Source organism: Muntiacus reevesi, chromosome 1 (genome assembly GCF_963930625.1).
Source record: "Muntiacus reevesi chromosome 1, mMunRee1.1, whole genome shotgun sequence".
Lineage (NCBI taxonomy): Eukaryota > Metazoa > Chordata > Mammalia > Artiodactyla > Cervidae > Muntiacus > Muntiacus reevesi.
Genome location: NC_089249.1, coordinates 69,913,223 through 69,979,000, shown reverse-complemented (window position 1 = coordinate 69,979,000; position 65,778 = coordinate 69,913,223). Strand labels below are relative to the sequence as shown.

The window sequence follows — 65,778 nt, the reverse complement described above, 5'->3', positions numbered from 1 at the left end:
CTCTGTCTATCAGATCTAGTCCCTTAAATCTATTTCTCACTTTCACTGTATAGTCATAAGGGATTTGATTTAGGTCATACCTGAATGGTCTAGTGGTTTTCCCTACTTTCTTCAATTTAAGTCTGAATTTAGCAATAAGGAGTTCATGATCTGAGCCACAGTCAGCTCCCAGTCTTGTTTTTGCTGACTGTATAGAGCTTCTCCATCTTTGGCTGCAAAGAATATTATCAGTCTGATTTCAGTGTTGACCATGTGTAGAGTCTTCTCTTGTGTTGTTGGAAGAGGGTGTTTGCTATGACACCATAATTTACTGTACTAGTGGTTTTTTTTTTTTTTTTTTTTTTTTTCTGAATTACTTCACTCTGGATAATAGACTCCAGTTTCATCCACCTTATTAGAACTGATTCAGATGTGTTCTTTTAAATAGCTGAGTAATATTCCACTGTGTATATGTACCACAGCTTTCTTATCCATTCATCTGCTGATGGACATCTAGGTTGTTTCCATGTCCTAGCTTTTGTAAACAGTGCTGTGATAAACATTGGGGTAAACATGTCTCTTTCAATTCTGGCTTCCTCGGTGTATATGCCCAGCAGTTGGATTGCTGTGTTGTATGGCAGTTCTATTTCCAGTTTTTTAAGGAATCTCCACACTGTTCTCCATAGCGGCTGTACAAGTTTGCATTCCTACCAACAGTGTAATAGGGTTCTCTTTTCTCCACACCCTCTCCAGCATTTATTGTTTGTAGACTTTTTGATAGCAGCCATTCTGACTGGCGTGAGATGTACCTCATTGTGGTTTTGATTTGGATTTCTCTAATAATAAGTGATGTTGAACATCTTTTCATGTGTTTGTTAGCCATCTGTATATCTTCTTTGGAAAGATGTCTGTTTAGTTCTTTAGCCCATTTTTCAATTGGGTTGTTTATTTTTCTGATATTGAGCTGCAGGAACTGCTTTTATATTTTTGAGATTCTTTGTCAGTTGCTTCATTTGCTGTTATTTTCTCCCATTCTGAAGGCTGTCTTTTCACCCTGCTTATAGTTTCCTTCATTATGCGATTGCTTTTAAGTTTAATTAGGTCTCAGTTGTTTATTTTTGCTTTTATTTCCATTACTCTGGGAGGTGGGTCATAGAGGATCTTGCTGATATTTATGTCAGAGAGTGTTCTGCCTGATTTCCTCTAGGAGTTTTATAGTTTCTGGACTTACATTTAGACCTTTAATCCATTTTGAGTTTATTTTTGTGTATGGTGTTATAAAGTGTTCTAGTTTCATTCTTTTACAGGTGGTTGACCAGTTTTCCCAGCACCACTTTTTAAAGAGATTGTCTTTTCTCCATTATATATTCTTGCCTCCTTTGTCAAAGATAAGGTGTCCATAGGTGCATAGATTTATCTCTGGGCTTTCTGTTTTGTTCCCTTGATCTATAATTCTGTCTTTGTGCTAGTGCCATACTGTCTTGATGACTGTAGCTTTGTAGTATAGTCTGAAGTCAGGCAGGTTGATTCCTCCAGTTCCATTCTTCTTTCTCAAGATTACTATGGCTATTTGCTTTGATTATTTGAGTCTTTTTGTATTTCCATACAAACTGTGAAATTATTTGTTCTAGTTCTCTGAAAAATACCGTTGGTAGATTGATAGGGATTGCATAGAATCTATAGATGGCTTTGGGTAGTATACTCATTTTCACTATAATGATTCTTCCAATCCATGAACACAGTATGTTTCTCCATCTGTTGTGTCTTCTTTGATTTCTTTCATCAGTGTTTTGTAGTTTTCTATATATAGGTCTTTTGTTTCTTTAGGTAAATTTACTCTTAAGTATTTTATTGTTTTTGTCACAATGGTGAATGGGATTGTTTCTTTAATTTCTCTGTTTTATCATTGTTAGTGTATAGGAATGCAAGGGATTTCTCTGTGTTAATTTTATATCCTGAAGCTTTACCTTTTGATTAGCTCTAGTAATTTTCTGGTGGTGTCTTTAAGGTTTTTTATGTAGAGGATCATATCATCTGCAAATAGTGAGAGTTTTACTTCTTTTCCAATCTGGGTTCCTTTTATTTCTTTTTCTTCTCTGATCGCTATGGCTAAAACTTCCAAAACTATGTTGAATAGTAGTGGTGAGAGTGGGCACCCTTGTCTTGTTCCTGACTTTAGAGGAAATGCTTTCAATTTTTCACCTTTGAGAATAATGCTTGATATGGGTTTATCATATATGGCTATTATTATGTTGAGGTATGTTCCTTCTATGCCTGCTTTCTAGACAGTTTTTATCATAAATGGGTATTGAATTTTGTCAAAAGCTCTCTCTGCATCTATTGAGATAATCATCAGATAAAATAGACTTTGAAATAAAGACTGTGAAAAGAGACAAAGAAGGACACTGCATAATAATGAAAGGATCAATCCAAGAAGAAGATATAGCAATTATAGATATATATGCACCCAACATAGGAGCACCTCAATACATGCAGTAAATGCTAACAAGTATGAAAGGGGAAATTAACAGTAACACAGTAATAGTGGGAGACTTTAATACCCCCACTCATACCTATGGATAGATCAACCAAATAGAAAATTAGCAAGGAAGCACAAGCTTTAAATGATACAATGGACCAGTTAGACCTAACTGATGTCTACATCTTTACTGATCACAATGCAGTAAGATTAGATATCAACTACAGGAAAAAAAACCTATTAAAAATACAAACATATAGAGGCTAAACACGTTTCTGAATAACCAACAAATCACAGAAGAAATAAAAAAGGAAATCACAATATGCAGAGAAACAAATGAAAATGAAAACACAACAACACAAAACCTATGGGATTCAGTAAAAGCAGTGCTAAGGAGAAAGTTCATAGCAATACAAACTTACCTCAAGAAACAAGAGAAAAATCAAATAAATAACCTAACTTTACACCTAAATCAACTAGAAAAAGAATAAATGAAGAACCCCTGGGTTAGTAGAAGGAAAGAAATCATAAAAATTAGAGCAGAAATAAATGAAAAAGAAAAAAAGGAGACTCCAGGAAAAATCAAAACTAAAAGCTGGTTCTTTGAGAAGATAAATAAAATAGACAATTAGCCAGACTCATCAAGAAAAAAAGGGAGAAGAAGCTAATCAACAAAATTAAAAATGAAAATGGAGAAATCACAACAGACAACACAGAAATACAAAGGATCATAAGAGACTACAATCAGCAAATATATGCCAAAAAAATGGACAACTTGGAAGAAATGGACGAATTCTTAGAAAAGTGTAATCTTCAAAAACTGATACAGGAAGAAACAGAAAATCTTAACAGACCCATCATAAGCATGGAAATCGAAAGTGTAATTAAAAAAAAAAAATCTTCAAGCAAACAAAAGCCCAGGACCAGATGGCTTCACAGGTGAATTCTACCAAAAATTTAGAGAAGAACTAACACCTATCCTACTCAAACTCTCCCAGAAAATTGCACAGGAAGGTAAACTCCCAAACTTATTCTATGAGGCCACCATCACCCTAATACCAAAACCAGACAATGATGCCACAAAAAAAGAAAACTACAGGCCAGTATCACTGATGAACATAGATGCAAAAATCCTCAACAAAATTCTAGCAAACAGAATCCAACAACATATGAAAAAGATCATACATCATGACCAAGTGGGCTTTATCCCAGGGATGCAAGGATTCTTCAATATTCACAAATCAATCAGTGTGATACACCACATTAACAAACTGAAAGATTAAAAGGTCATGGACTCTTAAACCCCACGAAGTCTTTTCCAAAACTTGTGCGTGAGAAGTGAGCTCAACTAGGGCAGGGTGTGGCATCCTAAATGAAGTCAGGACTTTAGAGGAGAAGGCACTGTTCCTCTCAGTTCCCTGGGGAGAATAACTGGGGTGGTGGTTTAAAAAATACTTTAACATAATTGCTAATAGGACTTGTTCTGTGTGGCAGGTTCTTGGGATGATTTTCTTTCCCTTTTCTCTTCCTATCTCTGCCTTTTCTTTCCCTTCCTCCCTCCCTCCCTTCCTTGCTTTTCTTCCTTTCTATCACTTTTTCTTTCTCCCCCTTTTCTCCTTCTTCTTCCCTCTCTCCTGCTTCCTTTCTCCCTCCTTCCTTCCGTACCTCTTTTGTACGTTCCAAACTTTAATATTTATGATACTCATACAATACAAAAGAATTAACAAAAAAAAAACTTTTAAAAACACTGAAAGTTTCATTCTTTAAATTTTCTGCTTTTAATCTTTCTTCTGGACAAAAAGGAAAATAAAAAATGAATCTCAAGCCCCACAACAGGATCCTTTATTTCCTTGCTGGGAGCAGTAAGGCCCATTACAACAACTTCATAATAATGCAGCCTGTGATATTAATGTCTATCATTTGCCCTATGTTATAGGAAGAGAAGATAGAAAGATGGCTTATAAAACATGCCAGGGTCTTCCCAATGCCCTCAGGACTCCAGTATTCTTGCCTGGAAAATTCCAGGGACAGAGGAGCCTGGTGGGCTACAATCCATGGTGTTGCAAAGAGTCGGACATGACTGAGTGACTTTCACTCACTTCTTTATTTCAGCTGCTTCTCTTAGGTCCATACCATTTCTGTCCTTTATTGTGCCCATCTTTACATGATATATTCCCTTAGTATCTCTAATTTTCTTGAAGAGATCTCTAGTCTTTCCCATTCTGTTACTTTTCTCTATATCTTTGCATTGATCACTGAGGAAGGCTTTCTTATCTCTCCTTGCTTTTCTATGGAACTCTGCATTCAGATGGGTATATCTTTCCTTTTCTCCTTTGCCTTTAGCTTCTCTTCTTTTCTTAGCTATTTGTAAGGCCTCCTCAGATAACCATTTTGCCTTTTTGCATTTCTTTTTCTTGGCGATGGTCTTGGTTGGTGCCTCCTGCACAATGTCATGAACCTCTGTCCATAGTTGTTCAGGCACTCTGTCTATCAGATCTAATCCCTTGAATCTATTTCTCACTTCCACTGTATAAGGGGTTTGATTTAGATCATACCTGAATGGTCTAGTGATTTTCCCTACATTCTTCAATTTATGTCTGAATTTTGCAACATGATCTGAGCCACAGTCTGCTCCTGGTCTTGTTTTTGATGACTGTAGAGAGCTTCTCCATCTTTGGCTGCAAAGAATGTAATCGATCTGCAAATAAGCAGCAAATCAATGACCATCTGGTGATGTTCGTGTGTAGAGCTGTCTCTTGTGTTGGAAGAGGGTGTTTGCTATGACCAGTGTGTTCTCTTGGCAAAACCCTGTTAGCCTTTATCCTGCTTCATTTTGTACTTCAAGACCAAATTTGCCTGTTACTCCAGGTATCTCTTGACTTTCCACTTTTGCATTCCAGTCCCTATGATGAAAAGGACATTCTTTTTTTGGTGTTAGTTCTAGAAGTTCTTGTAGGTCTTCATAGAACCATTCAACTTCAGCTTCTTTGGAATTAGTGGTTATCAAGAAGAACAGCAAAGTGAAACAGTTTTATCTGGAAGAATTGCAAAGACTAAAGAAGTTTAGTGTATGGTGTTTGCATAATTGGGCTTCCCCGATGGCTTAGCGGTAAAGAATCTGCTGCAGTATAGGACACGTAGACTTGATCCCTGGGTCACAAATATCCCCTGAATTAGTAAATGGCCACCAACTCCAGTATTCTTGCCTGGAGAATTCCATGGACAGAGGAGCCTAGCAATCTATAATCTATGGGGTCTCAGAGAGTCGGACATTACTGAGTGACTTTCACTATGAATTTAAAGTGACTCCAGTCAGAATGGTTGTGTGTTTTTCTCCAACTTGTTCAGCTCCTTGGGGCATCTGGTTCAGGGTCTCAAGAGGCTATGATCAAGATGTTGGCCAAGGGTTATCTTTCTGCTTCAAGGTCTCACTGGACTGCAATCAAGGTGTCAGATGGGCTGCATTCTGGATGCTCAATTGGAGTAGAGTCCACTTCCATGCTGTCAACTTTTAGCAGAATTTATTTCTTTATGGCCATAAGACTGCAAATTTCTGGATTTTTGTTTGTTTGTATCTTTGCTGGCTGGAGGCCGTTCCCAGCTCCAAGAACATGTGTGAAGCTTCCTCCCGTGTGGCTCTCTCTGTAGGCAGCTGTCAACATAGTTTGTTTCTTCAAGGCCAGTAGGAAAGTGGAAGTACGTCGGCTAGCAAAAAACCTTAAATAATACAGCCTAATAATTGGTGTGACATTCCAACACTTTTGTCATATAGCATAGTGTATTCATGGGAATGATTATATCATCACCTTTTCCATATTCTGTTAGAAGTGAGTCACAGGTTCTGCCTACACTGAAGGGGAAGGGATTACACAATCCCAGAGGCAGGGATCACAGAGTCACTTTAGAGTCTGCCTGCTGCAGCATTCTAGTCCCAATACCTGATACGCAGTAAGCCACACTGAGTAAATATTTTTTAAACAAAACTTACCAAGCGCTTATTCTGAGTCAGAAACTTCTGTAAGCACTTTAAAAATATTAATCCCCACAGCAACCCTAGTAGGTAAGTGTTAACATTATCTCCATTTTACAGATTGGGGGGTAAGGGACAGAGACATCAACTAACTCAGTTCAAGGTCATTTAATTAAGTAACTAAATGGGACTCAAACTTATGCTCATTGGCTTCAGAGTCCATATTCTTAACCTATTATGCTAAGTGACAAAAAACAAAGTGAATGAATAAATGAATGCTATTGAGAGATACAAGAAATAGTTACCCAGCAGCTCTGAGAACCAAATAAGTTTTGAAGCTGCATTTTGTAGTTCAATTTTGATGCCTTGCCAGTTGATACTATCAGAGAGTTTTATGATTTTAGGTCTTTTTTTCTATTAATATTAAGTAACACAGGTGGAGATGTGAAGACTGGAACAAAAAAATGTGAGGAACTTCTACTGTGCCTGAGGTTTCCTGGAGGTAACATGCCATTTTTATCTTTTCCTTAAAGATATTACCTGGAAGATACAAAGTAAATTTCAACTATAGTAGGTTCATAAGGAAAGAACAGGTGACTAGGAGATACCTCCAACAAGAATAATACTGTCCCTTGTGTTTGTCATTTACATTGAGTTGAGAGGCATAAGAAGACAATGACCAGATAGGTGGTGAGACAGGTTTAGAACAAAACATGTTACAGTTCTGGTTTTGGTGCTGACCAGATGCCATTCTAGGCTAAGTTTCTGTGGAATTTTCCCTGGGGACAGCCCCACTGTGCATTAGAAATATCAGTCAAGTGGCCTTTCAAGAGTGGGCATTAAATTGACCACTCAGAATGGTAGAGAGCCATTTGGCTTGAAGAGATACTCCAGACATTTATTATGGCGATTGATGTTTTTAGTGACTGGATTATTTTTCCATTCATTAGATCCAGAAAAACCCCGTTATACAGCAATAGGCTTCCAATACTGGTTCCACTTCTTAACTCTAGGGGGGAATTATTTATTTGTTTATTCATTCATTCATTCATTTATTGGCTGTGCTGCACGGCACGCAGGACCTTAGTTCCCTGATCAGGGATCAAACCCATTCCCCTTGTAGTGGAAGCGTGGAGTCTTCCACTGGACTGCCAGGGAGGTCTCATTGTTTCCTTTTCTATGAATTAAGGGAGATGGACCAGACAATCTCTGGCTAACAGCACTGGAAGGGAATTTAAACTCCATTCTCCCACACCATAACAGCCTACTCAATTTGGAGTCCTGAGGCTGTGCACCTCTGTAAGTATCACAAACCAACACTCTCATCTACTCTCTCCAGGTTCATTTCTTTCTGTTATTTATTTACTTCCTAGATTATAGTCAGTTTAGAGGGACTGTACTTTGTGTTAAAAAAACAAAACATTTAGCAGGGTGTATTCGTTATTTCACAATATTTCAAAACACACCCTGAACTACAGAAAATTTAGAGAGTGGGAGGAGTGATGAGCTAAGTCAGGATGATTCCAAGTGAGAATGAAGTGTTCAAGTCCTAGGAAACTGTCAACAGGAAAGTTAGAGCCCTAACTCCTCTACTGCTCATTTGTTTGTCTCTTGGAAACAGTGATCTAATGATATGCTCAGGCTTGGCTTCAAACTGAGCCTTGAGCTAAGCCAGAGGCTCCTAGTGATCTGATAAACTGCTGGGAAATAACCTTGGTCCTTCTAGTTGTTCAATGGCCTTGCTGAGGCCATCATGTTCAGGACAGTGAAGGGAGGACTCTGGTGTATGCTCGCTAATACCAGCCCACTGTCTGAAAAACCTGCGTGGGTCCTCACTCACTGTACAACAATAGGAAGTATGAACAGACTGGCACATATCTGACATGACTGCAGGGAAAAACAAGCAAGCAAATAGCCTCTATAGTTATGAAGTTACACATCTGCTTTTCTAAAATTAAAAATATATATTCTCTTAAAGGTCAAACAATTTTCACTTTAGTAAATTTAGGAAAAATCACCCCATAGTCACCAAAATCCCATTGTCCCTAAAAGACAAAGCATAAGACCTTCTTTTGACTTCTGAATTTTTGAATGTGTGTGATAATAGCCCATTTAAAACACCTCTCTTCTGATTTCACAGTTTATTTAGTACCATCTTCTACGTAGATCTCTTGCCTGCTAAGTTCTCTGAGTACAAATCCCTTGGTTTCTTCTGCTGAGTAGGCATCAAGTGTTGCCAGTATGAACACAAATAACCGTCTCATCTTCAGCCTAGGTTGAAAGCCTAGGGGTAGCCTTTGTAGAGAGTGAGGCTTCTCACCTCCTAGCTCTCTCTAAAACTCTATTGAATGCATATCCTTTTAAGAAATGTCTTCATTTCTTTATTCTGTCTCTCTGAGCTCTGAAATCCTTCATGTGTGCATTCACCATGGCGCTTATGGCCCCCTGGCTTGGGAAAGGAATCTCTCCCCCACGATTACTTTTGCACTATATATCCCCTGGAGACCCAGACACCCTAGCTTTTGATTCCCCATGGTTTCCATCACAAGAACCTGCACAGAACTACCTAATAAACATATTCTCAAGAAGCACCTGTTTGTTCTTGATTGAATGCTGAAAAAAAGTGTCAGTTTGTTCTTAAGAGAATAGTTCAACCCCAGGGACAGGCATATAAATATCCAGGGGTTCCAGGCCATTCCCCACTCTACACATGTTCCCACACCCCTCATCTAAGCCTACTGTTTTCAACTGGAAGGTTGAGAATCAGAGAAAAACACTTTCCTAGCATTATTCCTGTCCCAGGGGAGCACAGCTGCCACCCAGAACAGCACTGTGTGGTATCTACAGCTTCCCAAGTGATATGGTTTTCCAACCTAGTGGAGGAGTTTGTGACAGTCTCTCACCCTTGGTCCTTTCTTCCAGGGTTGAGTGCTCCACGGGATAAAAAATTTTCTTTTGGACTGACAATGACGACCCACCATTAGTTGTATTCTAATTTTCTGAACTTGAAAATTTGTATGTAATTTCAGCCTTATGGAGAAATTGTTGAGCAGTATAAAGTTTCATATACCTGTTACCCAAATTTACTAACTGATCGCTCAGCCCCTGCCCCAAATACACAGTTCTCCCACATATGCACATGCATCTATGCCAATTTCTGTATTGGGATGAATAATCATGAGTTCATGCTAACTTCAGTTCCAGTCTTCACTTAAGAGGTTATTCTAATTTCACTCCCTTTCCGTATTTGTAATTAGCTCACATGAGTGTGGTAAAAATTAAAGACTTTATAGGGCTTCTTTGGTGATCCAGTGGTTAAGGATCCACCTTCCAATGCATGGGATGTGGGTTCGATACCTGGTTGGGGAACTAAGATCCTGCGTGCTGCGGGACAACTAGAGCGAAACCTGTGTGCCTCAAGTAGTGAGCCCTCAAGCTCTGGAGCCTCTGCTCTGCAACAAGAGAAGCCGGCACGAACCAACGAAGAGCCCTCGCACTACAGCGAGACCCAGCAATGCCGAAATTTTTAAAAAAGATGCCGTGTGCTGCAATGAAAGATTCTGCATGCCCAACCAGAACTGAGGGCAGCCAAACAAACAAATAAATAAAAATAAATATTTTTCAAAAGAAAAATATCTTTAAACAAGACTCTATAGTAGTGTCTGGAGTACTATAGGCAGTCTATTAATTTTAGATGACTGAATGAAGAGAAAAATCATTATTAAAGAGTTCATTTCTTTAAAAAAAAGAACTAGTCCCAACACAAGTGTTTCAAATGAACTATTATAAACATTAATGGGAGCAATTTTGTTCTTAGTTATGAAAGGTTTAAGAGAAATGTTCTTTATAGTATCAGGGATCCAAACAATGAAAGGTTTTCCAAATGATGAGAAGTATATCAAGGTTTCCAGAACCTGACAGCATGCGAACTCATATAAAAATTACAATTTATTTAGTATTTACTCTGTTCTACATTGTGTTATTGTATTGACTGATTTAGTTCTCACAACAACCCTAAGGGGCATTTTTATTATTGTCTATATTTTATAGATAAGAAAACTGATGAGTAAGAGTTAATCAACTTGGCGAAGATTCCAAGCAATAAAGAAGTTGGAATTCTGTCTGTAGATGTCATGTTCATAGCCATTTATACTATAAATCAAACAAATGGATGACATTCTGGGATGATGAAAGATAGAATATTCAACCTCCTGAATGTATTACTACCAGCAGTACTTATCTGGTGTAAATTTTTCTGTTACTTAATGCAGTGGAAATGTTGAAATTGATAAAATTGAAAGGCATTTTCACTCAAGGAGGCAGAAGAAAGGCACCTAAGTAGCTGAATTTCTGTCAGGTGTTTTGTTAAATCTAGATGTTTTGGTATTTCAACATATTGGACTTCTTGCAAAGGCTGTGCCGCACGTAAACACAGCTTTTGTATGCCAAGCATGTAATCTGCAGGGCACATCCACACAAAGATATACGGTACACACCCAATTATAAACAGTTGCACTGCCTTGGAGGGCCTTGGAGGTCAGCCAGCCCAAAGACCATTTTCCTGTCATATACGGAGGCCCAGGGAGGTTAAGACCACAGTCACACAAAGCTGATGTGGGGGCTGTCTCAATGGCGCGCTTTCCATTTCCTCGGGCTACCTAATACATTTGCTTGCATTTCCTATTTGTGTGTGCTTATTTATGCAAAAGTAAATGGGCCTGCTTCAGGTGCTTGGGATGTAAACCACGATTAAACAGAAAAGAGGGTCAGGGCCCTGCCTATCTGGCCAGCTCGAGACGAAACAGCAGCCCCAGGTCAGAGGGCCCGCCAGGCCCGCCCCTGGTGTTCCGCGCTGAGACGCTGGCCGACGCGCTTTCGCAATCCTCCGAGTGGGAGGTCGGAAATCCGCCACCCGGTGACACAGCTCCCGGACTAACTCTGCGGTCCATTTCGGGAAAGGGGGGCAACGCCCCGAGCCGCGGGGCCACTGGGCTGACTAGGAGCCACGGGAGGGGCCCTCGAGGGACAACGCGGTGAAGCCAGGGCGCTTAGAACCTGGCCGCTATAGCTTCACGCGCCTCGGTCCTCGGCCCTCAATCCGACGCAAAGGACACCGCTCCCGGCCTGGGCCCTGGGGGGCGGGGCCGCTTGCTGACAGGACCCATCCTCCCATTGGCCCGGAGGATGAGTGACGCGGAGGCCCCGCCCCGCCTCCCCGGCGCTCCTTCCCGCGCCCTCTGTGCCGCCTGCGCTCAGGGAGCTGACGTGTCGGGGTGGGTGGTTGCGGCTCCTCCCCGCGCGGCAGCCACTCGTCGCGAAGACGGAGGGGCGGGGTGGCCGGGGCCGGCGCTCCCCCTGGCCCCAGCTCCCGGCCCGCCCCGCCGCCCCGGCCCCCCGGATGAAGGTATATATTAGGAGCTGGCGCTGGACGCAGATGAGTGGCCGCGCCCAAGGAGCCGGAGCCGGGCGGAGCTGCGGTGGCGGCGAGAGAGGTGAGGGGCGCCCAGCCCAGTCGCTGTCTCCTTCTCCCGCGATCCTGCGGTAGACGGCGGGATTCGGGACCTGGGGCGGTCGGGGGCCTGGTGCCGCCACGCACACGCTTCCGAGGCCTCGGCCGCGACGTGGACACGCGGTGCACGTACGTGCACAGAGCCGGCGTCCGGGCACACGCGGAAGAGCCCGCTCACACCCACACCGCCTCCTGCGCCCCGCGGCGCTTCTCAGCCTCGGCTCCCTGGCCGGGAGCGCTGGCGTGAGGGGCCCCCATGGGCAGGCTCTGGAATCGGGGGCTTGTCGTGCCGTTGGGCGTGGAGCCTCACCTGGACCTGGGACGGGGGCTTTGAGGTTCTCAGCAAGGGACTTAGGCCAAGCTTGGGTGGGATCCTACAGTGGGGAGAAGTCGTTGGAACTGTCCCGTGGGAGCGAGTTGGGGTGTCTTGAATATATGAGGGAAAGATTCTGAAAGCGTTGACAGTACACTAAGGATTCGAGATACCTGTGGAGGACGTCACATGGACAAAACCTACTTGCCACTTTTCTTTTAATACTGGTAATGGGAGAGGGTTGAAATTTCTGGCTTTTCCCTGGCTTGGCCAAGCAGAAAGATGGGATTGGAGGGTTTAGAGCACTCATGTGCTGAACATATGGTTTCCTGAAGATTTTATTAAGTTTGGCCTGACCCTATGCTATATTTATTTGTACGTGACTTATGATATCTGAAACCAGGTAATAGTGATTATGATACTAAGTTTATGTTGTTAACGTAGTGCCTTTAGTTTAAGGTCTTTCTGGTGAAATTAGGAAAATGAAGGCAGTTTCTATTCCTTCACTGTTGCAGAACTGTCTTGCTTAGTTAAGGCTAAAAAAGATTTAATATGCTATGCTCTGAAGTATTTATAGGATTCGATGGTTATGGCCCCTCTTGTTTTTCTAAAGGTTTGAGAGGTTTACTTACCAATTTGGGAGGCAAAATATAGCAGCAGAAATAGGAGTAGAAAGGAAAGCAGAAAAGGAGCATGAAGTACTAGATATCTTTCATTCCTGCCTGCATGTGTTTAGTCGGTCAGACTCTTTGGGACCCCATGGACTGTAGTCCACCAGGCTCCTCTGTCCATGGAATTTTCCAGGCAAGAATACTGGAGTGGGTTGTCATTTCCTACTCCAGGGATTCTTCCCAACCCAGGCATTGAACCTGTGCCTCCTACATTGGCAGGCAGATTTATCACCCCTGAGCCACCTGGGAAGGCCAGGTATCTTTTATGCTAGAGTTTAAATTCCAATAAAGGTATATTTGCTTCCCTCATAGCTCAGTTGGTAAATCATGTGCCTGCCCTGCAGGAGACCCAGGTTCAATTCCTGGGTCGGGAAGATCCCCTGGAGAAGGAAATGGCAACTGACTCCAGTATTCTTGCCTGGAGAATCCCATGGATAGAGGAGCCTGGCGGGCTACAGTCCATGGGGTTGCAAGAGTCAGAAACGACTTGGTGACTAAACCACCACCAAACCACCACCACCAAAGGTATATTTGATAATGGTGGACTACTACAAATATGTCATTGTTACTGATGTATTGGTATGGACATATAGGAGATTTTGTCATAATTTATAGATATTCAACTTTTTCAGATTTGGTTGTTGAAATAAAAATTCCAGTCTAGTCTCTTATTCACTACTGCTTACCATTACACACCGGCACACACCTCTTGTCAGAATTAATGGAGGAAGTGCTGCACTTTTTGTGGCGTGAAGGCGGTTCTATCTGGCCCATCCTGTGAGGCTCCTCTCCTGCTGTCCTGCACGTGTCCTTCCTTTTCCGTGATGGCGTATGAACTCACCTGCACAGTGAGTCAGATATGAGAACATCAGATGTGTCTATTTTTCTGAATGAAGAAAGTCCAGATTACTTCTTTTTCTTGCCATTTCTCTGTTTTACACACACACACATATACACACATAGACATGTACATGAAGATAACAAAGTCTTTTTCTCCTGAGAGGCAGTACAGCACGATGGTTAAGAGCATGCGGTTAGGAGTCAGGCTGTCAGGATCTGAGCCCTAACTCTATCGCTCTCCTGGTTGTGGACTGTCGGCAAGTTATCTCTGTGGCTCAGCTTCTTCCTCTGTAATGTAATCACAATAACAGTACCTAAGGGTTGTTCTGAGGATTAAGTGAACAGCTGTCTATAAAGCAGTTAGAACTGTGTTTCTGTATACCTTAGTGTTTGTTGTTATTGCCCCTTCAGGGGACACCCAGATGTAGGTTTTCTCAACCTGAGTTCATAAATGGTGTTTGATGTTTAATAGTCTTCATCAGGTAGGGAGGATTATTAATCCCACTTTACTGGCAAAAGGGAACAGGGAAAATAAGCAGTTTAACTGAACTGCAGAATTTTGCTCTGAACTACATTTTACTGTTCTTAGAGGAGAAGATAGTTGGCTTTTTCTTTGGTAACTACTTTTCCTCCATCCTTTATATCTAAGTAAAGTAATTATAATGCAATGATGATTCTTTACCGTATGTCTCAAATTATCCTTCTCCCTTTATTTCCTCGGCAACAAATCTGGTTCCTCTGTGGTTTCTCATGCCTGCGGATGACTTTTAACTTGTTTTCCTGCTTCTAGTTGCCTCTCCTGACCGTCTCTTTTGTGCCATGCTCTTTTCTCTCATTTCTCTAAAGCATGGTGGCCCGGCCGTGTTAATAATCTGTGTTGGCTTCTTTTTACTTACTTGGTTAGATCTGAATTCCTTTGCTTAGTTTTCAGGGCTCTTCACACGTTAGCCCTACCTTAAATCATTTCCCATTATTCTACATAAAACTTTAACTTTCTTGCCTCTGTCCTGTTCGTGTTTACTCCTCGTGGACACCAGGCTCTGCTTATTTCCTTGTTGTTGCTGTTTTTAGTCACTAAGTCATGCCCAGCTTTTTTGGACCCTGGGTGCTGTAGCCCGCCAGGCTGCTCTGTCCCTGGGGTTTCCTACGCAGAATACTGCATTGGGTTGCCATTTCCTTCCACGTCTCATGCTTGGCAGATGGATTGTTACCACTGAGCCACTTGGCCCGCTTATTTCCTAATCTTATCTATATAATCTGCTCAACCCTTGAGGCATCCTGCTTCCTTTGTGAACCCTTTCTGAACAATGCCTGTCTTCTCTTGCATTTATCTGTATTAGGTGAGTAGACTAAATATTTCCTCATTCTCTTTTTATTGTATGCAGTTTAACATTTTGCTGGATTATCGTGGAATACTCTTAAAAAACATCGTCTTTTCTCTTTTGATTGTTTTGTGTATATTGCTTGTCCTTTAGGGTTCAATTCTTAGTAAAGATGGTGGACTTATTCCTTCTTTGCAGAAGTTGCTTTGAGATAAAATTGTATTTTTTATGACTGTAAGTGTTTCTGTCTCCTTGATATTGTTGTATTCTGAATTCTCTGTTTCTGTACTTAGAGATAAAAGGAGAAAGGTTGAAAATATTAAACAGTTAGGTATTCTTTCAGTAGTAGTTTAGTGGTCAGAGGAGTGTAAAGAGGCAACTAGAGCCTTAGAATCAGACTGCCTATATTCACACCCCAGCTCCACGAGTCAGCTGGGTTGCTTTGCTTCTCTGTGCCTTGGTCTTCTCACCTGGAAAGTAATGATAATAGTAGTATTTGTGTCATGTGTGTGTGTTCAGTTGCTCAGCCATGTCCGACTCTTTTGCGACCCCATGGACTTTAGCCTGCCAGGCTCCTCTGTCCATGATGTTTCCCAGGCAAGAATACTGGAATGCGTTGACATTTCCTATTCCAGTAAACAGGGTAAAACACTTCATTAGGTTAGCATAAAATTTAAGTTATGTCTTTCTTTGGTTTATTTCTTGTTTTCTACATCAGTAAATATTTATGTTAGGTTTCAAGTTGGCCAGGGCCCCGGGATAGCCAAAAATAAATCACTGTATAACAGGCAAAGATCAAGGGCCATGAGTGCTGTGCTGTGCCTAGTCGCTCAGTCGTGTCTGACTCTTGGCGACCCCCTGGACTGTAGCCCGCCAGGCCCCTTTGTCCATGGGATTTTCCAGGCGAGAATCCTGGAGTGGGTTGCCATTTTCTTCTGCAGGGGATGTTCCTGACACAGGGATTGAACCTGTGTCTCTTGAGTCTCCTGCATCACCAGGTGGATCCTTTACTACTGCAGCACCTAGGAATAGACTTGTTGAAAATAAAATGAGACCACGTAAGCAAAGTACTTGGTGCAGTGCTTGGTATATAAGAATAATTAGCATTGTCTTACAAGGTTGGTCTCTTACGAGTATAATCATGATGGAAAAGCAAAATTTCCTTAACATCAAGTGTTTAATTATTATTATTTTTTATTTTACTAAAAAAATTTTTTTTGGCCTTGTTGTGCTGCTTGTGGGATCTTACTTGCCCTAGCAGTGAAAGCACTGAGTCTTAACCACCAGGGAACTCTGCAGGTTTTTTTAATGTACTTGTTTTTAGCAGGAAGAATGTCTTTGGGTTTCATTGTTGGACTCTGACCTGCTGTTGGCTCCTTTTCTCTTTCAGTTTTACAGGTGCAGAAATTACACCTCCGTTATCACAAAACTTGGCCACTCGAGCAATATGAATGTCAATGACCTCAAACTCAGGTTGTCCAAAGCTGGGCAGGAACACCTGCTGGACTTCTGGGATGAGTTGGAGGAGGCCCAACAGGTAGAACTTTATGCGGAGCTCCAAGCCATGAACTTCCAGGAGCTGAACTTGTTTTTCCAAAAGGCGATTGAAGGATTTAACCATTCCTCCCAGCCAGAGAAAGTAGATGCACGGATGGAACCTGTACCTCGAGAGGTGTTGGGCAGTGCTACCAGGGATCAAGATCAGCTGCAGGCCTGGGAAAGTGAAGGTACTAGCCTAGAAAGATTTGCCATTAAGGTTTTTTATGAGATACACCATTTAATAGATTTAAATCCACTAAAGTAACTTGAGTCGCATCATTAATATTTTGACTTCCTTAAGACCTTAAACCAGGTGACTGATCCGGAAGTGACAGATTGTGTGGCCAGGACACTGTGGTGGCTCCTGTCGCCAGTCCCTCCCTTCTCTTTTCATTTCTGGTGCCTCAGTTCAGCCTCGGTCGTGTCTGACTCTTTGTGACCCCATGAACCGCAGCACGCCAGGCTTCCCTGTCCATCACCAACTCCCGGAGCCCACCCAAACCCATTTGGTTTTTCTCATTCAGGTCCAGAATTAACTCCTGTCTCTTTCCTTTCTCACTATCTGTACTACTATTAGACTTCCCTTCCTGGAGCACAAGCTACATGTTTCAGTTTATGCCGGCTTATTCTGAAAACCTTCCCTCACCCAGCCCTAGCTTGTATATCTAGTCTTGTCTTTTGTGTTTCTCTCTGAGTCTACTGCCCCACACATTTCAGCTGGAACCCATAATTGATCTTTCTCTGAACACTCTGTTAGGCCCTTCCTGCCTTTGCTGGTACTTGTCCTTAGCTGCATCTGGCCTTTGTACCTTCTCTGTGTGACTGGGTCTCCTTGTGAGGCTACCCGTCTCCTGGAGCTGTGTAGTGCGCTGGTTCATTCTCCATGGTTCATCACACGTACCGTTTGGTCCCTCACCCCTTTTTCAGTGTCCCAGGCTGGGGTTATTTGTCCACGCTTTTCTTTCATTCTTTCTTATAATAAGGGTTGTTTATGTCTGTCTTCATTGGCACAACGTAAACTTTTAAAGAGCAGTCCATGTCCTAGTTGTCTGTGTATATCCACAGTATTTAGAACAGCATTTTGCAGTTATAAGTTGGTTGATAAATGTTTCCCGAATTACTCCAGTGCTCAGTGCTTTTTTCCTCTAAAGCATATCATAAAATCTGTCCCCATAACGAGTACTAATGAATGCTTTTGAAAATGGTAAAATAACTAAAATTTAGTTTTTCTTTCGGTGGGGTTAAGAACTGTGGTTTTTATAATCTACTACTCTGTAAGTACAAGTGACTAAATATTGCAGCCCAGGCCCTTGAGTATTTGTCCATGCTTCTTGGCACATCTGGACCTTATTTCCTCAGCTGTAGAAAGAACAGGCTGGACTAATACTTTTCTTTCCTTTTTAAAAAAACATTACTTAATGGCAAAAATATTAATAATATCAAAGTAGCAGCAATAACTGTAGAGAAGTTGCTGATAACCTCATCATATTTATGTTTTTATTTGCCCACATTGCCACCTAGTAGTTGGTGATATACGTATTTACTTTTACAGATATGATTTGTAGCCTGTATTCACACTACAGTGTGGCTATTTTTATTTTGTCTTTTGCTCTTTGGCACTCTCTGCATCTTCCCAGAAAAGAAACATAACTACCATTATCAACCTTCTTCTCTACCATTATCTTCATGTCTTTCTCTGGGCTTACAGATTTACTCTTTTTTCAAACTGTTTTCCAAAGACCTCTAGGGTTTTGACTGCTGGTGAGACTGTTTGATGTGGGAAGGGCAGGAACAGATGCTAAACAGATAGGTCTCCAACCCCTTCATGTCCCCACTCCAAGAGCAGTTCTGCTTTGACTTATTTTGATACATAGATAAAGCTCAACACCTGAGATTTTATTTAAAAGGGCTTGGAAATTTAAAATACTGAAATAATTGGGTGATCTTCAGGGAGGGCCCTTTCAGATTTTAAAATGTTTGTTAGTGTCTAATGTAACTTCTCACTTAGAACAGGCTCGGCCACTAAGATGTGAGAGTGACTCGCAGACGGATCCTTCTGAATGGAGGACTGTGGTGACACTGACCCTCACTGACTTGGGATTCATTAATCCTTCTCTCCCTCCCTGGGTTTCAGAAAGGCTTCTACTTCAGACCAAAAGCCACACAAGGCCTTTTCTTACCCTCTGGTATGCCAGCTGCCTATATTTCTCCTTGTGGTTTTATGAGGGTAAAGTCTTAGAATTAACTCTTCAGAAAGATAAAACTTTGACCTTGTATAATGGGGACTATGAGCAGCAATGAAGACTTCCACTTTGTGTCTTCACTGTGGTCTTTTTGTTGGAATCTATGGAACAAGCCCAGTGACCTTTCATTTAAATTAAAATCCGGAATGGTTACAAACAAGTCTGGTATAAGAAAGTACAAAGCAAACTTCCTTTTGGCTTGCTGTCAAGGGAGCAATAGGTGATTGTGGCTTCAGCAGTAGGGGTGGAGAAGGAGACTTTGGAACAGACGTTACATCCTTTTCCCTTAGAAACTACCATATGTGTGAAAATTCATAACAAAATGAAGTTTCTTCAATAAGTTACCTAAGGAAAGAGAGTTCCATTGCAAAGATTAGGATGCTTTATTTCAGACAGTAGGAGATTACTGATAATTGTATCAAAGACACCCTGACCCCGCATCCTTGCTGCCCCTGCCCCATCCCAGGGCCCCACGACAGGGAAAATAAAAACATTCTACAGTAATTTCTAAGTGTCTGGGGACTACTGACATCAGACCTTTTAACACCTAGGGTGGAAAATTCTTGCTGAAGGATGAATAGTGACCACTGTGGTCCTTGAAGAGAGTTCTTGTTTTAATTTAATCTTGAAGTGCAGAAAATGAAATGTAGAGGAGTCTGGAAAATCTCTATCTTATAAAACTCAGATCTTAAGAGAATTTAGAAGCTTCGATGAGAATGTTATTTTAGAAAGGATACTTACTCTGGAAAAATATATTTGCTTAAAAAATTTCATTCTTTATTAAAAGCAACCCATGCTTAAACTGAACACAAAGCAATCTTCTAATTTTATGTATTAGTAGTCAGTATTAGCCTTTTTTTGCCTATGAGACATTAAAAAATTAATTTATGTAGCATTGTGGTAGAAAAGTAAATGGATTGTTTAGAAAAAAATGTATTAATAGCATTATTTCCTCTATGTTTTCTGAAATCTAGTGCTCTGATATATCTAATAAATTTGTTTTATTTTAAAAGTCACACATATTTTGGAGAGGTTGGAAAATACTAAGAATTACAAGAGAAAAAAGATAAGTCTCTGCTGTCTCACAATCCAGAGATACTCACTAATAATATTTTATAGTATTTTCTTATATACACACACATACATTAGGTTCATAGTTTATGTATAGTCACATAGCCTGCCTAAGAATTTGTTATTATGAAGAAATTTCAAGCATATTTGGAAATAGATATTTGGGGACAAAAAATAGTATAATGAAATTCCACATACATATCACCTTAATTAAATAATTTTCAAAATTTTGCTTCATATATCCCTCTTATTTTTCTCTGCTATAGTATTTTAAGGCAAGTTGCAAACATTATGTTATTTTTATCCTCATAAAGTTTAGTATGCATCTCTTAAGTATAAGGACATTTTCTTCCCCTAATTACAATGCCATCATTATACCTAATGAAATTTATAATCATCCCCCAGTATCTAAAACCAGTTCAAGTAGAGATTTCCCTTATTAGTCTACTTTTTGCTCTTAATATTTTGGGCCAATAGTTAGTCTATAAAATAACTGTTGAACCTGAGAAACGTGATTACAAATTAAACACTTAGAACACCTCCTCTTTCTTGTGCAGCCTCCCTTTGTCCCCGCCGGTTGATTAGCCTGTTTACCCCACCCCTTGTGCAGCAGTGCTGGCAGTTTAGACCGAAAATTCTGACGGTGCTCTCTTTCAGAAGCACCTGCGCTAGCCTCTTTGTTTTAGGCACATGCCCAAATCAAAGAGTACGTTTGAGAGGAACTAGTCCAAGCAGGAAGTTATCCAGGAAGCAGTTGACCTGGAGAGGCTGCTGTAGACTCCTCTCTGTTTGCTCCAAGTGTTACTAGGAAAACAGATTAGACTCTGTTGGGCCCACATGCCTGACTCTCTGAGGAGAGAGCTCTACCCGTGTCCTTGAAATTGCTCTCTCTGGCTTGATTTATTTCCTCTTTTCTTTTTAAACCTGTGATTTGATGTGTGTTAGGTCCTGACCTCTGTGGGAAGGTAATGAACTCTCGTGTCGTATGATGAAAAGATGGGAAGGATGATATAGTAATGCACTTTTCAAGTTTTTTTCCCGTATTTTTGTGGAAGTTTTGAAATAAAAGTTCATAATTTCCTAATTGTCACATGGGTTAAGTACGTTTTAAGACTGTTTATAAAAACAGTCAACATTTTTCAAATAGGTGCAGTGCTGCCTATATAGAATTAATGTGATGACGCATACAGTTTGAAATCATGTATATTGCCACGTAACTACGAGGCTTACAGAATTTTATTGGCCCACTTAATTTCAAGAAGTATTTGGTCTGTCATAAAGCAGATACTAATTTATTATACACTTTTGATAAACAATGCAGTTTTTTTGCAGTAACATGGATCAAGTAGATGAATACTTCAGCTCGGCAGGATTTGATATTGTTAACAACAGCTGTAGCTACATTTAGTTCTTGAATTGCAGCTGGCCTTGATACTCTAGGGACTGCTTTCTTTCCTCTTGTTTTTCTGTCTGCTCATGAGTCAGATGTATAAGCAGGGAAAAGTTAATGGAGACACCTTTTTATCACAAATATTTATGAATGGTGTTATAATTCATTATGATAGTTGTGGCTAGCTGGAGATGAGTTGTAAATGTAGATCTGCCTATAAATGTACACTTGGCAAGCAAGGTCTCAATGCTATTTTTATTATATAGTGATTATATGGGTTATCAGGTCCACAGGGGAAAGAAGAATTGGAGAAAGTATGGGAAAAGAATTGGAGATGTAAAGCAATTATCCTTCAATAAAAAATAAATTAATTAAAAGAAATAAATAGATGAAAAAATTAGAAAAAAAAAGAATTGGAGAAAGTGTGGCATTGGAGGGCTTAGGAAACAAACACATGCCACTTATTTGACTGAAGGAAGAGGCCACTACCAGCTGTTGGTTTGAAAAGCTTTAAAACAGAACCATTTGGAAATCTTGAATGAAGCAGTGGTTTAGGGAACTGATCCAAGGGAGGGAAAAGGTGATACAGTAACAATTTCGATAGCTCGTTAGAACCTGGGGAAAGTGACGATTGATGTTGGGTGGCCATCCGGCGAGCAAGAACCGAGACATGGAAGTGACTCCAGGAGTGTGGCTCTTACCTCTTATAGGCAAGGGGCTGAGAGAAATAATGTGACTTTGGACTGAAGGTGAAAGTGAAAAGTCAGGAAGGATGACTGGAACCACATTAACAGTTTGTTGTTTAGTTGCTAAGTCATGTCCATTTCTTTTGTGACGCCATGGACTGTGGCTCTGCAGGCTCCTCTGTCTATAGGATTCTCCTGGCAAGAATACTGGAGTGGGTTACCATTTCCTTCTCCAGGGGATCTTCCTGACCCAGGGATCAAACCTGTGTCTCCTACATTGGCAGGCAGATTCTTTACCACTGAGCCACCAGGGAAGCCACGTTAATAGTGCAACCAATTAAAACACATGTGCTCTATAAAGAAATAAATAGTACAAAAAGAACAAAGACCTTTGTGTCCAGAATATTTATCTGGGACTTTTGGGGAGCACATGTAGGAATATTTTTAATTCCAACACCTTTGGTGGTATATGAGGGTTGAGACAGTAGTAGTAGTAATAGTGTTAGTCACTCAGTTATGTCTGATTCTTTGCGACCCCATGGACTGTAGCTTGCCAGGTTCCTCTGTCCACAGGATTTTCCAGGCAAGAATACTGGAGTGGGTAGCCATTTCCATCTCCAGGGGATCTTCCCGACCCTGGGATGGAACCCAGGTCTCCTGCATTGCAGGCTGATTCTTTACATTCTGAGCCACCAGGGAAGCCGGAGATACAATTGAAAAACTTTTTTTGTCTCAATTTGATTAGAAGGAGCTGTCTCAGATCTGCTGGGTTAAAATATGAACATATCGTATATGTATTATATCTGTTTTCTAAATTTTGAAGAGTTCTGCATTCTGAAGTAAGCTTCTGAAATAAATCTAGTTTAGGTAAGGTGTATGGACCTGTAATTTTAGATAATGCTTTTTGGGTCAGCGACGGCAGAGTTAAATTTATTTCCTCGAAACCATGGTTTCTTTGGTAACTGAAGAAATAACCAAATGGAAAATGGTTTTCAGAATTGCTTTATATGGTTCCCTGTTCCCTTCAGATTGCTTCATCTAAGCCAGTCTTTGTTACATGGTGGTTGTAGGGCCTGTTTAAGGGCAGCACAGAGCTGGAATGCTGTTAGAAATTCAGTCTTTGACAAATTTTGGAGAATGTGGGCTCTTGGCCACCTCAGCAGCTTTTTCATGTAGGGTGATGGGTAAGAGATTTAAGAAAAGGCAGCACAACTTCTCATGAATTCAATGGAAAGGAGGAGGGGCAAGAAGGCAATTAGAATGACAGTTATACAGCACCTATAAGTTATGGTGCTGTATAATATGTCTGTTAAATGTTTGGGTATGACAAGAGACTGCTGGAGGCAGTGCAGTGTTGGTGAATAGGCCGCGGAGTCAGGTTCTAATCTTGGTTCACACTGTTTAGCTGTGTGACCCTGGGCAAGATCCTTAACTCATCTGAGCCTGTTATGTCTAAAAAGGGGAAAATTATACTTACCTCTTAGATTATAGTTACTGTAATAATTACTGGAGTCTAGCATTACTCTTGAGATTTTATTTTCAAACTCTAATAAGGTACAGTGAAATGGTGTGGAGAAAACAAAGACAGTCTCATCATAAACAAGGAAGAAAGAGAGAAAATTAGTTCTCAGGAAGCTAAGCTCGCTGCGTCCATATCAAAGGTGAAAATTGTGGAAGTATCTAATGTGCTTTTAAATGTATTGATTGAAAAAATTGCCAGAAAGTTCCTGCATAATATCCTTGGCTATGCTTAGTTACTAGTGAAGACAGATTGTAGAATCAGGATAGTTTTGATTTTATATTAGGTTTATTAAGAATACGTTTCTGAGTTCACAAGGTACTAGTATATTAGCTGTAGGAAAGCCTAGGGCTTCCCTGGTGCCTCAGGATGGTAAAGAATCTGTCTGCAGTGCAGGAGACCTGGGTTTGAGCCCTCTGTTGGGAAGATCCCCTGGAAGAAGGGAATGGCTACCCACTCCAGCATTCTCGCCTGGAAGGTTCCATGGACTGAGAAGCCTGGTGGGCTATAGTCTATGGGGTTGCAAACATGACGGAGTGACTGACACACACACACGATATGTCAAAAACATGTAAGACCAACACACACACACACACACACACACACACACACACACACACACAATATGTCAGAAACATGTAAGACCAACACATGCACACACGCACACACGTCAGAAGCATGTAAGACCAGCACACACACACACACAATACGTCAGAAACATGTAAGACCAACACACACACACAATGTCAAAAACATGTAAAACCAACACACACACACACATACAATATGTCAGAAACATGTTAGACCAACACACGCACACACAAACACACACACAATATGTCAGAAACATGTAAGGCCAACACACACACACACACACACACACACACACACACAATGTGTCAGAAACATGTAAGACCAACACACACACACACAAATATGTCAGAAAGATGTAAGACCAATACACACACACACACACACACACATACAATATGTCAGAAAGATGTAAGACCAACACACACACACGTCAGAAACATGTAAGACCAACATACACACACACACAATATGTCAGAAACATGTAAGACCAACACACATGCACACAATATGTCAGAAACACATAAAACCAACACACACACACACACACAATATGTCAGAAACATGTTAGACCAACACACACACACACACACAATATGTCAGAAACATGTAACACCAACACACACATAATATGTCAGAAACATGTAAGACCAGCACACACACACACACACACAATATGTCAGAAACATGTAAGACCAACACACACACACACACAATATGTCAGAAACATGTAAGACCAATACACACACACAATATGTCAGAAAGATGTAAGACCAACACACACACACACACACACACACACACACACACAATATGTCAGAAACATGTAAGACCAACACACACACACACACACACAATGTCAGAAACATGTAAGACCAACACACACACACACACACACACACACAATATGTCAGAAACATGTAAGACCAACACACACACACACACACAATATGTCAGAAACATGTAAGACCAGCACTCACACACACACACACACACACAGTATGTCAGAAACATGTAAGACCAACACACACACACACAATATGTCAGAAACATGTAAGACCAACCCACACACACGCACAATATGTCAGAAACATGTAAGACCAACCCACACACACGCACAATATGTCAGAAACATGTAAGACAAACCCCCCCACACACACAATATGTCAGAAACATGTAAGACCAGCACTCACACACACACACACACACAATATGTCAGAAACATGTAAGACCAACACACACACATGCACACACAATATGTCAGAAACATGTGAGACCAACACACACACATGCACACACAATATGTCAGAAACATGTGAGACCAACACACACACACACATACACACACGCACACAAAGCATAGAGTTGGTAATTTAGACAGACAAATTGATCCTGGCCACCACTTCCCCCTCTGGCTTGACCTGCAATTATCGATAGTGACCTGCCTCATTCATAAAATTTCTGAGAAGTTTAATGAAAGTGTGAAATTCAGAAAATAGAACAAAACCTATCAACCATTGCTTTATCACATTTGACCTTTTACAGCTTTTCTAGCTTCTCAAAGATCCACTCTATATGTTACCTCTTCCCACAGGTTTTTCTCCCTTCTGGTGTTGAAACTGTCTACCTTAGAGAGATGAGGTAGTTCCTAGAAGTGGTATATGGCAAGATTTTATTTTACTTTTTTCAAATCCAAACTGAGAGTCTCTGTCTTTTAATAACATTTTTAGTTTTATTGTTTCACTTGCAGTTTCAAAAGAACTCTGTTTCACATCCTTCTGAGCTGCAGTAAATGGCCCCCCAAAAAAGGCATTTTAAACAAATTTATTAAAGTATAATTACATGTAATAAAATGCACTAGTTTTATGAGTTTTAAAAAATTTATACATCCATAAAACTACCACCCCAATCAAAATATAGAACATTTCCATCATCCCACAAAGTGTCCTAATGCCCTTTTGCAGGCACATTCCCTAAGTTCATTCAGTTGGATTTGGTTTCATACCCAGGTGTCCTCACTTCAGAGCCTGGCTTCTTAACCATTGTTCTACACTGCTTCCCCAACTCAGGATTTCTTGTCTTTCCATTTACTGGATGGTAGTTTGTCTAGTATATTTACATGCTAATTGATTAATCAGTTATTATTGATTGATTTGTAGGCTGGAGATAATTTAATAGCCTCATCACTCATCTTGAAGTCTGGGGATCTTCTACTGTCCTTTTTCTTGACCTGCCACAACTAATAAGTTGTCAGGTGCTTATAAAACACTTGCAGCGTCTCTTGGTCTTTGCCTTCCAGTCTTATCAGAATAACAATTATTGGTTCATTACAGCATATTATTAATTGTCTGGTGTTTGGTTGGATTGTAGAAACTTCATTTTTTAATAATAAAAATGTTTTTATTAACAATGTAGTCATCCATGATTACTTGTGAATTCCTTGTTCTTTATGGCTTATACAGTTAGGGTGACGCTTTGTAGCTACCTTTGTATATGTAACCCTGAAGTGTTGAATTATAGAGTGATACAAGTGTTTTCTTTTTTAGGACTTTTCCAGATTTCTCAGAACAAAGTGGCAGTTCTTCTTCTAGCTGGTGGGCAGGGGACAAGACTCGGTGTTGCATATCCCAAGGGGATGTATGATGTTGGTTTGCCATCCCATAAGACACTTTTTCAGATTCAAGCAGAGCGTATCCTGAAGCTTCAGCAGTTAGCTGAAAAATATCATGGCAACAAATGTATCATTCCATGGTAAGATATATCTCATTCACTATGGGAGAGTGTCTGAACATATATTGGCTTATCATATTCAAAATGCATATATACTTTATTCATAAGCAGAGGTATTTCCTGTTACTACAGATTTTCTTGGGAGCTGTACTTTATATGTTAAAATCAATCTGTATTATAGCTAGGTAGATAATCACTGTAGCCTTAATGAGCAATGTACACTTCTTTCCAACTTTAACCCCTACCTGAGTACCTTTGGGTCCTCAGAGGGTTCTCTCAGTCTGTAAACATCATACTTTTGGTAGTTTGTGTGTGTACAGAATATGATTGAAAATCAGCTTCCCTCTGAAATTTGGAGGCATTGGTCTATTGTTCCAGCATTGCTTTTGAGAGATCTGTTGCCATTCTGATTCTCAGTCTTTTTTTCTCCTGTTTTCCTCTGAAAGCGTTTGGAGTCTCTTCTTATCTTTAGTAACTGGAATTTCATGATGACGTGTGGGTCTGTCTCCAGTCACTGCTGTGGGCACTCAGTGGGTTCTCTCATTTTAGAAACTCGTGTCCTTAAGTGTTGGGTTATCTTGTCCTCCTGAAGCGCCCCCCACCCCCCCCAACCCCACAAAAAAAAAGACAAACCAAAACCTGAAAGCCTCACTGGTTTCTCTGCTGTGGGCCAAACTTGGATTCTGTCTCTGCTTGTATGCCAGCTCCCCAGGGCCTATCTCAGCCATTGTTCTTCTGAACACCAGGAGATTATGGGAAATTCTGCTCTGTTTTTAAAAGGTTTTGATTTAGCTCTTGAATCTGTTTCTCAGAGCAGCTTTGGAAATTGTCATGTTTTGAGGGGGAAACCAGCTGTGTGTTTGAAATCCCTGAAGTCACTCATCTTGTTATTTTAGCCCCAGGTGACTAACAAAAGCTCTGCTGGTTTCTCTGTCCAGCCTGGTCCAAGCTCAGATTCCTTACCACTGGCCTTTGCCCCAGATCAGCAAATACCCCCAGGAAAAGGCAGCTGGGTATCCGAAGATTTCCTTTGAAAGATTCTCACTATCTTAAATTTTAAGTTCTAATCCATGTTGCTTTTGTAGCTCTCTGATGCCTTTAAAAATAGGCTTTTTATAATTACCTCAGCTTTTCTAGTTCTTAAGAAGGGTATTGGCCAGCTGTGAACTGTTTTTTTTGTTGTTGTTGTTTTTCGTCTTGGTTCCCTGGGGGACTTTTGAGGGACATCTGTGTTTTAAGTGGCCAAAATTCTACTTACAAGCCTTACTCTCCCACGTTCATGTTGGATTTTCTTCTCTTTCTTTCTCCTCACAACTCAGAAATTTTCTTACATGGAACAGTTTAGTCCCTTTTCATTTGAATCATGATGCCCAAAGTTTTTGTGCCCAGAGTTCAAATATCCAGGATAATTTGTTAATCAGGCAGATACTGACTGTCCTGGGGAATTTTACAGTTTTCTTCATTTTTGCATTTAACAGGTATTAAGTGAGTACCTGTCTCTAGGTGCCACCAGGGAAGTCCCATTTTTTTCTTGTTTTTTTTTTTTAAATGAGTACCTGCCTCTAGGTGCTGGGAATATATCAGTAACCAGAACAGATAAAAATCCCTACTCACACATAGTTTACGTTTCAGTAAGTAAGGGCAAAAGCTATTGTAGTCACTAATTACAATTTTAAACAGAATTTTTTTCTCTTTTACTACATTGGCATGGGTTGGATTTTTGTGACAACAGACTGTATATTTATACTTTTATGATTGTAAATAAAGGGTGAGCAGAGCCCAGATGTCATTTCAAAATTTTAGTAAAAAGAACCATAAGAGGTAATTAGAATGTATTGCATTTATGCCTTTATCCCTTTTATGAGAATAGGACAGATTTTGACTTAGAATATACTTTTCACAGAGTTCTGAAATGTTTTCTTGAGCCTCTCTGTTGCAGGTTCTCTGTTACAGGAGGTGTGTTTTAATATTGTGTTGCAGAGTTATTTTACAGCTCAAGCAGCAGAACTTTATTAAAATAGGCAGCAGATAGTATACTTCGGAGACATGGGAGCAGGCCAGCCCCCGAGAGGAGGCCACAGATTTAGTTTATACATAAGGATTAATTAAGTTACTAGAAGAAATTCCCATTGGGTAGCAACTAATGCTGCCTTATTCAGGAAAAGGATGAAGGAAGTGAAAACAATAAACAGTGCTCTCAAAAATTTTCTTTGTCTTAGGAAATAAACTTTATTTTGCCCTAATTCACATAGCATTATTGCTTAGAAGATCTGCTTTTCTCTTGCAAGGTATATAATGACCAGTGGCAGAACAATGGAATCTACAAAGGAATTCTTCACAAAGCACAAGTACTTTGGTTTAAAGAAAGAGAATGTAATCTTTTTTCAGCAGGGAATGCTGCCTGCTATGAGTTTTGATGGGAAAATTATTTTGGAAGAGAAGAATAAGGTTTCTATGGCTCCAGGTTTGTAACTGTGCTTACTTAATGGTGAATAGAAATAGACTTAACACAATGCATTGACTTTTTTTTTTTGAAGTATGGTTGATTTACATAGTGTAGGTCATTAAGTTTTTATTTTTTCACTATAGTGATTTTGATGTCAAAAATTAATATTTTGCTTAATATGATTAAATTTGTCAGTGATTTTAAAAAATGGAAATGCCCATGGGTTAAATGAGTATGCTTTTATACTTCCTGTGCTCTTGACAGCAATTTGAGCATCATTCAGAGTATTTATTCTCTTTACTCAGTATTTTATATACAGTATTGTTCATAGCCTCATTATTTATCATAGTGAAAAATTGGAAACCATCTGCTGTTTAAAAAATGAGGCTATGAGGTGAGCCAGAAAGATAAAGAACATTACAGTATACTAACGCATATATGCGGAATTTAGAAAGATGGTAACAATGGCCCTATATGCAGGGCAGAAGAAGAGACGCAGAAGTACGGAACAGACTTTTGAATTCTGTGGGAGAAGGGGAGGGTGGGATGTTTCGACAGAACAGTATGTATATTATCTGTGGTGAAATAGACCACCAGCCCAGGTGGGAGGCATGAGTCAAGTGCTCAGGCCTGTTGGGCTGGGGGGATCCAGAGGAATCGGGTGGAGAGGGAGGTGGGATGGGAGACCGGGATGGGGAATTCGTGTAGCTCTATGGCTGATTCATATCAATGTATGACAAAACCCACTGAAAAATAAAAAAAAAAAAAAAAAAAAATGAGGCTAGATTTTAGTTTGTCTGTAGCATTCATTCTTAAGCAGTATTAAAATAATCATTTGTAGGTATCAAATGACAGTGAAATAGTTTCAGTAAGTTAAGTAAGAGAATGGGAAATACAGAACTCACAGATTCTCATCTGTGTGACTCACTTCTTGGAGAAAAGGGTGAAAGGAAATAAAAAATAGTCTTTACAGTGGTGCTCTGCAGATGTAGACTTTTATTTCATCTCAACTCTTTTTTTTTAACCCCTGATTAATTCTTTTTAATTAATGGAAGAGTTTGCTATTTTTAACTTAGTTTTCTGAAGTTGTCTAATTTTTTTTGTCATCATTTAGGCTATAACTGAGGTTGTTATGGAAGAAGTATATTAAAGCAGTACTAAAAATAGATGGAGAAAGAAGAGGCTTTGACCTGTATTTAGTTTAAATCACCGTAGACCTTCATATTAATCTGCTTTCTTAACAAATTGTTTGGTACAGATGGTCACATATGTTTATTATTGAGGTGTATGAAATTGGCAGTGTTGGGGCTATTAATACAGAGCTAATTTGAATCATGCAAATAAAACTTGAAATGTTATAAAATAATCATTGCCTGATAAAGAATTTTATGTTTCACTGTGTATTATGGGCCAGATTGTTAAAAGAACTGAGTTAAAAGTATGTTCTTCGGGATTGCCTAGTCTTATATTAATAATGTTATTCTCTGTATACTTATGGTAAATTATCTTCAATATCATATAGTATAACTTTTTGATCTCTGAATCCTTACTTATGGATACTCAGTTTTTCTTGGCCCTGTCATGTAAAACTGGTTTTCAGAGATCTTCTGCCCTGTTTAGAAACATTGAACTATCTTTGAGTTACCTTCATGATGAATTTTGGTTTGCTACTAACAGGCAGTTTTTGTTGTTTTTTTTCCAGATGGGAATGGTGGTCTTTATCGGGCTCTTGCAGCCCAGAATATTGTGGAGGATATGGAGCAAAGAGGCATTTGGAGCATCCATGTCTATTGTGTTGACAACATATTAGTAAAAGTGGCAGACCCACGGTTTATTGGATTTTGCATTCAGAAAGGAGCAGACTGTGGAGCAAAGGTAATGCCTTTCTCAACTATAATGAGGTTTTATGTGGCCTTTCTCTTGTCAGTATATATTCTAGGAGTCAAGCTAGACTTTTTAGGGTGATTTGGATGTTTTAAAACCATTCATCTTCTAAAGTAGCTAAATTGTCCCATACCTACTTTTTCTTTAGTTTTGCAGCATTTGATTCTATAAATAATGGTGTATGCTTAGTTCATCACAAGTAAGAGTTTACAATATGTGAGGATGATTTGTAAGTACCTGGGAAAGTGAATGGTCATCACTGGGTCTGGGATGGACTTAATAATTATCAAGTTGTTGGATTCATTAATATCAAGTTTCTCCCTATGGCAAAGGTACTGGAGTAGTAAGTAAAAGAAATATGGTAGAAATAGCACATGAAGACTTCAGCAAGACATTTGACAAGGTAACTCATGATAGTCTTGTGCATTAAGGTGGAAATATGTAGATTGCGTGGAAGGCAAGTTAAGGAGATTAAATAACTGCTTGAGTGCTCACAAACATACGGATACTGAAACAGAGGGAGGTTTGTAATGCTGTATAAGACTGTCCTTGCCATAGAAATTTTTAGCATTTTTTTCTTAGTTGCACAGATGATAATATAAGAGACTTTACTTTGTGACATGAAAGACCTTAATAATACTTTGGGAAGATTTTAAAATGCTAATGTAAATATTACTTTCCTGGAAATCTGTAAAGGTGTCAAGTCTCACTGAATTAAAGTATAACATAATCCTGATCAAAGTCCCAATGAGACTATATGGGGGACATTTGAAAAATTATTGTAAAGTTTAGAAAAAACATGTAAAAATGACCAGGAAAATGTTGAAAAAATGATAGTTAGGAAGGAAGAGTTTTAACAATCTATCAGCTATTAAAATGGGTTGTAAATAAAAAGTAACTAGGAGTGTAGTGCAGAAATCAGAATAGAATGACAGAATAATGGAACAGATAATCAGAAACAAACTTACATATATATAAGAATGTACTGTATACAAAGATGGCATTTCAAATCGTTGCAGGGAAATTAATGGGAAACTGGCTTAAAATAAACTAAGATGTCTCCCTCAGAGCTCATATCAAAATCAATTTCAAATGGATTACAAAATGAAAAACCATAAAGATGTTAGAAGAAAGTTTAAAATAATTTTATTTATTTATTTACTGCAGTTAGTTGATTTACAGTATTGTTGGAATAATTTTATAATCGACATGAAGGGGGCCCTTTCTGCCAAAAGCAAAAGCCACATGTAAGTTTCTGACAAAAGCAAATTAAGCTACATATAAATTTTAAATATATGAATTTAAAAAGAAGTGCTGCACTGTTGGTGGGAATGTAAATTGATACAGCCACTATGGAAGACGGTATGGAGATTCCTTAAAAAACTAGGAATAAAACTACCATATGACCCAGAGGTCCCATTCCTAGGCATATGCCCTTAGGAAACCAAAATTGAAAACGACAGACGTATCCCACTGTTCATTGCAGCACTATTTACAATAGCTAGTACATGGAAGGAAACTAGATGTCCATCGACAAATGAATGGATGAAGAAATTGTGGTACATATACACAATGAATGAAAAGGAACACTTTTGAGTCAGTTCTAGTGAGATGGATGAACCTAGAACCTATTATGCAGAGTGAAATAGGTCAGAAAGAGAAAGATAAATATCATATTCTAACGCATATATACAGAATCTAGAAAAATGGTTCTGAAGAATTTACTTACAGGGCAGCAGTGGAGAAACAGACATAGAGAACAGACTTTGGACATGAGGAGAGGGGAGGAGAGGGCGAGATGGATGAAGAGAGTAAGATGGAAACTTCCATTACCATATGTAAGATAGATAGCCAACGAACGGGAATTTGCTGTATGTCTCAGGAAAGTCAGACAGGGGCTCTGTATCAACCTAGAGGGGTGGGGTGGGGAGGGAGTGGGAGGGAGGTTCAAAAGGTAGGGGATACATGTATACCTATGGCTGATTCATGTTGAGGTTTGACAGAAAACAGCAACATTCTGTAAAGCAATTATCCTTCAATAAAAAAAAATAAATAAAAGAAAAAAAGAAGTGCTACCATAAGAGATGTATCTTTGTTTGGAGATTTTCTGTTATAAAGATGCCATTTCAAAATTAATCTACAAATCTATTGCAAAATCATAGAAGCTGAAGTCTTAATTTTCCAGTATAAGTTTTGAGAGATTAAGCTGATAGACCTAGAAAGACTCCTCCTAACTCTGAAAATTAAGGGTTTAGCTCACTGATTGAAGACCTCTGTCCCTTTCAGTACTGTATGAGTATCTGTGCCCTATTGTGAATAGCTATTGAACTGTAATAGTGCATTGGATTGTAGTTGCCGAGGTTTGCTCCACCTCGGAAGATTCTAGGTTTGGCGTTCAGTCCTCCTGCCTGTTCTGGGGCGGGGCTCAGCTCTGAGTGGTTTCAGGGTGCTCTCCACTTTGGAGAGGAGAAGGGGGAAGAGCAGAAACTGTACTCACCTGTGCCCTGCCAGGGGCGCCCGCTGGTGACCAATAGCAGCCCACAAGTCCTTCTTCAGAACCGCTCTCCCCTCCCCTAACAGGAAGAGTAGGTTAACTTTTTAAAGCTACTAAGCTTTGAAATGAAAACAAAACTGTATTTCTGACTTTGTTCCACATGGTGTCACTCTTCTTTCTAAGACAGAAGCTTAAAGTTTTACTGCTCTGTTCAGCATGTGCGTGCTCAGTCGTGTCTGACTCCTTGTGACCCATGGTCTGTAGCCTGCCAGTCTCCTCTGTCCATGGAGTTTTCTGGGCAAGAGTACTGGAGTGGGATGCCATTTCCTTCTCCAACTCAGCTTCAGAATCAATTTAAATTCTAAATGATCAGAGAATGCTGAACCTGGGAGGGACCTCAGAGATCGTCTGGTCAGCCCCTTTGATCTAGAAATGAACACTTTGAGTTCCAGTACTAAATGCATTCCAGGCTCTAGGTCCATCATCACATTAGCAGAGGCAGAATTAGAAATGTTTCCCAACTCTTAGTTTTAGTATTATATCACTTTAATAAATCAATTCGTTAATTTTGTTTTTGTCGGCAGCTCAAAAAACCTTGAATTGTTTTGCTCACTTTTTTCAATATTCTAATCATACAGGGATGTAAATATAACCATTCTCTTTACACCCCGTGGGTCCTCTAGGACAAATCCATTCTCAGTCTTCCTGCTTGTTCTGTGTCTAGCATAAAATGTAGTGGTCTCTCAATGAATGAATAAATAAATATTCAGATGGAACTGAAATATTAAGAGACTGGTATATGTTAACAAATTTTAGAAATGTTAGAAACCATTTATTTAATCTGTCCTCCCACTCTTTTAATTTAAAAAATCATTGCTGTTAAAATATACTTTAAAAAACACCTAAATTAGGGAGCGATTCATAGAGGGTAGTAAACTTCTTTGCAGAGAATTCATTTTAGTTCTTATTTAATAGTCTCCTGCCGTGGGGAATGAAGCATCTTTAATGAAGTTAGAGCCTTGAGAAAAGACTTAGTGGAGTGCTTTACAGAAGTCCGTAGCTGAGAGAGTAGGAATGATTATTAACTAAAGATAATTTTGTAGAACACTTATGGTAACTTTGAGGTTAAAGTTATTATTTTGAGCTCACCTTTTCAGGACTTAACTTGTAGGAAATCAAGAGACCTCTTAATTCTATGCTGCATATCTTTTCTGTAGAATATAAACTGACTTCCAACTTCATGTACTTTACAAATACTTTCTTTTATAATCTAGACTTTTACAGTATTTGGAGGTTCATAGTTGTTATAAAAGCAAACCTTTCACTGGCAGATTAACACTTGGAAAGTTATGAATATGCTTATTTTTTTTTTCCATGGCTGGTCAGGAGTAGGGTTATATAGAAGTGATTGGAAAACTAACCTCATGTGTGTGTGTGTGTTTTAATGTGGATGGGAGGAATCTATTCCAGATGCCCTGTCTACTGAGACACCCACTGTATAGAATGTGAAGTGAGAGGTGGTGAAGGCTTGATAGACTGGATTTGGAAATAGGCTCATGATTGGTTTGAATCATTCTGCTGTATGTTCTCTCAGTTTTATCCACTTCTGTGGGAGAAGGGTTCTTTTCACTGGATACTGTACCCCTTTCAGGGTGGCAGACAGTGAAACTACACAGCACGCCAGCGCGTTCAGTAGCTCCCCTCCCTGCGCTACACTCAGCGCCTGTATCTCTAATTGCAGTGTAAACGAAGGGCTCAGTAGTGACTTTAGTTGTCTGGAAGGGACTGACTGGCTGTATTTATTTTATGAAATCAGTTGCTGAAGAAAAGCTTTAATTTCGTTGGTATAATTTCATGTATACTTTGGAGAGACTTTTCAAGTTGCGGACAGTTTTTTCAAAATACTCTGGAGTACGTTGAATTGTTAATAGAACAAGGCAAAACAAATATTTTCAAACCTTTTTGATTGATTGATTCTTCTGCTGAATATTCATCTCATCTGAGGCTTGAGTTTTCTATTAGTGCATTACTTAGGGTTCCTTTATAATTTTATTCTAAACACTTAATTTAGGTCAGTGATACATAAATAGGGTGGTGCGGTATCAGAATCACCTGTGGGTTTTTTTTTTAAAAAATTATATACTCTTATGTTTTCCCTCTGATTTTGACTAAACACTTTTCTCTCAGCTCCCTCACCATCCTAGAGCCTTTGCTAGATTATCAAATCACTGGTTTTCAGACTTTAAGAAAGCATAGAATCTCTTACTTCAAATAAAACCAAGCCTGCAAGACATAAATGTGAGTGGACTTTTCTGATTCGAGTTGGAGGGGGAACCCTGTGACCTGCCTGCTCTAACCCTGCTACCATCTAGCCAAGTGCCTGAAAAATAAGGAATTTACTATATTCATGAATGAAAATGAAAGCAACACTGTTTTCAAATGAAATAATGACTTGTGCAATATAAAATGAGAGGCAAAATGCCTTACTTCTTTTGTCTTGTGAATCTCAGAGAGATTTTGTTTCATTTATTCTCAAAGTAGTTGAGTGTGACTGAGGATCTATTCAATAGTGAAAATATATTAGATGGGGGGATGTAGTTATTCACAGTCCGGTGTGATTTCTTCTGGACCCTGTGTGTGTGATGGAATTTCTACTCTGCAGTTAGTTGATAAATAGGAGGGAAATAATTTACCTCTTTCTAGTTGAAAAGTAGTCTATCAAATATAAAGATAGATGATTATCTAAAGATTCCTCTTGGTTTTATACCTTAAAGATAAAGTAAGCAGGATTGTAAACATGATCTTGGAAAATAACAGATCTCCAGCATAGCACCTGATCAGATTTCTTTCTCTACTGTTTTCTTCCTTTGGTGGGTAGGTGGTGGAGAAAACAAACCCTACAGAACCAGTTGGAGTGGTTTGCAGAGTGGATGGAGTATACCAGGTGGTGGAGTATAGTGAGATTTCTCTGGCAACAGCTCAGAAACGAAGCTCAGATGGACGACTGCTGTTCAACGCTGGCAACATTGCCAACCATTTCTTCACCGTACCGTTTCTGAGAGATGTTGTCAAGTATGGGCAAGCTGGGGGCTTTTAAAAACTTTATGTATTGTTAATCAGAAGCTAAGTCACCTGAGAAGTAGGAAGAAACTTCAGATCCACAATTCATCTTCCTTCCTGAGGCTCTCCTTTATCAGATAGAAGTTTACTTGACACTGTGGTTGTTTTTAGTAAGCTCTATCACCAGGTGCAAATTTGTAGTAGCCCATTCTCCTTTTGCATCAACTGGAGTCCAAAGCACTTCTCCCTTTTCTTCTCCTTCCCTCTAACTGTGCTCAGTTCTGGTGAAGTAGTGAGTAAGAAAGGCAACATCCTCTCTCTCTACAACTGGAAACCTCAAAAGATACACATACCTACCCTTCATCTGCTGAATCAGAATTCCTGAAGGTTGATGTAGACATCCGTATTTTTTAAAAAGCTGCCCACTCAATTTAATTTAACTGGTTCTCTGACTAGCATTTAGGAACTAGTAGATTGGAAAGTAAAGAAAAAAGAGCTTGAGACCAAGCATGGAAATCAGCATAGTGGTGTCAGCTAATAATAAAGAGTTGTTTTATCCCACCAGATTTTTAAATGAAGGACCTTCTCAATATCTGACTCTTCACTCGATTGCTTTTCGGATCAAGATGACTGCCTACTGTTTAAAAAGTTACTAAGCTTTACCTTACAATTTCAGCCCCAGTTCCAAAATACTTCCTGCTGGGCTTTTCGTGGCTGTGTTACTAATTCACCCATAGTAACTGTAAATACTCATCTTTCCATCTTAACACCTGACAGGATCCCAGTTGGGAAAATCAGGGCTGAGAGTGGAACATTTTTATATAAGACATGGAAATTACGGGAGAGACCTTGTTAGGAACTGTGTGTGTATTTTTTTTTATTGTAGAGATCATTTGATTTTTTAAAGAAATGAATAGGGAAATCTGTTTATTTAATATTTAAATATGAACTGAAATTTAATGAATGCCCTTCCCTTTGAAAGTCTTAGTATTTGTTGATGCATTAGCTTCTGAGTGTGATTATTAGATTCTTTGGCATTTTAAATTTGGAAAGTGATTGTCTTGTTTTTTTCTTTTTTTCCCTCCATAGTATTTATGAACCTCAGTTGCAGCACCATGTGGCTCAAAAGAAGATTCCATTTGTGGATTCCCAGGGGCAGTTAATTAAGCCAGACAAACCAAATGGAATAAAGATGGAAAAATTTGTCTTTGATATCTTCCAGTTTGCAAAGTACGTTTTGAATAGCATCAGTAAGATTAAGTATGTCTTGAGATGTTGCTTTTTGCTCTTCTAGGCAGGACACTGTTTTCAGAAAACAGTTGACAGCAGGTATGTCAGGCATGGCGTTTTCACTGTGAGTATATAGTTTAGATTCATTATCATTCTCTGGTATGAAACCACCAAGGCAAGAATATGGTTTGAGTTGCCTGTGAATGCTTTTTAAAAAATTTCAATTATTGTATTATCTGGCTCTCCTGAAAAATTGTTAAAGTCTCTTATTTTGGCTGAGAGATAAAAAAGATTGAGATAGAGAATTGGCGCATTTTGTGGTTAGGCCTTTATTGGCCTATGAGTAAATGTTTTAGTGAGCATGCTTTTAATTTATGATTGCTGTCTGTTCTATTGATTAAAGATCACATTAACTTGAGATTTGTGTCATATATATATTGTTGGGGAAGGATTTCTCATTTTGTGTGAAGAAGATAATTCCAAATTTATTTCATCCAAGAATGAACATTATTTATTTCAGCATTCATTTGAAATTGCAGTAAGAGAGGCTGTAATTGACTACCAAAGGCTCAGCTATGTGGAGAAACGTCAGAAGCTGTGTATGCAGTTTTACTTCATAATAAAGCAGTGTTTGTATGGTTCCACTCTAGGAAGTTTGTGGTATATGAAGTATTACGGGAAGATGAGTTTTCCCCGCTAAAGAATGCAGACAGTCAGAATGGGAAGGACAACCCTACGACTGCAAGGCATGCTTTGATGTCCCTCCATCATTGCTGGGTCCTCAACGCAGGGGGCCACTTCATAGATGAAAACGGCTCTCGCCTCCCAGCAATTCCCCGGTAGGTTGCTATCTTTGCTTCTTGGTGTGGCTGCCTCCTGTACTTGTCCTCTTGGGCTTCTTTCTCCTCTATGTCTGATGTATTCCTAGAACTTTTAAAAGAGCTGAATATTGTTGTGGCAGTTCATGATGTGAAGTAATGAAGGCTTGGCCCCTTACAGAGAGAGCAGTAGCTTTACTTCCCCTGAAAGAGGAACCTTCTAAAGCTTTTGTTGTTTTGGATGCCGCTCTACCATGTCCATGAAATGACTCCTACTGAAGAATGGTCAGAAGGTAGTTCTTTTGGTATGCCACGGGGTTAAAGACCATCAGCAGCCACTGTGCCACAGGGAAAGAGGATTGATTATTGCTGCCCATATATCTGTGGCCTCAAGTGTTATCTACGAACCCCCCACTCCAAAAGACCTGGCACCCACAGGCTGCCTCTGAGACATACGCATACTTCAGTTCTCCCTGTGGCATTTTAAGATTGCAGAGGGAGGTGCCAGGAAGGAATGTGCATGCTACTTATATTCACTGATACTCAAACTGTTGAAATGTTTAGGATTTTAGAAGTTTAAAAAAAAAAAAAAGATCTTTGGAGCTATTCAAATATGAGATAAAATGCTTTTCAGCTGTCTTATATTTTATGATAAAACCTCCCTTGATACTTACAATTCCCCCTTTCTAAATTATTTGATGTTTCTATACTTTTGTCAAAAACGTTTTGCTATGTAATATATAATTCTTAAGGGATAAAAAGACTGTATGCACAAAGTGCTAGAATGCCTTGTTAAATGTTCGAACATTGGGTATTGGAACTTACTGGGTAAGTTATAAACAACTGTCTTTATTAAGAAGGAGCAGTGCTTGACTGTCTCAGTCCAAGGCCACTTTCAGGCTCTGTCTTGTCAACAAGCTAGCTCTGTGGCATGTCAGATGGTCCTCATGCTTCATCTTTGACCACTGAGGGTTTTTTTTTGTTGTTGTTGTTGTTGTGGGCTTTTTTGTTTGTTTGTTTTGCCCCCTCAGATCTCCTTTGCCAAGTTTATAATTTACCGTGAATACATGCCTTTCAGTCAAGTATATTTTGCAGTTCCACTTCATTTTTATTGTTTGGTTTGTTTCCATTCCCATTAATGCTTATTTATTCCTACATAGCAGTGCTACACATGGAAAGTCAGAGGCCATCACAGCTGATGTCAATCACAAGTAAATATGCCAGCCTGCCTGCAGTGCATGGTGGTGGGGCTGTGCTTCCCTCCGTACTAACTGGCGGCGTAGTTTAGTGCTCTCTGCCTTTCGGTGGTCTGGGGTGAAGGGCTGAAGCTGTGGTGGGGTTACTGCTTCCTTGGTGGCAGGTCTGTCTGGATGGCACTAACCCAGAATCTCAGTGCATGCTAGAAAGGGGGAGCATGCTTTTCTAAAGACTCTCACCATAGGTATTTGAGCCTGTACTGACAAGTTCACAAGGGAAAGATAAAATCTAAAGCAGGTTACAGGCCAGGAAGAACAAATGTGGGTCCGAGTACCCTTTTTAGCATAAGCGTCAGCTGGGTAAAAATGATATTCTATGGATGTGTCTTATAGAATTAGATATCTGCTCTCAGTACAAAGGCTAACTGCTCCTGACGTATTGGATGGCTCTTAATGTGGAGAAAACTGTTCTTTTGATTTAGTTTCATAGTAACTGCTCCATTTTTGGTATCTCTGTGTTTATTTTAGTCAGTTATTATCCTGCTCCTAAAGAAAGTACCTTTTTGTCTTAACAGTTGAGAATTTTTAGCTAGGAGTAGCATATTCCTTCTCTTACTTGGGTACTGATGAAGTTTGAAAAAGTCATTATCTTTATAGCCAGAGAGACAGCTTGATATCCTTATTACACTTTGAAAGTTATTGGGTTTAGTTTGAATTTTAAATATTTAGGATAATGTGGGACATGTGTACAGAGCCAAGGATCTGGAGATGGCGTTTATCTCAGAAATAGAGTAGCAGGGATGTCCATTTCATTGCTGTGTTTTATCCTGCCTGTGCCACTCATCCTGACCCTGCAGAGACAAGTCCCTGTGAGTGTCAGCTGCTTCCGGGACGTGGCCCTGGATGTAAGGAAGTAGACTCAAAGCTGGCTAGTTCTTAGAGCAGCGTAGGTGACTGTTGCCCCTAGTGCCATGGCAGCTGGGACGTAGAGCCTTTTGTCATTTTCTGTCCCATCCATCATATTTAACATGTGGAAGCAAGCTGCTTTTACAATTTGAAAAAATAAAGTTTTGATCCTGAATTTCCTTTTCATTGAAACACAGCTTTCAATCTGTTAAGTCAGATAACTGCTTAAGTATATAGCTGAAAACAACATGCAGCTATCTCAGCTAAGATACAAAATGTTTTAAACATTATTTATTTCTTGTTTGAGTTCTTTTATTTCACACTCCCTCACCCTCATTTACTTCATTTGTAGTCATTTCTTGAATAGTTAAACTGAAATAAAAGTTTGCCCCAAAATGAGATCATGGACTTAGAAATAGGTCTTCCTAAATTCTTAGCACTAAAGGATACCCTCAAAGAATGGAAAAAGATTATTTAAAAATGAGGGATGAAAGGGAAGTATTTTTTATAAAAGTGGGAAGAAGCGGCTCGGAGGTATTCTGAAAGAAGGGAAGCCAAGATGCTAAATTTTGACAAAATGAAATTATTTTTATTTTTCACCTTAACACCTGCTCCGCAGTGTTAGCTAACAAAACTAAAGAAGAGAGGACAACTAATTTGCCTATCCCCTGAGATTTTACAATTGGTAATGGTAGCTCCTGTCTTCTTCTCTCTGGCATCCAACTTGCTGAGTTTTGTGGGGGATACCTGTGGTATGGAAGGGAAGTTACATTCAAGTTGGTTATGTGTTCCTTGGGTTCAAAAACACCTTCAGTTAATTATTGGCACACCAAATCCTTTAGGGGTTCAGGTGGGACTGGGCTATATACATCTTATCAATGGAATGGGCCATCATTTTCCCATCTGGTTTTATGTGACTCCAAGCTGTCCCCAGAGGGTCTGGACCTCTTGAGCTCTTTTGATACAATCTGACACAGCTACATCTTAGACTGCAGACACAAGTGCTCCATTTCTTAATTCATCTTTTACTTGAATTAGTCTCCCATCTGTCTACCCTCATAGTTCATTTGTTCATTCAGCCAACATGCATTTGCAGGCCTGCACACAGACCTTCAGGTACTGAAACCCCAGGGGCTGAAGTAGCATACATAAGAGAAATTAGTCATTTCTTACAGCCTCCTGGGAGATTGAAGATGCACATACATTAAAGTTAAGTAAATCATCAGACAGTGATGTTGTTTATGTGTTAAATGTGTGGTATAAATAGTAATTACCCTAGGAGTCATGTGACTTACCACATGTCTAATAAATTTATTTATTTGTTTTTATAAATAAATGAATGAGAACAATTACTGTAAAATGCAGTGGTCAAAGGAAAGTTGGGGCTTGAGTTAAGTCTTGGAGGGTGGGTATGATTTGAATAGTTAAAGGGACCATAGTTGAGAATGGCTTGCAGTAATCTAAAGTGCCTGTGTCTGGTCTGGTTTGACTGCGAAGTAGCAGGCAAGTGAGTTGGAGTAGGGTATAGAGTGCCTGGAAGGCTCACTAAATGGTTGTTTGGAGAAAGATTGGGTGTGGCTGACCTCAGAAGGTCTCTGATTTTATTGACCCCACCAAAGCGTCAGACTTGCATATTTGGTGAAACAAAGGAGGGCTAGCTAATGGTTTGAGGCTGCAAAAGGCTAGATTTTTTGTGTGCCCTGTATCTTACTGGTAAAATTCTCAAAATGGTGAAAAATCTCGAGGTTAGTGACTTTAGGAATATTAAAAGCACTCTTAATTGATTTTTGTGTTATGTAACTTAGGAACTCAGTATTGCAAGTGGATGTAAATGTTAGAATGTGATCTAGAGGAAGCAAGTGGTGACTTCAACTTTGCCTTAACTGGGGTGCAGTGAAGGAACTTTGGTCCTTGAAACACTGAATAAGTCAGCTCAGCTAATCTAGGAGATGTGGGCTGTACTGGGAGATAATCTAACTCACCTTTTAGTCCAATTAGAATTTTCTGCAGTGAAGGAAATATGTTCTATGTCTGTGCTGTCCAGTTTGGTAGTCGCTAGCTGTTCATGGCTACTGAGCACTTGAAATGTGATTATTATGAATGAGAGACTGAATTTTGAATTAATTTTTAAAATTTTAATTAGTCCAAGTTTAAATAACAATATGTGGCTAGTGGTTGTTGTATTGGACAGGGTAGCTTTAGAATGCTGGTCAACATTAGCACCTAACATGCGAGGTTGTGACAAGGATTAAAATGAGATCTGAAGGATTCAAATTGTCTAGCCGTGAGCCTGGAATACAGTGTATACTCAACAAATAGTCCTTTCTTTATGGAATTAAAATTTGTAAATGATAAAAGACAGTGTGTACATTAAGGGATAAGTATATCAGGGTTGGTGAGGTACTGTGGAGAGCCCCCGCTGATTACTGGCACATAGCCCAAGCAGTGCCCTTTGAACCATGATGAGTTTGTGTTAACTTACTCCCCAGGAAGTTTAGTGATCATGAGGGTAGGAGCTACTCTAATTGTTTAGAATTTTGTTACCTGCAGGCTTCTCAGAGGGAAGTTACAATATGTATTTTCACTCTGGCAAGCAATATGGGAAGCAGAATCTTTAACATGTCTGGTTGTTTTCTTAGCTTGAAGGATGCCAATGATGTGCCAATCCAGTGTGAAATCTCTCCTCTTATCTCCTATGCTGGAGAAGTAAGTCTGCTTTGTTCTTTTCCCTATTCTTTTAAAAGTAGGATTGTGATGTTTTATGATGAAGTAGAGTTGTCCTTAGGCTTCCATGGTAGCTCAGCTGATAAAGAATCCACCTACAATGCAGGAGACCCGGGTTCGATCCCCTGGAGGAGGGCATGGCAACCCACTCCAGAATTCTTGCCTGGAGAATCCCATGGACGGGGGAGCCTGGTGGGCTCCAGTCCTTGGGGTCCCAAAGAGTCAGACACGACTGAGCGACTAAGCACAGCACAGAGCTGTCCTTGGAGAAGATACAGCATTTTCCAGTGGGTGTCCCCTGAGGAGCTCATCCTGAGAGTGAGAAGCCTCTCAGGAAATTCCCGATAAGGCTTTGTACCAGTGCCTTAGTTGCCATGAACAGAATGTTTAACGTTTAGTTCATTTTTACCTGTACATCGAAATGCAGGGGTCTTTTAAAAATAAACCTTACTTTTTATGTAAATATTCTGGCTTTTTTCAGTGCAATATAATTTTTTTAAAATTTTTTTCAGTGGGTCTACTTTGTTCATATGCTTACTACTTTCACTTTTAAGACCAGGGGATGTAGGGGTCCTTTTATTCTAATATGTACTGTTTTTTTTGTTTTGTTTTGTTTTTCTGGAGATCCTTGTCAGCTTGCTTAGTTCTAGCATCAGAAATAGCCACCTTGCTTAGAATGTTAACTGTTGGGTGATGATTATAGGAAGAATGACTGTCATCTTATTAACTTTAAATATTATGTTATAATCAGAATGCTTTTCCTTCTTTTTGCTGTTTGGTTTATGCTTCCATAAGTAGGCCATTAAACCCAGTTTTAAAAGTAAACTAGAGTTTTTTTATTGACTTTTAAATTTCTGTATCTCAACCAACTTTGAGCATTCATGCTTTATGTCATTATTATAGCCACTAAGTCTAGCACTGTGTGACGTGTTGATCCGTTTTCTAACTATGTTTTTATTTCGACCCTCCTTTTAGGGACTAGAAAGTTATGTGGCAGATAAAGAATTCCATGCACCTTTAATCATTGACGAGAATGGAGTCCATGAGCTGGTGAAGAATGGCTTATGAGCCAGATACTGAATAAGTCCCACCACGATAAGAGTAGCTTTCGTTTTTGATAGACTAACTGTGAACCTCCAGCAGCTCCTGGAATACTCATGTTCACATACACACAGCTTTCCCTTTGCTTGTTCAGCCTTGTAACTACTACATATTCCGTAAGATCCAGGTGACTGAACTTCAGAAAGCATTTTTATGATTCACAGCTGATGGAAGATATTATTTATATTTTTCAGTTGCATTTTTTCCAAGCTAAGGAAAACATTGGCTATCTTGGATGTTTCTTACAACTTAAGTATAGTCATGGTGTTCAACATCACTTTACTTGAAAGCATTTGTTTTGAAGTTGTACATAGTAATAATATGTCATTGTACATGTTGAAAGGTTTCTATGGTACTAAAAGTTCGTTTTATTTTATCAAAAATTAAATTTTTTTAAGAAAATAATTGGACAGTAAAATAAACTTTTCTTCTTGTCTCAAGTGTCATTTGTACTATGAAGAAATTATTCCATTGGGAAAGTCTGAAACGTTGGAGAAACTTTGAGATAGTACAAGAAAAACCAATTTAATACTGCTGTTGCACTCTTCCAGCTTTTTATTGATTATCAAACTTTGGACTTTATCCTCCTATCACTTTATAATAGTAGCCCTCAGCCAAAGATGGCTTTGCCCTTCTCCAGGACATATTTGGCAGTGTCCTGAGACATTTTTTGTTATCATAACTGGGAGGTTGGAATGGTTGTACTGGCATCTAATGAATAGAGATCAGGAATATTCCTACCTATCTTACGATGCACAGGACAACCCCAATAAACAAGAATTAATCTGGCTCAAACTGTAAAGGTTGAAAAACCTTGTTTCATATCACTGCTTTATTCTCTTGCTCAAATATTTGGTGACACTTGGAATTTCAAAAGATTGTAATATTTGCATTTCCTCAGCAACTTAATCACTAACATCCAGGTTTTTGGTTGGTTGGTTTGCTTTCAGCTAGAGGATTAAAGGGCTTCCATGGTGGCTTAGGATCAGCCTGCAATGCGGGAGACCTGGAATTGATCCCTGGGTTGGGAAGATCCCCTGGAGGAGGGCATGGCAGTATTCTTGCCTGGAGAATCCCCATGTGCAGAGGAGCCTGGTGGGCTACAGTCCATGGGGTTGCAAAGAGTTGGACATGACTGAGCTGTCAACTAAGCACAGAGGATTAAAAAGAGAAAGGCGGTTCTTTAAATATAGGCCATAGGTCACTGGATATTAGTAAGGGTCCTCTATGGTCAACGCTGAAATCAGATTAATTATATTCTTTGCAACCAAATATGGAGAAGCTCTATACAGTCAGCAAAAACAAGACCTGGAGCTGACTGTGGCTTGGATCATGAACTCCTTATTGCCAAATTCAGACTTAAACTGAAGAAAGTAGGGAAAACCACTAGACCATTCAGGTATGACCTAAATCAAATCACTTACAACTGTACAGTGGAAGTGAGAAATAGATTTAAGGGGCTAGATCTGATAAAGAGCCTGATGAACTATGGACAGAGGTTCATGACATTTTACAGGAAACAGGGATCAAGACCTTCCCCATGGAAAAGAAATGCAAAAATGCAAAATGATTGTCTGAGGAGGGCTTACAAATAGCTGTGAAAAGAAGAGAAGCGAAAGCAAAGGGGAAAAGGAAAGATATTCCCATCTGAATGTAGAGTTCCAAAGAATAGCCAGGAGAGAGAAGAAAGCCTTCCTCAGCAATCAGTGCAAAGAAATAGAGGAAAACAACAGAATAGGAAAGACTAGAGATCTCTTCAAGAAAATTAGAGATATCAAGGGAACATTTCAGGCAAAGATGGGTTCGATAAAGGACAGATATGGTAGGGACCTAACAGAAGCAGGAGATATTAAAAGAGGTGGCAAGAATACACAGAAGAACTGTACAAAAAAGATCTTCATGACCCAGATAATCACGATGGTATGATCACTCACCTAGAGCCAGACATCCTGAAATGTGAAGTCAAGTGGGCCTTATAAAGCATCACTAGGAACAAAACTAGTGGAGGTGATGGAATTCTAGTTGAGCTATTTCAAATCCTGAAAGATGATGCTGTGAAAGTGCTGCACTCAGTATGCCAGCAAATTTGGAAAACTCAGCAGTGGCCACAGGACTGGAAAAGGTCCGTTTTCATTCCAATCCCAAAGAAAGGCAATCCTAAAGAATGCTCAAACTACCGCACAATTGCACTCATCTCACACGCTAATAAAGTAATGATCAAAATTCTCCAAGCCAGGCTTCAGCAATATGTGAACCGAGAACTTCCAGATGTTCAAGGTAGTTTTAGAAAAGGCAGAGGAACCAGAGATCAAATTGCCAATAGCCGCTGGATCATCGAAAAAGCAAGAGAGTTCCAGAAAAACATCTATTTCTGCTTTACTGACTATGCCAAAGCCTTCGACTGTGTGGATCACAATAAACTGTGGAAAATTCTGAAAGAGATGGGCATACCAGACCACCTGACCTGCCTCTTGAGAAACCTGTATGCAGGTCAGGAAGCAACAGTTAGAACTGGACATGGAACAACAGACTGGTTCCCAGTAGGAAAAGGAGTACGTCAAGGCTGCATATTGTCACCCTACTTATTTAACTTATATGCAGAGTACATCATGAGAAACGCTGGGCTGGAAGAAGCACAAGCTGGAATCAAGATTGCCAGGAGAAATATCAATAATGTCAGATATGCAGATGACACCACCCTTATGGCAGAGAATGAAGAGGAACTAAAAGGCCTCTTGATGAAAGTGAAAGAGGAGAGTGAAAAAGTTGGCTTAAATTTAACATTCAGAAAACTAAGATCATGGCATCTGGTCCCATCACCTCACAGGAAATAGATGGGGAGACAGTGGAAACAGTGTCAGACTTTATTTTTTTGGGCTCCAGTATCACTGTGGATGGTGATTGCAGTCATGAAATTAAAATATGCTTACTCCTTGGAAGGAAAGTTATGACCAACCTAGATAGCATGTTAAAAACCAGAGACCTTACTTTGCTAACAAAGGTCCATCTGGTCAAGGCTATGGTTTTTCCAGTGGTCATGTATGGATGCGAGAGTTGGACTGTGAAGAAAGCTGAGCACCAAAAAATTGATCCTTTTGAACTGTGGTGTTGGAGAAGACTCTTGAGAGTCCCTTGGACTGCAAGGAGATCCAACCAGTCCATCCTAAAGGAGATCAGTCCTGGATGTTCATTGGACGGACTGATACTGAAGCAAAACTCCAATACTTTGGCCACCTGATACGAAGAGCTGACCCATTGGAAAAGACCCTGATGCTGGGAGGGATTGGGGGCAGGAGGAGAAGGGGACGACAGAGGATGAGATGGCTGGATGGCATCACCGACTCGATGGACATGAGTTTGAGTAAACTCCGGGAGCTGGTGATGGACAGGGAGGCCTGGCGTGCTGCAATTCATGGGGTCGCAAAGAGTCAGACACGACTGAACCACTGAACTTAACTGATGTCTAAAATGTAGCTTGCATAAAAATATTGAGCTTTATAAAAGCATTTTATATAGCCTTTAAGTATTGATGAAAAGCATAAAAATTGATATCTGGATAAATGAAAAATTTTTAAAAATTTGTCTAGAGAAGAGATTAATAAATCTCATTTTCCATTGATAAGATATCACAAGATAGAATGTCATGGATGATCCTCTGTTCTCTAGAGGCACAAAGTTTAAGGATCCCTTTTTTCCTTTAGTTCAGCTCAGTTCAGTCACTCAGTCGTGTTCGACTCTTTGCGACCCCATGGACTGCAGCACACCAGGCCTCCCTGTCCATCACCAACTCCCAGAGCCTACTCAAACTCATGTCCACTAAGCCGGTGATGCCATCTATCTCATCGTTTGTTCTTCCCTTCTCTTCCTGCCTAAATGAGTCAGCTCTTCACATGAGGTGGCCAAAGTATTGGAGTTTGAGCTTCAACATCAGTCCTTCCAATGAACATCGAGGACTGATCTCCTTTAGGATGGACTGGTTGGATCTCCCTGCAGTCCAAGGGACTCTCAAGAGTCTTCTCCAACACCACAGTTCAAAAGCATCAATTCTTCAGCGCTCAGCTTTCTTTATAGTGCAACTCTCACATCCATACATGACTACTGGAAAAACCATAGCTTTGCTGGCAAAGTAATGTCTCTGCTTTTTAATAAGCTGTCTAGGTTGGTCATAACTTTTCTTCCAAGGAGTAAACATCTTTTAATTTCATGGTTGCAGTCACCATCTGCAGTGATTTTGGAGCCCAAGAAAATAAAGTCTGTCACTGTTTCCATTGTTTCCCTGTCTATCTGCCGTGAAGTGATGGGACCAGATGCCATGATCTTAGTTTTCTGAATGTTGAGTTTTAAGCCAAGTTTTTCACTCTCTTTCACTTTCATCAAGAGGCTCTTTAGTTCTTCTTGGGTTTCTGCCATAAAGGTGGTATCTTCTGCATATCTGAGGTTATTGATATTTCTCCCGGCAATCTTGATTCCAGCTTGTGCTTCATCCAGTCCAGCATTTCTTATGATGTACTCTGCATGTAAGTTAAATAAGCAGGGTGACAATATACAGCCTTGACGTACTCCTTTTCGTACTGGGAACCAGTCTGTTCCATGTCCAGTTCTAACTTGCTTCTTGACCTGCATACAGATTTCTCAGGAGGCAGGTCAACTGGTCTGGTATTCCCATCTCTTGAAGAATTTTCCACAGTTTGTTGTGATCCACACAGTCACAGGCTTTGGCATAGTCAATAAAGCAGAAATAGAAGTTTTTCTGGAATTCTCACTTTTTCAGTGATCCAGCAGATGTTGGCAATTTGACCTTCGGTTCCTCTGCCTTTTCTAAAACCAGCATAAACATCTGGAAGTTCACTGTTCATGTGTGGTTAAAGTCTGGCTTGGAGAATTTTGAGCATTACTTTGCTAGTGCGTGAGATGAGTCAGTTGTGCGGTAGCTTGTTCATTCTTTGGCATTGCCTTTCTATGAGATTGGAATGAAAACTGGCCTTTTCCAGTTCTGTGGCCAGTTGCTGAGTTTTCCAAATTTGCTGGCATATTGAGTGCAGCACTTTCACAGCATCATCTTTCAGGATTTGAAATAGCTCAACTGGAATTCCATCACCTCTACTAGCTTTATTCATAGGGCTGCTTCCTAAGGCCCACTTGACTTCGCATTCCAGGATGTCTGGCTCTAGGTGAGTGATCACACCATTGTGTTTACCTGGGTTGTGAAGATCTTTTTTGTTTAGTTCTGTGTATTCTTGCCACATTCTTGTCTTCTTAATATCTTCTGCTTCTGTTAGGTCCATACCATTTCTGCCCTTTATCGAGCCCATCTTTGCAAGAAAAGTTCCCTTGGTATCTCTAATTTTCTTGAAGCGATCTCTAGTCTTTCCCATTCTATTGTTTTCTTCTATTTCTTTGCATCTTTCACTGAAGAAGCCTTTCTTATCTCTCCTTGCTATTCTCTAGAACACTACATTCAAATGGCAATATCTTTCCTTTTCGCCTTTGCCTTTCATTTCTTTTTTCATAGGTGTTTGTAAGGCCCCTTCAGACAACCATTTTGACTTTTTGCGTTTCTTTTTCTTGGAGATGATCTTGATCACTTCCTCCTATACAATGGCACACATCTCCGTCCTTAGTTCATCAGGCTCTCTGTCTATCAGATCTAATCCCTTTAATCGATTTGTCACTTCCACTCTATAGTTGTAAGGGATTTGATTTAGGTCATACCTGAAAATGGTCTAGTGGTTTTTCCTTTAAACTATATGATACTTATATCTATTAATAGTGTTTGTGCTAAGGCTTAAATAGTGTGTCTAGCATATTTTCTGTTTTATTTCAAAATAATAGCTCAGTTTTGCTGTTGTTATCCATTCCATTTCTCAATGGATGTAGGATTTGAGTTCTTCATCAGAGCAAGCTCTAAAATGGATTGTTGAGGACAGATCTTCAGTCTTTAGCCCCTGAATGGTATGCTTGCTTTTCTTTTTTCTGAACCTTCATCTCCTATTTCCTGTCTCCCTATCTTAAGGTCATATACCAATAGTGCTGGGAAGGGGAGCTCTGGCAGTGTGGGGTTGTGGCAGTGGCTTCACTATAGAGGAGCAATGGTTGGGCAATATGGGATGTAAGGCTAAAGAGTTTGAGAGCCTCTGAGCCATGAAATCATAAGGTGGTAGCATTGTATATATTCATGAGTCCTTGTCAAGTTATTGTTCTAATTCAGCAAATACAGAACCAGGTAAAATGTTTATTAAAATATGAATTGGAATCACTTGGCAACACCATGGTAGAATTTATGTGAGAATTAATAACCACTGAGTTTGGTCAAAATCACCCTTACTATGTGTTAATAACTTTGCTGATAGTCACAAATGAACATCTAAGTTCAACTGAGTGTGTTACTTGAATGCTTGATTTTTTTCTTAATTTCCCTCTTGCTTCTCAAAATTGATCCAGTTTTGATGTCTAAAAAGGAATTACTAGTGAAGTATATAGGAAGGGGAGCAAAAAGAATCCATTTCCAATTTCTAGTCATTCTATTCCTGAAAGTTTGGGCTGTTGCCCAGATTTCATTTCTAACCCTAACTTATTATCTCCAGCATTTTCTGTTGATGATTCATCATGGTAGAGTAAGATCTCGATTATTCAGGTAAAAAGAGGCAAGGAAGAATCATGCATAACCCAGGAGAGTGACTAACACACAGATCATTCAGTTGGCTTGGAAATCTGTTTTTGCTCAGACTGAGACGAATGCTTTCACAATTCATGGCCCTCTTTAGAGCTCCAGTTTAGGAAAAGCATGTTGGGAAGTGATGAATGAATGAGTCAGCCAATAAAGGTTGAATACCTCTCACGTGTCCGGCACCACTAGGGGATAGAAAATGTAACATAGGGTCTTCTTACAAAGCTTGAATGCTGCTTAAAGAAATAAAATTAACCCACTTAACACAATGGGAAGATACTCTAGTACTAAAATACTTGGAATGAAAAAGCCCAGTAATAGTTAAAGGTCATCGTTATGACCTGAAGTTTGGTGTGGCAGAACTCCCCAACAAACCTCATCATTTTGAGAATAGAGCTATTTCCTTCTCAAATTGGGATCAGAGGTTTGTGTTCTAAAAAGATATACTTCAATCATTTCAACATGTGTTGTGAAAAATCAGTGAGGTTTTTAGTCATTGGAATCCTGGTTTGCTCCTAGTAAGCACTCAAGTAAGTTAACTCTGATTTATTAATTTTAATTACCTTAAAATGCAAATGATTAAGAAATGGATTATTAAAAGGATATTGATTATTATGGGAAGGAGTCACTTGCCTTGTTAGGGTGTCAGGTTATGCCCAAGTTAAGAGTTAATAAGAAAATCTGTGACAGCGATTTTCTCAGTGTAGCCCTCTGATCAGGTACATCCGTTTCCAGTACCTCTGAAAACTTGTTTGAAATGCAAATTCTGAGAACTGCCATAGTACATATTTGTGGGTGGGGCCCAGAAATTTGTGTTCTAACAAGCCCTCCAGGTGATTTCTGCTGCACACCTAAACAACTACCATAAGAGAATTCAGAGTAGCTAATAGAAAGGTCACAGATACTACCATAAAGAACAAAAATCAGGGGGAGAAACAGAGAGGTCAGAGTTCTGGAGCAAGAATATTTAAGCCAGAAGCCAAGAAGATATGTCCTTTGTGAGCTTTATTCTTTAAAATGCCAAGGGAACGTACTGATGCTGGTAGAAGAATGGACATGGAATTTGTAAGACCTGATCAGGACAATTATAACTGTTAGAATAGTGGTTTCCAAGTCCTGTGGATTCTCTGAATTACTTGGAGAGCCTTCAAACATACTCCAGTCCTAGAGATTAGGATTCTGTCTGGTGGAAGGCCTGGAGAGCTGATTATAAAAAGCATTTGATGATTGTAAAGGGCAGCTAGGAGTGAGAGTCACTGACTTGGAGATGTATACTTAGTGCAGAAATCAACAACCAAGGGTGAGAGGGGAAAAGTTTGAATGTGTTCTGGCTTTGGAAAAATAGACAAGGTGTGTGGCAAAGAGTGAGGAAGTTTTCACATGAACAGCACAGACAGGATGGGCAGATGGGGCCCGGATACAAGTGTGCTGGAGGTGATTTGATTTTGCAGATATCTCACACTGCTAGGAAGGACCCACCCTAAATGGTGCTCTTCCTAAATCTTATCCCTCATTGACTTAGCATTTCCTAAAACAAGGAATGGTAGAGGACAAGGGAAAGTTATTTCATAATTTGGTTAAAAAATATTATGTTTCAAGCTGAATGAGAAGTAAAAAGTAAAATAATGTGTTAAGGTGATGGCATAATGGGTGTGCTTTTTTCCCCTATATTGCATAAATTTTTGGATAATGCATTATTAGTAATTTTATGATCAAAAGTTTTACCTTTTATGAAGGCTCAAGAGTTAAGTCAACCATGGGTATCCACATTAACTAGTTAGGTGCAGCTGTGAGAAAACTTGGAGGTAAAATTGGCTGTGGTAAACTTGAGGGGATGTAACCATACTTTCAGATAATAGAATGTTGACAATGTACTATTGTCATGTAAAACAACATGGTCTTCATATGCTACTAGCAAGATAATGCTCAAAATCCTTCAAGCTAGGCTTCAATGATATGTTGAAGAAGAATTTCCAGATGTACAAGTTGGATTTAGAAAAGACAGAAACCACAAATCAAATTGCCAACATCCATTGGGTCATAGAAAAAGCAAGGAATTCCAAAAAACCTCTGCTTCATTGACTACACTAAAGCCTTTATGTGGATCATAAATTGGAAAATTCTTAGAGACGAGAATACCAGACCACCTTACCTGTCTCTTGAGAAACCTATGTACAGGACAAGAAACAACAGTTAGAACCAGACATGGAACAACAGAAAGGTTCAAAATTGGGAAAGGAGTACATCAAAGTTGTATATTGTCACCCTGCTTATGTAACTTATATGCAGAGTACATCATGTGAAATGCCAGGCTGGATGAAGCACAAGCTGGAATCAAGTTTGCTGGGAGAAGTATCAATAACCTCAGATACGCAGATAACACCACCCCTACGGCAGAAAGTGAAGAGGAAGTAAAGAACCTCTTGATGAAAGTGAAAAAGCTGGCTTAAAACTCAATATTCAAAAAGCAAAGATCATGGCATCTGGTCCCATCTCTTCATGGCAAATAGATGGGGAAACATTGGAAACAGTAACAGATTTTCTTGGGCTCCAGAATCACTGCAGATGGTGACTTCAGCCAGGAGATTAAAAGACACTTGCTCCTTGGAAGAAAAGCTATGACAAACCTAGACAGTGTTTTAAAAAGCAGAGACATCACTTTGAGGACAAAGGTCCATGTAGTCAAAGCTGTGTTTTTTCCAGGAGTCATGTATGGATGTGAGAGTTGATCTATAAAGAAGGTTGAGGAGTGAAGAATTGATACTTTCGAATTGCGGTGCTGGAGAAGACTCTTGAGAGTCCCTTGTACGGCAAGGAGATCAAATCAGTCATTCCTAAAGGAAATCAACCCTGAATATTCATTGAAAAGACTGATGCTGAAGCTGAAACAATACTTTAGCCACCTGAGCTAAAGGAAATCAATCCTAAATATTCACTGGTAGGACTGATGCTGAAGTTGAAACTCCAATATGTTGGCCACTTGATATGAAGAACTGACTCAGTGGAAAAGACCCTGATGCTGGGAATAATTGAGGGCAGGAGGAGAAGGGAGCAACAGAGGATGAGATGTTTGGATGGCATCACTGACTCAAATGGACCTGAGCTTGAGCAAATTCTGGGAGACAGTGAAGGGCAAGGAAGCCTGAAGTGCTGCAGTCCATGGTAAGTGCTGCAGTCCAGAGTAAGACACGACTTAGCAACTGAGCAACCGAGCTGGGGCATTACTTGGAACTTCTTTGTGAAAAATGACAATGTCTTAATTAAGAAGGGTGTGTGGAGCACATTTGCAGTAAGAATTCTGGGTAACACATTTGAGTTAAAACCTTTCTGCAAGAGGCTTAATGTGAGTCCTCTGATGTAATACAAGAATTAAGTATTTTATTATGGCCTGTTAAAGATGAGAGGCCTAGTAGGCTAGCCAAAAGCTCAGTGAGTCAGTGGGGACACCAAAGATGTTTATATAGACATAGTGTTTTCAAAGTTCTGGACAAAATGAGGACAATGTAAGAACGGGAAGTCTATCATTATAACTTCATGACTCATTGTTTCCACATCGGTTTCTTATTTCTATCTCAGTGATTCTACTTCTCAGGATATGTTCCTTTGCAGATTTTGTTCTGGTGGACAAAGTTTTTTTTTTTTTTAATTGACAAAATGATGTGTAGAACTCTTCATGTATATATATTATATGGTAAAATATATAAATAGGTGGTATGAATAAGATTGTAATGAGACTTGATAGATTTCCTTTTAAAGTTTAAAATTTCTCCTAATTTATATATTTCTAAAAGATCTGAAATTTGACAGAAAGGAAATTAAATCTCATGAACATAACAAGTGATTAAGTACTGATGACTTTGCCCAGCATATTATTATGGTGCTTACCCGTGAGCCAGGCATTGTGTTGAGCATGCTATGTACACTGTCTCATGTATCCTTATTACGTTCCTGTGAGATGAGAACCCTTACTGTTCAGTCCTTAAGGAAACTGAGGCTTAGAAGTTAAGTAAATTGTTTAAGATTATATGACTAGTAAGAAACAAAGCTGGAAAGTGAACCCAGAGTCTGAATCCAGAGACCTCCTCTTTTGGTTAATATTTTTCCTTGAAACTTTCAAACATACCCAATAGTAGAGAACAGAATAATGACTGCCTGTTACTGAGTTTCTAACAACTAACATTGGCTAATACTGTTTCATTTGATGTCCACCTCCCAAGCCTCCAGTGAATTACTTTAAAATTAATTCTACATGTTGGATGTTATACTTCAGATTATATCTAAGAGAGAGATTTCTATTTTATATATATATATGTATATATACGTGTGTGTATGTGTATAATCAATGTATTATATATATGTATATGTACATGTGTGTGTATGTGTATAATCAATCTATTATATATATGTATATATACGTGTGTGTGTGAATGTGTATAATCAATCTATTATATATATGTATATATACATGTGTGTGTACAATCAATTATATATATGTATATGTGTGTGTGTATAATCAATCAATTATATATATATGTGTGTATAATCAATCTATCATATATATGTATACATACATGTGTGTGAGTATAATCAATCTATATGTATATATACATGTGTGTGTATAATCAATCTATTATATATATGTATATATACATATATGTATGTGTGTGTATGTGTGTGTAATCCATCTATTATATATATGTATATACACGTGTGTGTAATCAATTATATATATGTATATACACATGTGTGTATGTGTATAATCAATCTATTATATATATGTATATATGTGTGTGTATAATCAATCTATTATATATGTATATACACATGTGTGTATAATCAATATATTATATATGTACATACACATGTGTGTATGTGTATAATCTATTATATATGTATATACATGTGTGTATAATCAATTATATATATGTATATACACGTGTGTGTATGTGTGTGTGCATATGTGTGTATGTGTGTGTATGTGTGTATGTGTGTGTATGTGTATGTGTGTATGTATGTGTGTGTGTGTGTGTCTCTGTGTGTGTGTATGTGTGTGTGTGTGTCTGTGTGTGTGTGTGTGTATGTCTGTGTGTATGTCTGTGTGTGTGTGTGTAGTCATCTATTATATGTGGGTTTCCCTGGTGGCTCCAACAGCAAAGAATCTGCCTGCGATGAAGGAGACTCAGGTTCAAAACCTGGATTGGGAAGATTCCCTGGAGAAGGGAATGGTCACCCACTCTAGTATTCTTGCCCGGAGAATTCCATGGACAGAGGAGCCTGGTGAGCTGCATTCTGTGGAGTCACAGAGTCTGACACTACTGAGTGACTAACACTTTGATATATATATATAATCACATACCTTAAAAATAATTATTTAATATCTGCTGTAGGTGGGATATTTATGTCCTCTCAGGATTCATATTTTGAAAGCTAACCCTCAATGTGATAATATCAGGAAATGAGGCCTTTAGGAGGTGATTAGGTGCCCCTTCCATACTGTGAGGATACAGTGAAAAAAAGATAGCCATTCATCTATGAACACCAGTAAGTGGGAACTCACCAGACACCAAATCTGCCAGCAGTTTGATCTTCCCAACCTTCAGAAATGTGAAAAAGAAATTTCTATTGTTTATAAGTCATACAGTCTATGGTATTTTTGTCATAGTAGCCTGAACAGACTAAGATGTTATCTAATATCAAGCCAAAGTTCAGATTTCCCCAACTGTCACATATACATCTTTCTAATATTAAAAGGCAGAGACATTACTTTGTCAACAAAGGTCCATCTAGTCAAGGCTATGATTTTTCCAGTAGTCATGTATGGATGTGAGAGTTAGACTATACAGAAAGCTGAGCACTGAAGAATTGATGCTTTTGAACTGTGGTGTTGGAGAAGAGTCTTGAGAGTCCATTGGACTGCAAGGACATCCAACCAGTCCATCTTAAAGGAAATCAGTCCTGGGTGTTCATTGGAAGGACTGATGCTGAAACTGAAACTCCGATATTTAGCCACCTGATACGAAGAGCTGACTCACTGGAAAAGACCCTAATGTTGGGAATGATTGAGGGCCAGAGGAGAAGGGGACAATGGAGTATGTGATGGTTGGGTGGCATCACCAACTCAATGGACATGAGTTTGGATAAACTACAGGAGTTGGTGATGGGCAGGGAGGCCTGGCCTGTTGCAGTTTATGGGGTCGCAAGGAATTAGACATGACTGAGTGACTGAACTGAATTGAATATTGATGTACCTGAATCAGGTTCTTTTTTTTTTTTTTAATGAAGGCTAATTACTTTACAATATTGTAGTGGTTTTTGCCGTACATTGACATGAATCTGCCATGGGTGTACCTGTGTCCCCCATCCTGAAACCCCTCCCACCTCCCTCCCCATCCCATCCCTCAGGGTCATCCCAGTGCACCAGCCCCGAGCACTCGTTTCCTGCATCGAACCTGGACTGGCAATCTGTTTCACATATGATAATATATGTTTCAATGCTATTCTCTCAGATCATCCCACCCTCGCCTTCTCCCACAGAGTCGAAAAGTCTGTTCTTTACATCTGTGTCTCTTTTACTGTTTTGCATATAGGGTCATCGTCACATCTTTCTAAATTCCATATACATGCATTAATATACTCTATTGGTGTTTTTCTTTCTGACTTACTTCACTCTGTATAATAGGCTCCAGTTTCATCCACCTCATTAGAACTGCTGAATCAGGTTCTTTGTTAAGACTCTTAAATGGTTTTTAACCTATCCATGCCCTCCTTTTAAAAAAAATATATTTGTTGGAAAAAAATTTATTTTTACATTGTCACTTTGTAGATTTTGGAATTCATGTTCATGGTATCCTTTAACATTTTCCTCTGTCTTCCTTATTTCCCGGAAACTGTAGTTGAATCAGAGGTTTGATCAGATTCAAGCTCTCCTCTTTTCTTTTGATGAAAAATACTTTGTAGGTGGTTTTGCACTTATTTAATGTCTTAGCAGATATTGATGACTGCTTCCTAGAGCCAGTATCTCATTAAGGGATGAAAAATGGTGATTTTATTAGTATTTCTTTTGTATTTATTAGCAAGATTATTTGTAAAGAAACATTGTCATCAATTATTTGATTAGTTACAAAGAAGCAGTTGTAACAGCTTTTTCCTTTACTAGTTTCCAGGATGAGTTATATCTTAGCAAAACTCCCAAGATGATCAATGAAGTCCTCTCCAACTCTGAATATCATTATGAATTCATGGGTTTAAAAAAAATACTTGATGTGTTTCCATCCATTACATTCATTATTAGTTTTGGCCAGTGAGCCCCTTTGAATTGTCTCCTATGTTCTTCTGACATAACTCATAATATTCTTTTGTATTGATAGCTTCTTTGCTTTCTGGTATCACAAGATGTCTCAGGACAAAATTAATTATTTCTAGCCCTACTCTAGACAAGTTTTTTTAAAAATACCAGTTTAGATGTTTTATAAAATATGTTTACTAACTCATTTATTGTGACACATTTGTTTTCCTGACTTTAATTCGGAAAAATCCAAAAAATTTAGGTTTGTAAGTCTAAGTTTACCTGTGGAATCAAGCCTATACTCTTGAACCAAAGGGATGAGATTACATCCTAGAAAGACTGAATCCTCTCTGGGATGAGAGTGTAACTATTGAGTAGAGTCAAGAGATGTGCCAGGAGTCAGATTCCTAGGAGTTGTGTTACTTGCACTTCTCTCTGCATGTCCCTAGGAGCTGTGACTCACCCAATACAAGTTAAATCTGTGTGATTCCTACAGACTTCACTGAGGTCACCTTCAAATGAGATTGCAGGCTCTTTAAAGAGAGAGGCACCCCGGGGTGCCTAGCAGTGGGAAAAGGGTCCAACCTGTCAAAGGAAGCCTTTTCTTCAAGAAGTCTTTTTCCTTTTAATAAAAAAAATGATCTCTAGATACTATAGACCCTAGTAGTAATTATTGCTAGAGGTTCTGGAACTTTTTAGGGCACTGAGCTAGAAAATATATATTTTTTGTTATGAAACAGAAAAATATTATTCTGATAATTCCAAATTTTAAAAACCAGGTACTTTTTAGACTTTGTGTCTCTTAAGCTGAAAATCTTGGCTCCTGACAATCAGTGTATTTATTTATTTTCATTATATTACTCTTATGATTAATTTTATGTGTCAGCTTGTTTGGGCCATAGTGCCCAGCTATTTGGTCAAGCATTATTTTGGATGTTTCTGTGAAGATGTTTCTGAATAAGATTAACCTTTACATTGTTGTACTTTGAGTAAAGCAAATTGTAGAGGCAATTGCTTCTCAGCTGAAGTCCCTGACAGAACAAGACTGATCTCTCCTGGGCAAGTAGGAATTCTGCCAGAAGATGGCCTTTGAACTTGAGTTGCAACCTTGGCTCTTCCCTCAGTCTTCAGACTTCTGGCTTACCCTACAGATTTTGGACTTGCCAATCTCTACAATTGCATGAGCTAATTCCTTAAAAGAAATCTCCCTTTATATACACATACCCTATTGGTTCTGTTTCTCTGGAGCTTAAGAGAGACTAATTGGGTTGGCCTTTCCTACCTGAAACAACTGAAAAACCACATTAAATAAATGAAGCAATGTCCCTGAAAACATTGGCCATCAGGCAATGAAGGTCAGTGATCCCTGGATGACAGGAGACAAATTAGGTAAGTCCAGGGATTGTCCCAGCTGGTTGCCTGAAGGGAATTTGCAGAAAGGAGGAACCAGGAAATTTGAGGAGATGAAGCTGGGAGTTAGGGAATGCCAAGGCAGCTGGAGTTGCTTGGACAGACTACTGGAGAAAAGAGAACTGCAGAAGGAAAACAAGGTCTGCAGAGGCACTCCTGTGAGTGTTCAGTTCTGTACGGTCAGCACGCGTGCGCACAGAGACTCCCTGAGGCTGAGGAGCGAACCACCTGAAAGAAAGAAGTGGGAAACCTCATAATTCCCAGAATACTGGGTAGGGTGCTAAGGAAGATCTTGCTTGGACTAAGTACAATTCTTATGTAGCCTAACAACATTTAAAAGCAAGACTGGAATGGATCAAACCGTCTCCATATAAAGATGTCTGTATTATTTTTTATTGCTGCCTAACAGAAACATATATATTTTCTTAGAGTTTCTGAGGATTTGGAACCCAGACTTTAGCTGGATGGTTCTGGTTAAGGTTCTCTCAACAGGTTGCAATCAGTCCATCATCTAACGTCAAAGTCATCTGAAGTCTTGACTAAGCCTGGGGAATCTGAGGCTAAACTCATTCATGTGGCCATTGGCAAGAGTCGTCAGTTCCTCTGCTCTGGGGCCTCTCCCAGAGGGCTGGTTAGAACACGGAAACTGACTTTCCTCAGCACGAGTGATCCAAGCAAGAGAGAGCAAGCAAGACGGAAGCCACAGCGTCTGAAAGCTAATCTCAGGAATGAAATAGCAACATTTAGAGAATACTGTGCTGGTCATTTATTGTGCAGTATGGGAAGGGGCTGTTTCAAGGTGGGAGAGATCATTGGGGGCCATCTTAGAGGCTGACTGCCACGAACATAGGTATAAAATTCTTAACAACATTTTAGCAAATTGAATCCAATGATATATAAAATGGGTAATGTATTATAACTGAGGTTTATCTTGGGAATTCATGATTGGTTTAACATTTGAAAATTAATCAATGTGATTCACCATATTGGCCTAAAAAAGACAAATTATAGATGGTGGCTCAGCTGGTACATGCTGTCCTTGTTAGTATAGGGGTGAGTATCCCTGCCTGTCATGCAGGAGACTGAGGTTCAATTCCCCGACAGGGAGGGCTTCCCTTGTGGTTCAGCTGGTAAAGAGTCCGCCTGTGAAGCAGGAGGCCTCGGTTTGGTCCCTGGGTTGGGAAGACTCCCCTGGAGAAGGGAAAGGCTACCCACTCCAGTATTCTGGCCTGGAGAATTCCATGGGGTCTCAGAGAGTCAGACATGACTGAGGGACTTTCACTTCACAGCTGGTAAGTGCAATGCAGGAGGCCCCGGTTTGATTTCTGGGTTAGAAAGATCCTCTGGAGAAGGGATAGGCTACCCACTCCAGTTTTATTGGGCTTCCCTAGTGTCTCAGACAGTAAAAAATAAGCCTGCAATGCGGGAGACCTTGGTTCCATCCCTGGGTTGGGAAGGGAGCATCCTTGGAGAAGGGAATAGCTACCCACTCCAGTATTCTCGGTGTAGCCTGGTGGGCTACAGTCCATGGGATCCCAAAGAGCCTGGCACGACTGAACCACTTTTCACTTTCATAGATTAAGAAAATGCGTTTCACAAAATATAACATCTTTTCCTGATAAAAAGTGTTGGCACTAGGCAGGGATAGAAGGGGTACGTGTGATAAATGTCATGTATGTAGAACTGACAGTTTAATATGGCAATGGTGAAAGATTATATATTCCAAATTAGGAACAAGACAGTGTGTTAGTCACTGCCACCTAAATGTTGTATGGAACTTTTAACCAGTGTGATAAGGCAAGAAAAAGATATAGAAGGCATCCAAATTGGAAAGGATGAAACAAACCTGTATTTGTAGATGACGTGAACATCTACCAAGAAAACCCTATGGGATCTATGTAAGTCATTAGAACTAATACGTTAGTTTATTCTTCAATGTCATGTCTCAAGAAGAAAAAGTAAATATCTTTCTCCCTATGCACTTTGAAGTTTTAAAATATATTTAAAAATAATTCATTGATCAAAGAGAAAGTTTAAATAACCTACCTAAAATTCCATAACTGAGCAAAATAGTTGGGAAGTCTATCTGACTCTAAAATCCCTGTTTTTCATTACGAATCTATCTGCTGCCTGCCATGCCTTCTCCTAATCCCAACAACGTTTTAAAAAATAATATATGCACTAACTATATTTTGAAAGAGAAAAGGAATGTAATAGTTGTGTGTTGCAATTCTTAAGCTGCCCGAGTTGAGGAGGAATGGAAAACAATAATAGTGAAGGGAGAACAGTTTCTCTCTGTGAAGTTCACAATTAGCAGTTCAAGTGAAAGGCAACTTGGTAAGAGCCTGATTTGGACTACAGTTTCAAAGGAGGAAGGATGTCAAGCATGAGATAAAATACAATGATCAGGACCAGATGTCTATTGCCAGGGCCATGCTCCAGTCAACGTGAAACCAGGGGAATCTCGACAAGGTTATGCAACACCAGTCCAGAGCCAGTTAATGTTCTTGAGCCTACAGTATGCTTCTTCTTTACAGGAAAGTGTGTGTGTGTGTGTGTGTGTGTGTGTGTGTGTGTGTGTGTGTGTGTGTTGTAGTTTCAGGGAATAGCAAAGACGGTTACGGGAATAACTAATCAACATTCGAGAGTAGAATTGGGCTATATTTAGATAAGGGTAGTTGTTTCAGTGGAAAAGTTTTTCTCATACTTTTTCCCCTCCCTCTCTGATATTCTCAGCACACATCTATCCACTGCTTATAAAAGACATACTGAGGGGCAGTGCGTTTGGCAGGCTGAGTTTGGCACTGCCTGGATTGTCTGAGTAGGGTCACAGGACACTAAATTCTATTCAACCCCATCTCGTGAGCCACTGGGACATGGAATGAGAATCATGATCACTTGCTTCTGGGGAGTAAGGAGAAAAAAGCACAAACTGCAATTGTGCCTTGGACCCCTGCAGAGAACAAAGCTGTAAGACTAACTGCTTTGCTTATGTTCTTGGTCAGAGACGAAAATATCCAAGTGGTGATCAAATTAAAGGCTCAATATTCTTTTAACTAGCAGATATTCAGATAAAGCTTTTTTTTTTTTTGCCTCCCACTATCCTTGCATCCTTTAACTGGCCTCCAACAGTAACCCTCTCAGAGACTTGCTTTTGGAGTCCTCCGGAATATAGCAGCAGCCCTTGGTCCGCTTTGCTTGTCCTACCTTAATCTGCCTTGGTGTCAGGGGGGCTGGCGTAAGCAAAACTTGAGGGTAATGATGAGGTCATATCTGAAGTCCTAGAGCAGAATGTATTTGCTTAAGCGAATTTTTATGGCTTGATTTTTCACTAATTTTCTCACTGAAGTATAGGCTAGTTCCTGTGACTAAGCTGCTTCCCTGTGGGCATCGTACTGGCTAGCTTTGGTTACTGGAACCCTCCCAGCCTTCCTGGGGGGCTTCCGTGGTGGCTCAAATGGTAAAGAGTCTGCCTGCTCTGCGGGAGATCCGGTTCGATCCCGGGAGACCGAAATGGCAACCCACTCCAGTATTCTTGTCTGGAAAAACTTCTCTTTCTTTCTCCAGCCTTCCTAGTAGGGCTGTTTCTGTGCAGTAGAGGGCAGCATGTTCAAATGCTTAGCCATTAGGAGAAAAGTGGGAACTTGACGTTTGAGAGTACTGGGATATGTATGTGTATCTCAGAATGCCAGCATAAATGTTCCATAAGCACTCTTCCCACTCTGGATCAAGATTTCAGGAGGAGTCCTACCACACCCAGACCCACACAAACATGTCCCTTTCGTTACATCTTTCATCACAAGAGACCTGAGATTACTTGCGTGAGTACTTCACTTACAGAGAACGGAGGGCCAAAAAGGAATGACTCCCTCAAAGTCACACAATGTCCAGACTAGATTCTAAGTCTGTGCTGGAGTTAGGATTTGGGGGCATGAGTTTACTGAGAGCAATTAAAGGTCTGAAGTGAAGCGAAGTGAAAGTTGCTCAGTTGGGTCCAACTCTTTGTGGCCCCATGGACTATGCAGTTCGTGGCATTCTCCAGGCCAGACTACTGGAGTGGGTAACCTTTCCCTTCTCCAGGGGACCTTCCCAACCCAGGGATCAAACCCAGGTCTCTGCATCGCAGGCAGATTCTTTACCAACTGAGCTATCAGGGAAGCCTAGATGTGGATAAAATGGTAGAGACCATTAGAGTAAGACAAGGAAGGGCAGGGTAGAATGGGACCCTGAACCCAAATAGTACCAACAGTATGGATTAAAGAAATTAGTGAAAATTTTTATTTTTGCATGCTTTCTCCAGATTTCACTCCAACAAAAGCCCTTTCACAAAAAGTATCTGATACATTTATTTATACTAAAATGCTGCTTCACAGATGAAATTTGTTACTTATCTTGGGTTTAGAAAATGAAATAATAGTTAAAGAATTAATAAAACAATACTAATCCTCTATCCCACTTCTATTCAACTTCCCCTCAGTCCTGTTCTGTAGAAGTAACCACTTTAAACTCTTGTAGCTTTATCTTCTGATATTTACTTCCATATTTCCATATATGGATCTTCCTCAACTTACAATGCAGCTATGTCCCATCTCAGTTGAAAATGTAAGTCTTAAGTGCATGTAATACAACTAATCTACTGAATATCATAGCTTAACGTTACCTACTTTAAACGTGCTCAGAGTACTTACATTAGCCTGCAGTTGGGTGAAGTCTTCTAACTCAAAAGCCTGTTTTATAGTCAAATGTTGAGTATCTCATGTAATTTATTGAATGCTATTCTGAAAATGGAAACAGAATGGTTGTTGGGGTACAGATTGGTTGTAAGTGTATCAGTTTACCTTTCTGATTGTGTGAGTGACTGGGAGCTATGGCTGCTGTTGCCTCCCAGCATCACAAGAGAGTATTATATCCCATGTTGCTAGCTGGGAAAAAAATAAAAATTCCAGGTTCAAAGTATGATTTCTACTGAATGTATATTGCTTTTGTACCTTCCTAATTTTGAAAAATTTGAGTTGAATTACAAGTCAAGGACCATCTGCATATGTATGTATATATAAACACTATGATTTATTAATTTATAAATTTTATATGTTATCTATTAACCTCTTATTTTGGTAGATGAGTAGCTTTCTAACACCTTCTTTTAGCTATCTCTCCATCATCCTCTTAATGTCCTTCTAATGTTACATCACAGCATTTGGTCAAATCAGTATTAGCATTTATCATATCATGATGGTATAAATATGTCCTGCAGTTGTTCTAAGTAGTGTGCTGTGATTATGCTTTCTTTTATACATACCTTTTTGTAAACCTAGGGTCAATAATTTCCTTTTTCCCATTTGCTTTTCTTTCTGTTTACCTACTGCTATTTTATCCAAATGCTCCAAAAGACCTGTCAAATGCAAAGCAATAGTATTTTTAAAGTTCTCAAACACATGAGACCTCCCTTCCACTTCCTCACCTGAATTGGTTGTTTTCTAAGCCTATTTCATGGCCTTTGTCCAGGCTGTTTCTTTTGTACCTTTTCTATGTTGGATTCTCTGTTTTCATGTCTACTTCACTGGCTTACTCCCTTGCAGTGATATAGAACATACACCAGTAACACTTCCCAAGAAATGGTGCATGACAGGTAAATTTTTTGAGTTCTTGCATACTTTAAAATATTTTTGTTTATTGCCATACTTGATAGAATAATTTGGTTGGGT

General features: G+C 39.5%; 1 protein-coding gene across 6 annotated transcripts; it reads left to right on the top strand.

Moving 5' to 3' along the window:
- Positions 1 to 11,727: 11,727 nt before the first annotated feature.
- UAP1 (UDP-N-acetylglucosamine pyrophosphorylase 1) lies at positions 11,728 to 45,157 on the top strand. Of its 6 annotated transcripts, none has more exons than XM_065946593.1 (11): positions 11,788 to 11,920; positions 16,474 to 16,810; positions 26,669 to 26,873; positions 29,141 to 29,316; positions 31,001 to 31,173; positions 36,555 to 36,748; positions 37,826 to 37,966; positions 38,617 to 38,805; positions 39,948 to 39,995; positions 43,526 to 43,592; positions 44,586 to 45,157. In XM_065946593.1, the coding sequence occupies exons 2-11, from the start codon at positions 16,531 to 16,533 to the stop codon at positions 44,676 to 44,678; spliced, it is 1,566 nt and encodes a 521-aa protein (XP_065802665.1). In that variant the 5' UTR covers positions 11,788 to 11,920; positions 16,474 to 16,530; the 3' UTR covers positions 44,679 to 45,157. The 6 variants fall into 6 exon arrangements, with proteins under 6 accessions (XP_065802680.1, XP_065802686.1, XP_065802665.1 ...); XM_065946575.1 differs by having other exon boundaries at positions 39,945 to 39,995; XM_065946585.1 differs by lacking the exon at positions 11,788 to 11,920 and adding an exon at positions 12,215 to 12,477 and having other exon boundaries at positions 39,945 to 39,995.
- Positions 45,158 to 65,778: the final 20,621 nt, after the last annotated feature.

Bases quoted from the DNA above. Each gene is read 5' to 3' on its own strand.
- UAP1 (XM_065946575.1), top strand. From the start codon at position 16,531: ATGAATGTCAATGACCTCAAACTCAGGTTGTCCAAAGCTGGGCAGGAA. The intron at 26,874-29,140 runs GTAAGATATATC...TTCTCTTGCAAG, and splicing joins AACAAATGTATCATTCCATG to GTATATAATGACCAGTGGCA. The intron at 29,317-31,000 runs GTTTGTAACTGT...TTTTTTTTCCAG, and splicing joins TAAGGTTTCTATGGCTCCAG to ATGGGAATGGTGGTCTTTAT.